Genomic DNA, 71,579 nt, shown 5'->3' with positions numbered 1-71,579 from the left:
GGTGTCTGATAGTATCTGACGAGACATGGTGTCTGACGAGACGTGGTGTCTGATGGTATCTGACGAGACGTGGTATCTGATGGTATCTGACGAGACGTGGTATCTGACGAGACGTGGTATCTGACGAGACGTGGTATCTGACGAGACGTGGTACCTGACGAGACGTGGTGTCTGATGGTATCTGACGAGACGTGGTATCTGATGGTATCTGACGAGACGTGGTATCTGACGAGACGTGGTACCTGACGAAACGTGGTGTCTGATGGTATCTGACGAGACGTGGTATCTGATGAGACGTGGTATCTGATGAGATGTGGTGTCTGATGGTATCTGACGAGACGTGGTATCTGACGAGACGTGGTATCTGATGAGATGTGGTGTCTGATGGTATCTGATGAGACGTGGTACCTGACGATAGATAGTGTCTGATGGTATCTGATGAGACGTGGTATCTGACGAGACGTGGTATCTGACGAGACATAGTGTCTGATGGTACATGACGAGACGTGGTATCTGATAGTATAGGATGAGATGTGGTTTCTGATGGTATCTGATGAGACATTGTATCTGATAGTATAGGATGAGATGTGGTATCTGATGGTATCTGACGAGACATAGTGTCTGAGGGTATCTGATGAGACATAGTGTCTGATGGTACATGACGAGACGTGGTATCTGATAGTATAGGATGAGATGTGGTATCTGATGGTATCTGATGAGACATTGTATCTGATAGTATAGGATGAGATGTGGTATCTGATGGTATCTGACGAGACATAGTGTCTGAGGGTATCTGACGAGACATGGTGTCTGATGGTACCTGACGAGACATAGTGTCTGATGGTATCTGACGAAACGTGGTACCTGACGAGACGTGGTATCTGATAGTATAGGATGAGATGTGGTATCTGATGGTATCTGATGAGACATTGTATCTGACAGTATAGGATGAGATGTGGTATCTGATGGTATCTGACGAGACATGGTGTCTGATAGTATCTGACGAGACATGGTGTCTGATAGTATAGGATGAGATGTGGTATCTGATGGTATCTGACGAGTAGTGGTACCTGACGAGACATAGTGTCTGATGGTATCTGACGAGACGTGGTATCTGATAGTATAGGATGAGATGTGGTATCTGATGGTATCTGACGAGACATAGTGTCTGAGGGTATCTGACGAGACATAGTGTCTGATGGTATCTGACGAGACATGGTGTCTGATAGTATCTGACGAGACATGGTGTCTGATAGTATAGGATGAGATGTGGTATCTGATGGTATCTGACGAGTAGTGGTACCTGACGAGACATAGTGTCTGATGGTATCTGACGAGACGTGGTATCTGATAGTATAGGATGAGATGTGGTATCTGATGGTATCTGACGAGACATAGTGTCTGAGGGTATCTGACGAGACATAGTGTCTGATGGTATCTGACGAAAAGTGGTACCTGACGAGACGTGGTATCTGATAGTATAGGATGAGGTATCTGATGAGACATGGTGTCTGATAGTATCTGACGAGACATGGTGTCTGACGAGACGTGGTGTCTGATGGTATCTGACGAGACGTGGTATCTGATGGTATCTGACGAGACGTGGTATCTGACGAGACGTGGTATCTGACGAGACGTGGTATCTGACGAGACGTGGTACCTGACGAGACGTGGTGTCTGATGGTATCTGACGAGACGTGGTATCTGATGGTATCTGACGAGACGTGGTATCTGACGAGACGTGGTACCTGACGAAACGTGGTGTCTGATGGTATCTGACGAGACGTGGTATCTGATGGTATCTGACGACACGTGGTATCTGATGGTATCTGACGAGACATAGTGTCTGATGGTATCTGACGAGACGTGGTATCTGATGGTATCTGACGAGACATAGTGTCTGATGGTATCTGACGAGACGTGGTATCTGATGGTATCTGATGAGACGTGGTGTCTGATGGTATCTGACGAGACATAGTGTCTGATGGTATCTGACGAGACGTGGTATCTGATAGTATAGGATGAGATGTGGTATCTGATGGTATCTGATGAGACATGGTGTCTGATAGTATCTGACGAGACTTGGTATCTGACGAGACGTGGTGTCTGATGGTATCTGACGAGATGTGGTATCTGATAGTATCTGATGAGACATAGTGTCTGATGGTATCTGACGAGACGTGGTATCTGATGAGACATGGTATCTGATGGTATCTGATGAGACATGGTATCTGATGGTATCTGACGAGACGTGGTATCTGACGAGACGTGGTGTCTGATGGTATCTGATGAGACGTGGTGTCTGTTGGTATCTGATGAGAAGTGGTGTCTGATGGTATCTGATGAGACGTGGTGTCTGTTGGTATCTGATGAGACGTGGTACCTGACGAGACGTGGTATCTGATAGTATAGGATGAGATGTGGTATCTGATAGTATCTGATGAGACATAGTGTCTGATGGTATCTGACGAGACGTGGTATCTGATGAGACATGGTATCTGATGGTATCTGATGAGACATGGTATCTGATGGTATCTGATGGTATCTGACGAGACGTGGTATCTGACGAGACGTGGTGTCTGATGGTATCCGATGAGACGTGGTGTCTGTTGAGACGTGGTATCTGACGAGACGTGGTATCTGACGAGACGTGGTATCTGACGAGACGTGGTATCTGATGAGACGTGGTATCTGACGAGACGTGGTGTCTGATGGTATCTGACGAGACTTGGTGTCTGTTGGTATCTGATGAGACGTGGTGTCTGATGAGACGTGGTATCTGATGAGACGTGGTATCTGATGAGACGTGGTATCTGATGAGACATGGTATCTGATGGTATCTGACGAGACGTGGTATCTGACGTTTAACTCTTGTGCTGCAGCAGTATCATTTGTCTCCCACTGACAGACCAAAGATAAATGATTCCTTCTCTCTGTCTCTCCATCTCTACCTCTCTCTCTCCCCCATCTCTCTTTCTCTCTCCGGTGAAGTGATTTTTGGGCTGTTCATTTGCAGATATCATTTGTCTGTTGCTAGGATAATAAAAGTTAAGACAAATTGGCGAGCTGGAGGCGGCTAGTTAATAACCAAAGTGATTCGTGCCAGTAGCATCGGAACTGAAGGAGCCCCATAATCAATACGCACTTCACATCTCAATGGACCAACACATTCCTTCCAGGGAACCGGAGAGAGAGAGAGGGCCAGACAGGCCCTAACCTGGGTTTGAGGTAGCGAGTCTAGCGACTAGCAATGGAACACCAGTCATGGATGGAATCCTGGGGTCTGGAGTGACAGGAGCCTCTGCGGTCCAACAACCACAAGGAAGGCTGTGGATGTTTCAGGGCGCGACGCACCGACCATCAGACTGCCTTATTTCAGGGCCCTGAAATGGAAGCAGATGTCGGTCAGGAAGTTTCACAGCTTCAGAGGCATTAGTGACCCTCCTTATTGGAGCGCACACCCTACCGTCTCGCCTCTTTCTCTCTCCCTCACTCGTTTTTTTTTTTTTTTTTTTGCCAGGATACACTTTGCAATGCCTCGATCCATCATAAAACCATCAAAGTGTTCTTACGGTTCGTTTGAGTGAGAAACGCAGCGTTTCCTGAGAACCCACCTTTCCTTGCGGGCCAAGTCTAGTTTCCGTCTAGTAGCTCCCAGGTGCTGGTTGCACGGTCGACTGGTTCCAGCTAGGAGTATCCCCCTCCAGAAGATTGAATTTAAAGGGACACGTATTGCGTGTGTAACAGAAAACATCTCTTTTCCATTAGAACACAACTCCCTGTTTTAATACTCCTGTTTTAATACTCCTGTTTTAATACTTCATAACGGCCATCATTTCCACAGCTGGAATGATTCAACCACATTGCTGCCACTGGAAACAAATGAATCCTCAGTTCCTCCTACTTATATGTGCTGTTATCATGACAGTTTCCAAAAACAAACAGTTCAAAACATACATTGTGTTTAAATAATGCCATGTCGTTTATTTGTGTGTTAAGCAAATCAAAGTCAGCCTCAAATCTGAAACAACTTTGGGTAGCAGGTAGCCTAGTGGTTAGAGCGTTGGGCCAGTAACCAGCAGGTAGCCTAGTGGTTAGAGCGCTGGGCCAGTAACCAGCAGGTAGCCTAGTGGTTAGAGGCAGGTAGCCTAGTGGTTAGAGCGTTGGGCCAGTAACCAGCAGGTAGCCTAGTGGTTAGAGGCAGGTAGCCTAGTGGTTAGAGCGTTGGGCCAGTAACCAGCAGGTAGCCTAGTGGTTAGAGGCAGGTAGCCTAGTGGTTAGAGCGTTGGGCCAGTAACCAGCAGGTAGCCTAGTGGTTAGAGGCAGGTAGCCTAGTGGTTAGAGCGTTGGGCCAGTAACCAGCAGGTAGCCTAGTGGTTAGAGTGTTGGACTAGTAACCAGCAGGTAGCCTAGTGGTTAGAGCGTTGGGCCAGTAACCAGCAGGTAGCCTAGTGGTTAGAGGCAGGTAGCCTAGTGGTTAGAGCGTTGGGCCAGTAACCAGCAGGTAGCCTAGTGGTTAGAGCGTTGGGCCAGTAACCAGCAGGTAGTCTAGTGGTTAGAGGCAGGTAGCCTAGGTGGTTAGAGCGTTGGGCCAGTAACCAGCAGGTAGCCTAGTGGTTAGAGGCAGGTAGCCTAGTGGTTAGAGCGTTGGGCCAGTAACCAGCAGGTAGCCTAGTGGTTAGAGCGTTGGGCCAGTAACCAGCAGGTAGCCTAGTGGTTAGAGGCAGGTAGCCTAGGTGGTTAGAGCGTTGGGCCAGTAACCAGCAGGTAGCCTAGTGGTTAGAGGCAGGTAGCCTAGTGGTTAGAGCGTTGGGCCAGTAACCAGCAGGTAGCCTAGTGGTTAGAGCGTTGGGCCAGTAACCAGCAGGTAGCCTAGTGGTTAGAGGCAGGTAGCCTAGTGGTTAGAGCGTTGGGCCAGTAACCAGCAGGTAGCCTAGTGGTTAGAGGCAGGTAACCTAGTGGTTAGAGCGTTGGGCCAGTAACCAGCAGGTAGCCTAGTGGTTAGAGGCAGGTAGCCTAGTGGTTAGAGCGTTGGGCCAGTAACCAGCAGGTAGCCTAGTGGTTAGAGCGTTGGGCCAGTAACCAGCAGGTAGCCTAGTGGTTAGAGGCAGGTAGCCTAGTGGTTAGAGCGTTGGGCTAGTAACCAGCAGGTAGACTAGTGGTTAGAGTGTTGGACTAGTAACCAGCAGGTAGCCTAGTGGTTAGAGCGTTGGGCCAGTAACCAGCAGGTAGCCTAGTGGTTAGAGCGTTGGGCCAGTAACCAGCAGGTAGCCTAGTGGTTAGAGTGTTGGACTAGAAACCAGCGGGTAGCCTAGTGGTTAGAGCGTTGGGCCAGTAACTGCAAAGTAGCTAGTTCAAATCCGCTGAGACGACAGGGCGGAAAAAAATCTGTTGAGGTGCCCCTTGACCAATGAAAATAACCCTAACCGTTGATAATGGCTGACTCTGGCTGTGACCCCACTCTCAGGGGGGAGTTGGGATATGCAAAACACACATCCATAAAATAAAACACTGGTACATGTGAGAAACTGGACAAATATAAAGTACCCACGTTGCATTCTTCTAAAAATGTCCATTAGCCCATGTGGATGGATCTGAGCAGAGCACAGCGCTGTATAACTGATGTGAAATGGCTAGCTAGTTAGCGGTGGTGCGCGCTAATAACGTTTCAATCGGTGACGTCACTCTCTCTGAGACCTTCAAGTGGTTGTTCCCCTTTGCTCTGCGAAGGGCCGCGGCTTTTGTGGAGCGATGCTTCGAGGGTGGCTATTGTCGATGTGTGCAGAGGGTCCCTGGTTCGAGCCCAGGTAGGGGTCAGGAGAGGGACGGAAGCTATACCAGCACCACTAAATTAGCATACAGTACCTGAGAGATCAATTCTGTCCCCAAACAGTGGCAACTCTTAGCAGACACTTTTACTTAAATCCTAAAACAGGCTATACAGTAGCACATGCTACTGTATAGGAATTGAAAATCCAACTTTGGCATTCACGACTAGTAGTGCCACGTTTCATACCAACGGAGAGAAACAGGACGATAAACAAGAGATTAGGCCTACATAATTACAGGACAGTAAAGCAGAGACGTCTCAGCCTAGCGTCCTCTCCAGTGGGTCAGTATTGTGAATAACAGGTACAAAGCAGTGTATGTGTACTAGAGTGCACTGTGCTCCACTGATAGTACATAACATAAGAGATAATCAACTCTCCTCTATGCAGTGTACATGTACTAGAGTGCACTGTGCTCCACTGATAGTACATAACATAAGAGATCATCAACGACGGTATTCTATGGAATATAAGGAACGACGTGGAAAGTGTGTTACAGTTACCTTATTTTCCAGAGAACGCCTAGAGGCGAGTTGATTATCTCTTGTGTTATGTACTATCAGTGGAGCACAGGGCACTCTAGTACATGTACACTGCATAGAGGAGAGTTGATTATCTCTTATGTTATGTACTATCAGTGGAGCACAGTGCACTCTAGTACAAGTACACTGCATAGAGGCGAGTTGATTATCTCTTATGTTATGTACTATCAGTGGAGCACAGTGCACTCTAGTACAAGTACACTGCATAGAGGCGAGTTGATTATCTTTTATGTTATGTGCTATCAGTGGAGCACAGTGCACTCTAGTACATGTACACTGCATAGAGGCGAGTTGATTATCTCTTATGTTATGTACTATCAGTGGAGCACAGTGCACTCTAGTACATGTACACTGCATAGAGGAGAGTTGATTATCTCTTATGTTATGTACTATCAGTGGAGCACAGTGCACTCTAGTACATGTACACTGCATAGAGGCGAGTTGATTATCTCTTATGTTATGTACTATCAGTGGAGCACAGTGCACTCTAGTACATGTACACTGCATAGAGGCGAGTTGATTATCTCTTATGTTATGTACTATCAGTGGAGCACAGTGCACTCTAGTACATGTACACTGCATAGAGGCGAGTTGATTATCTCTTATGTTATGTACTATCAGTGGAGCACAGTGCACTCTAGTACATGTACACTGCATAGAGGCGAGTTGATTATCTCTTATGTTATGTACTATCAGTGGAGCACAGTGCACTCTAGTACATGTACACTGCATAGAGGAGAGTTGATTATCTCTTATTTATATATCATGGCTATTTGCTGCTACAAATGTGTTCATTTTTCCCCGGTAGAAATGTGTTCAACATCCACCTAAACTGCTAGTAAGTTTACTAGATAGCAGATACAGTAGTTAACGTGGTCACCAAACAAACAGACTTGCTAGTTGAGCTACTCAAAACCACAACTCTAAATTTACTATTATGAAAATCTAATTCAACAATGTCAATGTTTTCAATTCGACATTTGCTTTCAAAAGCAGTACAAATAGATCCTGTAAGAGTGAACTATAGTCATGGAATTCTTGTCATGTACTGTCATGTTGTGTCTTGTCTCTGTCCTTTCCCTTCACCCTGTCTCCCTCTGCTGGTCGTTGTTAGGTTACCTTTTCTCCCCCGCTTTCCCCCAGCTGTTCCTTGTCTCCTCTAACTACCCATTCACCCCGTTTCCCACCTGTTCCCTTTTTCCCTCTGATTAGGTCCCTATATCTCTCTCTGTTTCTGTTCCTGTCCTTGTCGGATTCTTGTTTGTTGTGTTTCATGCCTGAGCCAGACTATCGTCATGTTTGCTGTAACCTTGTCCTGTCCTGTCGGAATCTGCCGGTCTATCTGAGCCTACCTATGTTTGGTTATTAAAGAAGCTCTGTTTAAGTTAGTTCGCTTTTGGGTCCTCATTCACTCACCATAACAATTCTACCTGATATACCGTGCATTATTTAAGCAATAAATACCAGAGGGGGTAAACCATGGCTAAGGGCTGTGTCCAGGCACGACGCAACGCGGAGTGCCTGGACACAGCCCTTCAGCGGTGGGATATTGGCCATATAACACAAAGCCTTATTTCTATTATAAACTGGTTACGTAATTAGAGCGGTGTTTGGAGGAAATAGGGACCTAACAACACCCGTGCCAATATATCCAACAAACACCGGCTTCACGGGCATTATCACTTAAATAATGTATGCTCTACAATGCCCTTCAAGCCAATCAGGAATGAGTATGCAACAACGCCATGGTACAAAAGAAGATTTCACCTCCATAGTCTGTGAATTATGACATTGATATCAGCCTCCATGCTGGATTTACTCATATTTAAGAGGTAACTTGGTCCCAATTGAATAAAGCTGCTTGGAGGAAGCCCGAAAGCAAAGATGAGAAACTGGTGCCATCTAGTGATTTAGAGTCTCTGGTACCATCTAGTGATTTAGAATGTCTGGTACCATCTAGTGATTTAGAGTGTCTGGTACCATCTAGTGATTTAGTCAGTCTCTGGTGCCATCCTGTGATTTAGAGTCTCTGGTACCATCTAGTGATTTAGAGTGTCTGGTGCCATCTAGTGATTTAGAGTGTCTGGTGCCTTCTAGTGATTTAGAGTGTCTGGTACCATCTAGTGATTTAGTCAGTCTCTGGTGCCATCTAGTGATTTAGAATGTCTGGTACCATCTAGTGATTTAGAGTGTCTGGTACCATCTAGTGATTTAGTCAGTCTCTGGTGCCATCCTGTGATTTAGAGTGTCTGGTGCCATCTAGTGATTTAGAGTGTCTGGTGCCTTCTAGTGATTTAGAGTGTCTGGTACCATCTAGTGATTTAGTCAGTCTCTGGTGCCATCTAGTGATTTAGAATGTCTGGTACCATCTAGTGATTTAGAGTGTCTGGTACCATCTAGTGATTTAGTCAGTCTCTGGTGCCATCCTGTGATTTAGAGTGTCTGGTACCATCCTGTGATTTAGAGTGTCTGGTGCCATCTAGTGATTTAGAGTGTCTGGTACCATCTACTGATTTAGAGTGTCTGGTACCATCTTGTGATTTAATCAGTCTCTGGTACCATCTAGTGATTTAGAGTGTCTGGTACCATCCTGTGATTTAATCAGTCTCTGGTACCATCTAGTGATTTAGAGTGTCTGGTACCATCCTGTGATTTAATCAGTCTCTGGTACCATCTAGTGATTTAGAGTGTCTGGTACCATCTAGTGATTTAGAGTGTCTGGTACCATCTAGTGATTTAGAGTGTCTGGAACAATCTAGTGATTTAGAGTGTCTGGTACCATCTACTGATTTAGAGTGTCTGGTACCATCAAGTGATTTAGAGTGTCTGGTACCATCAAGTGATTTAGAGTGTCTGGTACCATCTAGTGATTTAGTCAGTCTCTGGTGCCATCCTGTGATTTAGAGTGTCTGGTACCATCTAGTGATTTAGAGTGTCTGGTGCCATCTAGTGATTTAGAGTGTCTGGTGCCATCTAGTGATTTAGTCGGTCTCTGGTACCATCTAGTGATTTAGCCAGTCTCTGGTACCATCTAGTGATTTAGAGTGTCTGGTACCATCCTGTGATTTAGAGTGTCTGGTACCATCTAGTGATTTAGTGTGTCTGGTACCATCTAGTGATTTAGTGTCTGGTGCCATCTAGTGATTTAGTCAGTGTCTGGTGCCATCTAGTGATTTAGCCAGTCTCTGGTACCATCTAGTGATTTAGAGTGTCTGGTACCATCTAGTGATTTAGAGTGTCTGGTACCATCCTGTGATTTAATCAGTCTCTGGTACCATCTAGTGATTTAGAGTGTCTGGTACCATCTAGTGATTTAGAGTGTCTGGTACCATCTAGTGATTTAGAGTGTCTGGAACAATCTAGTGATTTAGAGTGTCTGGTACCATCTACTGATTTAGAGTGTCTGGTACCATCCTGTGATTTAATCAGTCTCTGGTACCATCTAGTGATTTAGTGTGTCTGGTACCATCTAGTGATTTAGTGTCTGGTGCCATCTAGTGATTTAGTCAGTGTCTGGTGCCATCTAGTGATTTAGCCAGTCTCTGGTACCATCTAGTGATTTAGAGTGTCTGGTACCATCTAGTGATTTAGAGTGTCTGGTACCATCCTGTGATTTAATCAGTCTCTGGTACCATCTAGTGATTTAGAGTGTCTGGTACCATCTAGTGATTTAGAGTGTCTGGTACCATCTAGTGATTTAGAGTGTCTGGAACAATCTAGTGATTTAGAGTGTCTGGTACCATCTACTGATTTAGAGTGTCTGGTACCATCAAGTGATTTAGAGTGTCTGGTACCATCAAGTGATTTAGAGTGTCTGGTACCATCTAGTGATTTAGTCAGTGTCTGGTGCCATCCTGTGATTTAGAGTGTCTGGTACCATCTAGTGATTTAGAGTGTCTGGTGCCATCTAGTGATTTAGAGTGTCTGGTGCCATCTAGTGATTTAGTCGGTCTCTGGTACCATCTAGTGATTTAGCCAGTCTCTGGTACCATCTAGTGATTTAGAGTGTCTGGTACCATCCTGTGATTTAGAGTGTCTGGTACCATCTAGTGATTTAGTGTGTCTGGTACCATCTAGTGATTTAGTGTCTGGTGCCATCTAGTGATTTAGTCAGTGTCTGGTGCCATCTAGTGATTTAGCCAGTCTCTGGTACCATCTAGTGATTTAGAGTGTCTGGTACCATCTAGTGATTTAGTCAGTCTCTGGTACCATCTAGTGATTTAGAGTGTCTGGTACCATCTAGTGATTTAGAGTGTCTGGTACCATCTAGTGATTTAGAGTGTCTGGTACCATCTAGTGATTTAGAGTGTCTGGTACCATCTAGTGATTTAGTCAGTGTCTGGTACCATCTAGTGATTTAGAGTGTCTGGTGCCATCTAGTGATTTAGAGTGTCTGGTGCCTTCTAGTGATTTAGAGTGTCTGGTACCATCTAGTGATTTAGTCAGTCTCTGGTGCCATCTAGTGATTTAGAATGTCTGGTACCATCTAGTGATTTAGAGTGTCTGGTACCATCTAGTGATTTAGTCAGTCTCTGGTGCCATCCTGTGATTTAGAGTGTCTGGTGCCATCTAGTGATTTAGAGTGTCTGGTGCCTTCTAGTGATTTAGAGTGTCTGGTACCATCTAGTGATTTAGTCAGTCTCTGGTGCCATCTAGTGATTTAGAATGTCTGGTACCATCTAGTGATTTAGAGTGTCTGGTACCATCTAGTGATTTAGTCAGTCTCTGGTGCCATCCTGTGATTTAGAGTGTCTGGTACCATCCTGTGATTTAGAGTGTCTGGTGCCATCTAGTGATTTAGAGTGTCTGGTACCATCTACTGATTTAGAGTGTCTGGTACCATCTTGTGATTTAATCAGTCTCTGGTACCATCTAGTGATTTAGAGTGTCTGGTACCATCCTGTGATTTAATCAGTCTCTGGTACCATCTAGTGATTTAGAGTGTCTGGTACCATCCTGTGATTTAATCAGTCTCTGGTACCATCTAGTGATTTAGAGTGTCTGGTACCATCTAGTGATTTAGAGTGTCTGGTACCATCTAGTGATTTAGAGTGTCTGGAACAATCTAGTGATTTAGAGTGTCTGGTACCATCTACTGATTTAGAGTGTCTGGTACCATCAAGTGATTTAGAGTGTCTGGTACCATCAAGTGATTTAGAGTGTCTGGTACCATCTAGTGATTTAGTCAGTCTCTGGTGCCATCCTGTGATTTAGAGTGTCTGGTACCATCTAGTGATTTAGAGTGTCTGGTACCATCTAGTGATTTAGAGTGTCTGGTGCCATCTAGTGATTTAGAGTGTCTGGTGCCATCTAGTGATTTAGTCGGTCTCTGGTACCATCTAGTGATTTAGCCAGTCTCTGGTACCATCTAGTGATTTAGAGTGTCTGGTACCATCCTGTGATTTAGAGTGTCTGGTACCATCTAGTGATTTAGTGTGTCTGGTACCATCTAGTGATTTAGTGTCTGGTGCCATCTAGTGATTTAGTCAGTGTCTGGTGCCATCTAGTGATTTAGCCAGTCTCTGGTACCATCTAGTGATTTAGAGTGTCTGGTACCATCTAGTGATTTAGTCAGTCTCTGGTACCATCTAGTGATTTAGAGTGTCTGGTACCATCTAGTGATTTAGAGTGTCTGGTACCATCTAGTGATTTAGAGTGTCTGGTACCATCTAGTGATTTAGAGTGTCTGGTACCATCTAGTGATTTAGAGTGTCTGGTACCATCTAGTGATTTAGTCAGTGTCTGGTACCATCTAGTGATTTAGAGTGTCTGGTGCCATCTAGTGATTTAGAGTGTCTGGTGCCTTCTAGTGATTTAGAGTGTCTGGTACCATCTAGTGATTTAGTGTGTCTGGTACCATCTAGTGATTTAGTGTCTGGTACCATCCTATGATTTAGAGTGTCTGGTACCATCTAGTCAGTCTCTGGTACCATCTAGTGATTTAGTCAGTCTCTGGTACCATCTAGTGATTTAGAGTGTCTGGTACCATCTAGTGATTTAGAGTGTGTGGTACCATCTAGTGATTTAGTCAGTGTCTGGTACCATCTAGTGATTTAGTCAGTGTCTGGTACCATCTAGTGATTTAGAGTGTCTGATACCATCTAGTGATTTAGAGTGTATGGTACCATCCTGTGATTTAATCAGTCTCCTGTACCATCCCGTGATTTAGACGGTACCAGATACTGTCTAAATCACTAGATGGTGCCAAATACCATCTAGTGGTAGAGACAGTCTCTGGTACCACCTAGTGGTAGAGGCAGTCTCTGGTACCATCTAGTGGTAGAGACAGTCTCTGGTACCATCTAGTGGTAGAGGCAGTCTCTGTTACCTGTCTAGTGATTTAGAGTGTCTGGTACCATCTAGTGATTTAGTGTCTGGTGCCATCTAGTGATTTAGTCAGTGTCTGGTGCCATCTAGTGATTTAGCCAGTCTCTGGTACCATCTAGTGATTTAGAGTGTCTGGTACCATCTAGTGATTTAGTCAGTCTCTGGTACCATCTAGTGATTTAGAGTGTCTGGTACCATCTAGTGATTTAGAGTGTCTGGTACCATCTAGTGATTTAGAGTGTCTGGTACCATCTAGTGATTTAGAGTGTCTGGTACCATCTAGTGATTTAGAGTGTCTGGTACCATCTAGTGATTTAGTCAGTGTCTGGTACCATCTAGTGATTTAGAGTGTCTGGTGCCATCTAGTGATTTAGAGTGTCTGGTGCCATCTAGTGATTTAGTGTGTCTGGTACCATCTAGTGATTTAGTGTCTGGTACCATCCTATGATTTAGATTGTCTGGTACCATCTAGTCAGTCTCTGGTACCATCTAGTGATTTAGTCAGTCTCTGGTACCATCTAGTGATTTAGAGTGTCTGGTACCATCTAGTGATTTAGAGTGTGTGGTACCATCTAGTGATTTAGTCAGTGTCTGGTACCATCTAGTGATTTAGTCAGTGTCTGGTACCATCTAGTGATTTAGAGTGTCTGATACCATCTAGTGATTTAGAGTGTATGGTACCATCCTGTGATTTAATCAGTCTCCTGTACCATCCCGTGATTTAGACGGTACCAGATACTGTCTAAATCACTAGATGGTGCCAAATACCATCTAGTGGTAGAGACAGTCTCTGGTACCACCTAGTGGTAGAGGCAGTCTCTGGTACCATCTAGTGGTAGAGACAGTCTCTGGTACCATCTAGTGGTAGAGGCAGTCTCTGTTACCTGTCTAGTGATTTAGAGTGTCTGGTACCATCTAGTGATTAAGGCAGTCTCTGGTACCATCTAGTGATTCAGTCAGTCTCTGGTACCATCTAGTGATTAAGGCAGTCTCTGTTACCCGTCCGGTGATTCAGTCAGTCTCTGTTACCCGTCTAGTGATTAAGGCAGTCTCTGTTACCCATCTAGTGATTAAGGCAGTCTCTGGTACCATATAGTGATTTAGGCAGTCTCTGGTGCCATCCCTTGATTTAGACCATCTCTGATTCCATCTAGCGGTTTAGACAGAAGGTACCAGACATCTAGTGAATTCGATGGTCACGTGTCCCTCTTGTTTTCAAGTGTTTATTAAAGAAAATTATTTAGTTTCATGTAAAGTTTGTAGGAAGAGTGTCTGGACAAGAACTAATGTCCGTCAGCATGCTCTGCTAATGTACTTTATAGTATCAGGTCATTGTATCCCTTTGTAGTTTATACGGTGATATATATGCAAGTATTATATTGGGAAACAATTTCACTACAATACCTTATCCAGCTCAGTAGTGTCCTAGCAGCAGCAGCAGCTTAAAAAACAAAAACTCATCATGGATGTGTGGTTCAGCACGTCTCGCTCAGAGCCACCATGTCACCAGCGTGTGCCGTGCCAGGGCTTTCCTGGCCAGGTGACTCAACAAAAGGCTCTGATCTGATTTAGACATCAAATGTAATTGGATGCAGGCCGACAAGAGGGAATACAACTGTGGTGCTACCAGCTGGTCTGGATCTAGATAACAGAACTGTGACTGGGGAGGGTGGGGGGGGGGGATGCTACTGCTAACAGTGGTTGTTTGGAAGCAACGGAGGTGGCTTGGTGAGTAGCTTCACTTTACCCGGACACCCCAAGACTTGTTTTAGATCGATGTGTTAATGTTCAGCGGGCTAACAGTCTTGTGGCACCAGGATTCATTATCTGACCTTTGTAATACTGTCTAAAACTACACTGACCACGAGGGGGTGAAGGTAAGAAAATACCATAGGTAGAGAGAATCATGAGAACTTTACATGGCTTTTAAATCATGTTCATACAACAACAACAACAAAGTCAATTATTCAAAGGGTAGCCTAGTGGTTAGAGTGTAGAGGCGGCAGGTAGCCTAGTGGTTAGAGTGTAGAGGCGGCAGGTAGCCTAGTGGTTAGAGTGTAGAGGCGGCAGGTAGCCTAGTGGTTAGAGTGTAGAGGCGGCAGGTAGCCTAGTGGTTAGAGTGTAGAGGCGGCAGGTAGCCTAGTGGTTAGAGTGTAGAGGCGGCAGGTAGCCTAGTGGTTAGAGTGTAGAGGAGGCAGGTAGCCTAGTGGTTAGAGTGTAGAGGCGGCAGGTAGCCTAGTGGTTAGAGTGTAGAGGCGGCAGGTAGCCTAGTGGTTAGAGTGTAGAGGAGGCAGGTAGCCTAGTGGTTAGAGTGTAGAGGAGGCAGGTAGCCTAGTGGTTAGAGTGTAGAGGCGGCAGGTAGCCTAGTGGTTAGAGTGTAGAGGAGGCAGGTAGCCTAGTGGTTAGAGTGTAGAGGCGGCAGGTAGCCTAGTGGTTAGAGTGTAGAGGCGGCAGGTAGCCTAGTGGTTAGAGTGTAGAGGCGGCAGGTAGCCTAGTGGTTAGAGTGTAGAGGCGGCAGGTAGCCTAGTGGTTAGAGTGTAGAGGCGGCAGGTAGCCTAGTGGTTAGAGTGTAGAGGCGGCAGGTAGCCTAGTGGTTAGAGTGTAGAGGCGGCAGGTAGCCTAGTGGTTAGAGTGTAGAGGAGGCAGGTGGCCTAGTGGTTAGAGTGTAGAGGCGGCAGGTAGCCTAGTGGTTAGAGTGTAGAGGCGGCAGGTAGCCTAGTGGTTAGAGTGTAGAGGCGGCAGGTAGCCTAGTGGTTAGAGTGTAGAGGCGGCAGGTAGCCTAGTGGTTAGAGTGTAGAGGCGGCAGGTAGCCTAGTGGTTAGAGTGTAGAGGAGGCAGGTGGCCTAGTGGTTAGAGTGTAGAGGCGGCAGGTAGCCTAGTGGTTAGAGTGTAGAGGCGGCAGGTAGCCTAGTGGTTAGAGTGTAGAGGCGGCAGGTAGCCTAGTGGTTAGAGTGTAGAGGCGGCAGGTAGCCTAGTGGTTAGAGTGTAGAGGCGGCAGGTAGCCTAGTGGTTAGAGTGTAGAGGCGGCAGGTAGCCTAGTGGTTAGAGTGTAGAGGCGGCAGGTAGCCTAGTGGTTAGAGTGTAGAGGCGGCAAGTAGCCTAGTGGTTAGAGTGTAGAGGCGGCAGGTAGCCTAGTGGTTAGAGTGTAGAGGCGGCAGGTAGGCTAGTGGTTAGAGTGTAGAGGCGGCAGGTAGCCTAGTGGTTAGAGTGTAGAGGAGGCAGGTGGCCTAGTGTTTAGAGTGTAGAGGTGGCAGGTAGCCTAGTGGTTAGAGTGTAGAGGCGGCAGGTAGCCTAGTGGTTAGAGTGTAGAGGCGGCAGGTAGGCTAGTGGTTAGAGTGTAGAGGCGGCAGGTAGCCTAGTGGTTAGAGTGTTGGACTAGTAACCAGCAGGTAGTCTAGTGGTTAGAGGCAGGTAGCCTAGTGGTTAGAGCGTTGGACTAGTAACCAGCAGGTAGCCTAGTGGTTAGAGGGTTGGACTAGTAACCAGCAGGTAGCCTAGTGGTTAGAGTGTTGGACTAGTAACCAGCAGGTAGCCTAGTGGTTAGAGCGTTGGACTAGTAACCAGCAGGTAGCCTAGTGGTTAGAGTGTTGGACTAGTAACCAGCAGGTAGCCTAGTGGTTAGAGTGTTGGACTAGTAACCAGCAGGTAGCCTAGTGGTTAGAGTGTTGGACTAGTAAGGTTGCAAGTTCAAACCCCCGAGCTGACAAGGTACAAATTATGTCGTTCTGCCCCTGAACAAGGCAGTTAACCCACTGTTCCTAGACCAGTTAACCCACTGTTAACTAGGCTGTCATTGAAAATAATGACTTGCCTGGTTAAATAAAGGTAGGAAGAGAAAAAAAAAGAAAGTAATATAACCATACCAATCAAACACACATTATCTTCACAGGTCAAAACACAAAGCAATTCTTTCACTGAGCAAACTAAAACAGCACACGCCCAAAATAACTAATTCAACAGAACAGCAAACTTAGAATTATAAAATAATTCAGTCCTTACACAGGTTTTTGGGAAAGTCCAAATGGTACCGTATTCCCTATATAGTGCACTACTTTAGACCAAGGCCCTATAGGGAATAGGGTGCACTACTTTAGACCAAGGCCCTATAGGGAATAGGGTGCACTACTTTAGACCAAGGCACTATAGGGAATAGGGTTCCATAGGGCCTTGGTCTAAAGTAGTGCACTATATAGGGAATAGTGCTCCATAGGGCCATGGTCTAAAGTAGTACACTATATAGGGAATAGTGCTCCATAGGGCCTTGGTCTAAAGTAGTGCACTATATAGGGAATAGGGTGCCATGTGGGACATTAAGATCACTAGATAGACAAGCTGGACTGTCAGCACCCTGGGAACGGTCATCATGTTCTCTTGATCGCGTCGTCGATCTCTGACATCTGGTCCTTCAGCTGGGTCCACTGCTCCGGGTTTAAGGAGATACCTGGAGGAAAATGAAAAAAAAAAATCAACAAAACTACACTAATAAAAAAACAGCCACAATAAAGACATTAGTCTTTCAGTTTTATACAAAACTTCCGGAGACACACAGAGGGGTTCGAGCACAATCAAATGTATTATAAAGCCCTTCGTACATCAGCTGATATCTCAAAGTGCTGTACAGAAACGCAGCCTAAAACACCAAACAGCAAGCAATGCAGGTGTAGAAGCACGGTGGCTAGGAAAAACTCCCTAGAAAGACCAAAACATAGGAAGAAACCTAGAGAGGAACCAGGCTACGAGGGGTGGCCAGTCCTCTTCTGGCTGTGCCGGGTGGAGATTATAAACCTAGAGAGGAACCAGGCTATGAGGGGTGGCCAGTCCTCTTCTGGCTGTGCCGGGTGGAGATTATAAACCTAGAGAGGAACCAGGCTATGAGGGGTGGCCAGTCCTCTTCTGGCTGTGCCGGGTGGAGATTATAAACCTAGAGAGGAACCAGGCTGTGAGGGGGTGGGCCAGTCCTCTTCTGGCTGTACCGGGTGGAGATTATAACAGAACATAGCCATGGTACAATTACAGAAGAGGATGACTAGGACAATTGTAATAAACGGGCTTGAATATCTGTGTCACAGACAGGATGTTGGCATGTACAGTACCTCGGCGGCCTATTAAAATGACAACGGTTCAGTTTCCACGACTACCATTTGAAGTGAGGGACAGCAGTTCTCGTACCTTTTTTGCCAGGCTTCATTTCCCCGTCCTGGTTCATCCAGTACTCTCTGATGTCAACTAAACACTTCCCTTTGAACTCCCTCACGCTGACGTATCGCATTCTCCCAATCTGGAACACACAAAACAGACCAATCAAGCTCACTCTTTTCTTCCCGAGGGACATGTGTTGCCCTATTGCTACCTTTTATGTGGCGCGACTGGCTAGTAATGTTGTCAAGCTAGAAGTCACGTGTGTGTTTTTGCGAAGGGGCAAAGGGCTCAGCTCAGTTGTACAGACAGTGAGTCGAGACAGGGACGACACTACACTGCTAAGTAGGAACAGTGATGACATCACATCTAAGTCCGACCCTGTAGCTGTAGCAGCATTATCCGCGTCTGTAACAGTCCGACAATGTAGCCATAACAGCATAATCTGAGTCTGTAACAGTCCGATAATGTAGCTGTAGCAGCATTACCTGCGTCTAACAGTCCGATAATGTAGCGCCTGTAACGGTCCGATAATGTAGCCATAGCAGCATTACCTGCGTCTGTAACAGTCCGATAATGTAGCCGTAGCAGCATTACCTGCGTCTGTAACAGTCCGATAATGTAGTGACTGTAACAGTCTGATAATGTAGCCGTAGCAGCATTACATGCGTCTGTAACAGTCCGATAATGTAGCCGTAGCAGCATTACCTGCGTCTGTAACAGTCCGATAATGTAGCTGTAGCAGCATTACCTGCGTCTGTAACAGTCCGATAATGTAGCGCCTGTAACGGTCCGATAATGTAGCCATAGCAGCATTACCTGCGTCTGTAACAGTCTGATAATGTAGCCATAGCAGCATTACCTGCGTCTGTAACAGTCCGATAATGTAGCGCCTGTAACGGTCCGATAATGTAGCCATAGCAGCATTACCTGCGACTGTAACAGTCTGATAATGTAGCCGTAGCAGCATTACCTGCGTCTGTAACCCAGAGATGACTAACCTGGAACATGCCAGCCTCCGTTTTGCTGTCTGCAGCCTTAGAGGACCCTCCTGCGCCAGGTCGAGAGCCCTCTCCACTCAGCTTCGGTTTCTTGGCCTCGGGCTTCTCTGGTGGAGCACTGGCCTTCTTTCTCTTGGCCTGAAACACATGTCCAGTTAAGGAGGAGGGCTTCGGTAGTCACAGCACACCATTTGTTTCATCTCAACCCCCCCCCCCCCCCCCCCCCTTTCCCAAGACACACACCTTGGTCTTCTCCACCTCACTGTCAGAGTCACTGCCCGATGTGGATGACACCACTTCCCTTGATTTGGGCATTCTGCCAGGAAACAAGGACATCGCCATTAGAGTAGCAGCCATGTGATGTTCAACACTGCCACCAGGTATCCACATAGAGTACGGTGTATACCAACACTAAACACTTCATAGACACAGTGGTCTATAGCAGTATAGTTTGTAATGGCCGTCAGTACATTACAGACTTATCAATCATATGACCTACCAAAAGGTTTGGGTTTTCATGGCATAGGAAGTAGTTAAAAGTTCCCTTGCCTTGTTACTGCAGGTGAAAGCTTCAATCCCGACTAACCTCTATTAATGACCCAAGGCTCGTATTTCTGTGTGTTATTATATTATAATTAGATTACTCGTAGGTGAAATAGCTTTTTAAAAATGTCCTAACACGTTAACTAGCTAGTTAACGCGAATATAACTTAACAACTCAACACATGCACGAATTACCAGCTAGCTAGAGAACTAACGTTAGTTACCGACTGCCACCTCTCTTGCAGTTAACTAGCCAAAGACTTGAGCAGGTGTGTCTGTGCATTGTCATTTCTTGACCCGGTACAAAAAGACAATTTACCTGTTTTTTTGGTTATGAATAAGGATCAGTTGATACAGGCAAGCAGTTGATACAGGCAGGCAGTATGGAGAGATGCTAAAGATTTGTGGTTGGTTAATTTAGCAAGCGAGGTCCGGAAGCTTGTGCTTTTGATTAGCGCGAACCGATGCAATTCTGGGAAATGTAGTTTCACTGTTTCCGAAGGACGGACGGACGCATTGACTCTGAATGGTCACACTCACATCATGTATCTGCACCATAATGAATATATAAACAGTCAACATAATATATATATTTTTGTATTTTTATTTGAATCATATTTGGATACATTTTTATGTATGTAGTGCAGTTGCATATTACAGAATATAATTGATTAAAATACAGACTCTATTGTCAATTTGAATACAACTTGTCTTCTGCCTTTCCCCAACACCCCCAGACAGAGACTAGGACTTAAACTAACAACATTCTGGCTGCTGAACCACCTATTTAGCTGACTGATCAGTTAAAACAATGTCTTGGTTCAAACCTTAGTTCCCTGAGCTCCACTGAGCTAAAAGCCTTGGCACTCATCAAATGAGTTCATGAGTTAGACTTAACTCACTTTTGACCGCCACCTCACAGAGACCCATCAAATTCACAGCACTAATGTGACCAAGAGGGTTTGAAAAACGGTTGGTGCGTTCAGTTTCGATACAACGTTTGCTACAGTGCGTGATGGTTTGTACTAAAGATACGTTTCCCCAAAACTGTTCTTCAGCCGCTGGTGAGGTATTTGATACCATTCCACTGACTCCGCTCCAGACATTACCACGAGCCCGTCCTCCCCAATTAAGGTGCCACCAACCTCCTGTGCTGTACATATCATTCTTAGCTGACCTCAGCTCAGCTCCATACCCCCCCCCCCCCCCCCCCCCCGCAGCTTACTTGCCTAAGCCTCCCCAGTTTCTCCTTCACCCAAATCCAGATAGATGTTCTGAAAGAGCTGCAAAACCTGGACCCGTACAAATCAGCTGGGCTAGACAATCTGGACCCTCTCTTTCTAAAATGATTCGTTGCCATTTTTGCAACCCCTGTTACTAGTCTGTTCAACCTCTCTTTTGTATCGTCTGAGATCCCTAAAGATTGTAAAGCTGCTGCGGTCATCCCCCACTTCAAAGGGGGTGACACTCTAGACCCAAACTGTTACGGACCTATATCCATCCTGCCCTGCCTTTCTGAAGTCTTCGAAAGCCAAGTTAATAAACAGGTCACTGACCATTTCGAATCACACTGTACCTTCTCCGCTATGCAATCTGGTTTCAGAGCTGGTCATGGGTGCACCTCAGCCACGCTCAAGGTCCTAAACGATATCTTAACCGCCATTGATAAACGACAGTACCGTGCAGCCGTCTTCATCGACCTGGCCAAGGCTTTCGACTCTGTCAATCACCGTATCCTTATCGGCAGACTCAACAGCCTTGGTTTCTGAAATGACCAACTACTTCTCAGACAGGGTTCAGTGTGTCAAATCAGAGGGCCTGTTGTCCAGACCTCTGGCAGTCTCTATGGGGGCACCACAGGGTTCAATTCTCGGGCCGAATCTTTTCTCTGAACATATCAACAATGTCGCTCTTGCTGCGGGTGATTCCCTGATCCACCTCTACGCAGACGACACCATTCTGTACACATCTGGCACTTCTTTGGACACTGTGTTAACTAACCTCCAAACGAGCTTCACTGCCATACAACACTCCTTCTGTGGCCTCCAACTGCTCTTAAACGCTAGTAAAACCAAATGCATGCTTTTCAACAGTTCACTGCCTACACCTACCCGCCCGACTAGCATCACTATTCTGGGCAGTTCTGACTTAAACTACAAATACCTAGGTGTCTGGCAAGACTGTTAACTCTCCTTCCAGACTCATATTAAACATCTCCAATCCAAAATCAAATCTAGAATCGGCTTCCTATTTCGCAACAAAGTCTCCTTCATTCACGCCACCAAACATACCCTCGTAAAACTGACTATCCTACCGATCCTCGACTTCGGCGATGTCATTTACAAAATAGCTTCCAGTACTCTGCTCAGCAAACTGGATGCAGTCTATCACAGTGCCATCCATTTGGTCACCAAAGCCCATTATACCACCCACCACTGCGACCTGTATGCTCTAGTTGGCTGTCCCTCGCTACATATTCATCGCCAGACCCACTGGCTCTAGGTCATCTATAAGTCTATGCTAGGTAAAGCTCCGCCTTACCTCAGCTCACTGGTCACGATAGCAACACCCACCCGTAGCACGCGCTTCAGCAGGTATATCTCACTGGTCATCCCCAAAGCCAACACGTACTTTGGTCGCCATTCCTTCCAGTTTTCTGCTGCTATTGACTGGAACGAATTGCAAAAATCACTGAAGCTGGAGACTCATATCTCGCTCACTAGCTTTAAGCACCAGCTGTTAGAGCAGCTCACAGATTACTGCACCTGTACACAGCCCATAAATAGCCCATCCAACTACCTCATCCCCATATTGTATTTATTTAATTTATTTTTTGCTCCTTTGCATCCCAGTATTTCTACTTGCACATTAATCTTCTGCACATCTATCACTCCAGTGTTTATTTGCTAAATTGTAATTATTTCACCACTATGGCCTATTTATTGCCTTACCTCCCTTATCTTACTACATTTGCACACACTGTATATAGACTTTTCTATTGTGTTATTGACTGTACGTTTGTTTATTGCATGTGTAACTCTGTGTTGTTGTTTTTGTCACACTGCTTTGCTTTATCTTGGCCAGGGTCGCAGTTGTAAATGAGAACTTGTTCTCAACTGGCCTACCTGGTTAAATAGAGGTGAAAAAAATAAAATAAAGTGCCACCAACCTCCTGTGCATATCATTCTGAGCTGATCTTGTGTAAATGTTCCTGCTGTTGTTTACCAAACATTTCCCTGTTAGTCTACACCTGTTGTTTACCAAGCATTTCCCTGTTAGTCTACACCTGTTGTTTACCAAGCATTTCCCTGTTAGTCTACACCTGTTGTTTACCAAACATTTCCCTGTTAGTCTACACCTGTTGCTTACCTAGCATGTTTTGAGCACACACCACACAGTCTCCCTCTGTGCCACCATAATCACACCGCTCTTCAACCCCAGGTTTCCTGCTATTCACATTAATCATTCAAATGTTATTTTATAAAGCCCTTTTTTATATATTTTTACATCAGAAGTTGTCACGAACGGGATTCACAGATACCCAGCCTAAAACCCCAAAGAACAAGTGTAACAGTATAACTTTAGACCGTCCCCTTGCCCATACCCGGGCGCGAACCAGGGACCCTCTGCACACAACAACAGTCACCCACGAAACATCGTTACCCATCGCTCCACAAAAGAGCAAGTGACGTCACCGATTGAAACACTATTTAGCGCTGCACCACCGCTTACTAAACTAGCGTTTCACATCCGTTACACAAGCAACGCAGAGGCAGAAGTACAGTGGCTAGGAAAATATCCCACTGAGCTAAATCCGTCTTCTGCTCTCTGGCAAGGTTAATCATCATCATGCATGGCTTCGAACCACCTATGTCATAAAAGCATCTGCTATGGCATATTATACTACTCTAAGAGAAAAATATAACAAATTAATGGTGTTACTTTCCTTGTAACAGTTACTTAGACCCAACGCATACAGACACATTTCCTATAAAGAGTCTATGATTTGATATAATTGTGTGGCACAGTCATCTGACCTTGAGGAAAACAAATGATTCGGCCTAGTAAGAACTACAATTCCCATCGTGTCCGTGTGTACAGCGCATGTGCGGATCCATTTCCTGGTCCGACCTTCTCATATAAATACCATACGCAGGGTTATGAGTCAGAGTTCGTAGTCTGAGAAACACGAACCAATGATTCCCATATGTCCAGTGGTCTCCTTCACCTATGGTGAGTAAATCTTTATGAAAAACAAATACATACATTTAAAAACTATTCATTATTTATCATGTTTACGAGGAAAGCTTGGTTTTGGGTCGGTGGGTCTTGGATTGAGGAGCTCTCTTTGCGCTAATGCGGGGGTATAGCTGTTAACTAGCTAGCCAACCAGTACTAGCCTACCGTTTACCCTCAATATATCTATTCTGCAGTGCCCAGCCGGCTAGGTGAAGATGCTAAAATGGCTACCGGCAACTACTTTGGATTTACCCACGGTGCTGCCGCGCAGTACAGGTAAGAAACGACGCATTGGGAGATGCGATCCATCACCGTACGAGACCAATTTACTGTCAGTTCAGATACCCCCCAACCCATAGTTAGGTTGCTATTGTTTCAGGTTGGGGGAGGGGGTGATAATAGTAAGTATTCTGCGGAGCTGATATCTGCCAGTGGCTGGCCAGTTAATTAAGAACAAGGGTCTTTTATTCTCATTGACGAGGATTTCGAGAGGTATCGATTCTCGAGTGAATTGTAAGTTTCTCACGTCTCCTACGTTACAGCCGGAGGTTACACATGACACTCGTTCAACAGTAGCTACAGATTGTACTACTCTGTTATAACGATATTCGGTACTTTTTTCCGGTACTAGAACATAAATTGTTACTTCTGTGAAATGTCTTTACGTTATGTACTGATTGAGTGGATCAAGTCTGCCTAGTAATTTGTCCGAATCTTCTGAAGGGGGTTAGTAAGCAACGTGTATGTAAATCCTGGATTGCTGATGCTTTGTATTGGACATGAGAGGATTTGAAGGCCAATGGTCAGCCATATTGGCACTGTCCCGTAGGAGCAGTCATCCATAGTGATGAATGAAATCCTACACTATTACAATTATAAATATTTCAAGGATAAAAAATTAACATGTATTTTTGTCGTGAGGATGGTAACATTGGTCATCAAAAAAAATTATACTTTTAAGGAAAATGTTTTTAGGTATCTTGTGTTTTTAACTCACATAATTAAACATTTATTATTATTTTACTTTTTATTTCAACAAGGAACATAGAATGAGACCAAGGTGTCTTTTACAGCGGGGCCCTGCATATACATGTTTACACATATACAGTTTAGGTCCAATGATTTTAAGAAACTACACAAGACAAATAAAACCATCACAGATAACACAAAAACATACAGCAACAGATTACATTTTACACGTAGGTTATTCCCCTAACAGCACAAGAACTTGCATTACCCAAAACAGTTACAAGCAACACGAAAATAAAAATCCTCCAATAAATATTTAAAATGGGCGACAGGGGGACAAGTCTCAGGTTTAAGTTTAGTCTGCAGGCTCTTCCATAGGCAAGGAGCATAACAGGAAAAGGCCAGCCATACCCAACTCTGTGGAGATCGCATGGGCCTCAAGTGGAATCCATGCTTGAGACCTGGTTTTAGGAATTTTAATATTGATGACCGACGATAAATAAGAAGGTAGCTTATTCAGAATTATTCTTTATAGACAAACACTAGAGCATGTTGTTCTCGTCTCACAGACAGCGAAGTCCAACCCACATTTTGATATAATACACAGTGCTGAGTTCTGTAGCTAGCACCCATAATAAACCTGGAACAATAAGGTGTCTAATTGAATAAATGTGTTTAAAATGAATGTAGACATTAATAAATGCATTTCTATAGCTTCCCCATCATTCTAAACAATATTTTTGGGAGTGCCAATATGGAGGCAGCCTGGTCTCATTGACTAGATGTAACATAGTAAACGTGATTCCGGGACACTCGTAATTAGTATGATGTTACGTTTTGGTATGGTTACTTAAGGCAGAAACCCAGGGTGGGTGAATGGATGGGTGTATATACTGAATGTCTAGTGAGTTAAAATCTTATCATGCACAACTTTAATATTTTAGCTAATTAGCCATTTTTCAACCACGAGCAACTACTTAGCATGTTCAGATAACAGTTAAGTTAACTCCTAAAAGTAACCCTAGCCTAGCTAGAAATCATAACATATGTTATTGGTTACATACACATGGTTAGTAGATGTTAATGCGAGTGTAGCGAAATGCTTGTGCTTCTAGTTCTGACAATGCAGTAATAACCAACAAGTAATCTAGCTAACAATTCCAAAACTACTACCTTATAGACACAAGTGTAAGGGGATAAAGAATATGTACATAAAGATATATGAATGAGTGATGGTACAGAGCGGCATAGGCAAGATACAGTAGATGGTATTGAGTGCAGTATATACATATGAGATGAGTATGTAAACAAAGTGGCATAGTTAAAGTGGCTAGTGATACATGTATTACATAAAGATGCAGTAGATGATATAGAGTACAGTATATACATATGAGATGAATAATGTAGGGTATGTAAACATTATATTAGGCGCTCAGCACACTCTGTGTGGGTGGACCATTTCAGTTTGTCAGTGACGTGTATGCCGAGGAACTTTAAAACGTTCCACCTTATCCACTGCTGTCCTGTCCGTGGATAGGGGGTGCTCCCTCCACGATCATCTGTTTTGTTGACGTTGAGTGGGACGTTGTTTTCCTGACACCACACTCCGAGTGCCTCATCTCCTCCCTGTAGGCTGTCTTGTTGGTAATCAAGCCCACTACTGTTGTGTCATCTGTAAACTTGATGGAGTTGGTGTGCTTGGCCACACAGTCATGGGTGAACAGGGAGTACAGGAGGGGGCTGAGCACACACCCTTGTGGAGCCCCAGTGTTGAGTATCAGCAAATTGGAGATGTTTCCTACCTTTACCACCTGCGGTCAGCCAGTCAGGAAGTCCAGGATCCAGTTGCACAGAGCCCGGTTCAGACCCAGGTCCTCGAGCTTGATGATAAGCTTGGAGGGTACTATGGTGTTGAATGCTGAGCTAAAGTCAATGAACAGCATTCTTACGTAGGTAATCCTCTTGTCCAGGTGGGATGATGCAATCGCCATCCACAAGCTTCCCACAACACAGTTGAAGTTTACATACACCTTAGCCAAATACATTTAAACTCAGTTCACAATTCCTGACATTTGATCCTGGTAAAAAAAATCTTAGGTCAGTTAGGATCACCACTTTATTTTAAGAATGTGAAATGTCAGAATAATAGTAGAGAGAATTATTTATTTTGGCTTTTAATTCTTTCATTACATTCCCAGTGGGTCAGAAGCTTACACTCAATTAGTATTTGGTAGCATTGCCTTTAAATTGTTTAACTTGGGTCAAACGTTTCAGGTAGCCTTCCACAAGCTTCCCACAATAAGTTGGGTGAATTTTGGCCCATTCCCCCTGACAGCTGGTGTAACTGAGTCAGGTTTGTAGGCTTCCTTGCTCGCAAACGCTTTTTCAGTTCTGCTCACACATTTTCTATAGGATTGCGGTCAGGGCTTTGTGATGGCCACTCCAATACCTTGACTTTGTTGTCCTTAAGCCATTTTGCCACAACTTTGGAAGCAGGATTGGGGTCATTGTCCATTTGGAAGACCCATTTGCGACCAAGCTTTAACTTCCTGTCTGATGTCTTGGGATGTTACTTCAATATATCCTCATCATTTTCCTACCTCATGATGCCATTTATTTTGTGAAGTGCACCAGTCCCTCCTGCAGCAAAGCACCCCCACAACATGATGCTGCCACCCCCGTGCTTCACGGTTGGGATGGTGTTCTTCGGCTTGCAAGCCTCCCCCTTTTTCCTCCAAACATAACGATGGTCATTATGGCCAAACAGTTCTATTTTTGTTTCATCAGACCAGAGGATGTTTTTCCAAAAGTATGATCTTTGTCCCCATGTGCAGTTGCAAACCGTAGACTGGCTTATGGCGGTTTTGGAGCAGTGGCTTCTTCCTTGCTGAGCGGCCTTTCAGGTTATGTCGATATAGGACTCGTTTTACTGTGGATGAAGATACTTTTGTACCTGTTTCCTCCAGCATCTTCACAAGGTCCTTTGCTGCTGTTCTGGGATTGATTTGCACTTTTCACACTAAAGTACATTCATCTCTAGGAGACGGAAGACGTCTCCTTCCTGAGCTGTATGATGGCTGCGTGGTCCCATGGTGTTTATTTGCGTACTATTGTTTGTACAGAAGGTAGGCCTTGAAATACATGCACAGGTACACCTCCAATTGACTCAAATGATGTCAATTAGCCTATCAGAAGCTTCTAAAGCCATGACATAATTTTCTGGATTTTTCCAAGCTGTTTAAAGGCACAGTCAACTTGGTGTATGTAAACTTCTGACCCACTGGAATTGTGATACAGTGAAATAATCTGTCTGTAAACAATTGTTGGAAAAATGGCTTGTGTCATGCACAAAGTAGATGTCCTAACTGACTTGCTGAAACTATAGTTTGTTAATTAACAAGAAATTTGTGGAGTGGTTGAAAAATGAGTTTTAATGACTCCAACTTAAGTATGTATTACTAGTGAAAAAAATGACATGTTAATTAGTGGGTGATTTCATAACCAAAGTGGGTGGACAAATTTGATAGTGGTAAATGCCTAGTCTCCCTTATGGTTCAGGTGGGGACGGACAGATGCCGGCAGATCCATCCGCAGCCGATATTAATTTAGAATGGAAAATGGATGTGTGTATGCAACATGTTAGTGCCTACCTGGTTAAATAAAGGTGAAATAAATAAAAAAATGTCAGTGCATTGATTTGTTCCTCTAATCAAACCCACTCGTTCAGAGTTGTTTCAAATTAAAACGTGTTGTCTCGGCGCCCGAGAATATCTATTCTGAACAAAAATATACATGTGGTGGGTCCCATGTTTTTGAGGAGCTGAAATTATAAAAAATACCAGGAATGTTCCATGCACACGGTGTATTTCTCTTAAATTGTGCACAAATTTGTTTTACATCCCTTTTTTAGTTAGCGTTTCTCCTTCGCCAAGATAATCCGTCCACCTGACAGGTGTGGCATATCAAGAAGCTGATTTAAACAGCATGATCATTACACAGGTGCACCTTGTGATGGGGACAATTTTAAAGGCCAGTTTAAAGTGCTGTTTTGTCACACAACTCCACAGATGTTTCAAGTTGAGGGAGTGTGCAATTGGCATGCTCACTGCAGCAATGTACGCCAGCAATTTCTCTACCACAAGCTACCTCCAACATCGTTTTTTAGATAATTTGGCAGTATGTCCAACTGGCCACAACCACAGACCACGGCAGCCCAGGACTTCAACATCTGACTTCTACACTTGCTGGATTGTCTGAGACCAGCCACCCGTATAGCTAATGACACTGGGTTTGCACAACTGAAGAATTTCTGCACAAACTGTCTCGGAAGCTCATCTGCTCGTCATCCTTCTCAGGGTCTTGCCAATGAAGAGGAGTGGGAAAACATTTCACAATCGACAGCCTGATCTGCTCTGTGAAGGAGATGTGTCTCGCTGCATGAGGCAAATGGTCACACCAGATACTGACTGGTTTTCTGATCCACGCTCCCTACCTTGTTATTAAGGCATCTGTGACCAACCGAAGCATATCTATATTCCGTCATGTGAAATCCATATTGGGTCTGAATTGGTTTAATTTCCTTATTTGAATTAACTCAGTAAGTCTTTGAAATTGTTTTGTTTAAGTGTAGATTTTGAAAGATGCACACCCCCAGTTTACCTCATATATCCTGATATAAAGTGTTCTAGACCGACCAGTATGGCCATACCGTCTATTGGTTTAAATTTATTTTTATAGCCACCCTGGAGTGCAGGTCATTGTTTTAAAAGTGCTATGAAATGTGAGTAATTCTCCAGGGACCAGAATTATAGTTATGACATGTTCCTACACAATTTACTGATTCTTACATGCGACCCACTGAGAGACTTTCACCAAATTGACCATTTTCATGATTTATGTTTCTGGGGCTGTATTCTCTTTTTGACATTTCATTCAATGAGAATAGCCTCTTTTAGTGGAGTTGCCATATCATTTTTAGCTTATCAAATCAGACGGCAAGTTATTCAGCTGACGGCCAACTTCTTTGCGTGCAGTTTGACTTGCGTGAGATGTTTACCTAGCGTGACAGCTGAAAATATCTATTTGACACAATGTGTTTTACAGTAACTAAGCGATTTCGCTATCTTGCTGTCACCCACTAAGCTAGGTACTTGTCATATTTTCCTCTAAAAGTAAACCGTAAACATCTCCATGTTATATGGCCACCTTGAATTGAGTTTAGATCCACTTAAATGCCTTGAATTGAGTTTAGATCCACTTTAATGCCCTGAATTGGGTTTAGATCCACTTTAATGCCTTGAATTGGGTTTAGATCCACTTTAATACCCTGAATTGGGTTTAGATCCACTTAAATGCCTTGAATTGGGTTTAGATCCACTTTAATGCCCTGAATTGGGTTTAGATCCACTTTAATGCCCTGAATTGGGTTTAGATCCACTTTAATGCCCTGAATTGGGTTTAGATCCACTTTAATGCCTTGAATTGGGTTTAGATCCACTTTAATGCCCTGAATTGGGTTTAGATCCACTTTAATGCCCTGAATTGGGTTTAGATCCACTTTAATGCCCTGTATTGGGTTTAGATCCACTTTAATGCCCTGAATTGGGTTTAGATCCACTTCAATGCCTTGAAATTTGTCCCCCTGGTGTAATGTTTCAGTTCATGTTAAAAGGCTGAATGATTCCCAAATGGATTAGATTTTTCCTTTTTATTTTTAGTCCTGCCTTTTAAAAAAAAAAATCAGTCATTTTGGCATTTCAGATGGAGACGCGCACAATAACCTGTCTCACTATTACATTTTGGGGTGGATCACCCTGCCAATCGGCGAAGAGGAGTGAAACTGATAGGACTGACACACGGGCCAAGTGGATAGATGGTCTCATGCAGGGAATGAGAACCAGGAATTGAGCACCACAGCCAGACCCCCCCCCCCCCCCCCCCCCCCCCCCCCGCCCCTTATATACAGTGCATTCGGAAAGTATTCAGACTCCTGGACCTTTCCCACATTTTGTTACGTCACAGCCTTATTCTAAAATGGATTAAATCAAACATTTTCCTCGTCAATCTACACCCGATACCCCATAATGACAAAGTGAAAACAGGTGGTTTCAGCACCTTGTGTAAATCTGAGCTTAAAAAATAAATATTTATGAATTTGTACGTTGTAAATTTTGATTACATCTTAATTGGCGCATTTCAAACTGTCATTTTTTTATGTGAGGTGCATCTAGGATCCAGTTCTGTATTTACCTTTTATTTAACTTGGCAAGTCAGTTAAGAACACATTCTTATTTTCAATGACGGCCTACCGGGGAACAGTGAGTTAACTGTCGTTCTGCTCCTGAACAGGCAGATTTGTGCAGTGTTGTCACCATAGAATTAGGAATCAGAATTCTAGAATGAACCTTCTTATGACCGGATGAAGATCAGCCATGTTGGTCAACCATGTTGGTCAGGGAGTTGGTCAACCATGTTGGTCAGGGAGTTGGTCAGCCATGTTGGTCAGGGAGTTGGTCAGCCATGTTGGTCAGGGAGTTGGTCAACCATGTTGGTCAGCCATGTTGGTCAGGGAGTTGGTCAGGGAGTTGGTCAGGGAGTTGGTCAGCCATGTTGGTCAGGGAGTTGGTCAGCCATGTTGATCAGGGAGTTGGTCAGCCATGTTGGTCAGCCATGTTGGTCAGGGAGTTGGTCAACCATGTTGGTCAGCCATGTTGATCAGGGAGTTGGTCAGCCATGTTGGTCAGGGAGTTGGTCAACCATGTTGGTCAGCCATGTTGGTCAGGGAGTTGGTCAACCATGTTGGTCAGGGAGTTGGTCAACCATGTTGGTCAGGGAGTTGGTCAGCCATGTTGGTCAGGGAGTTGGTCAGCCATGTTGGTCAGGGAGTTGGTCAGCCATGTTGGTCAGGGAGTTGCTCAGCCATGTTGATCAGGGAGTTGGTCAGCCATGTTGGTCAGGGAGTTGGTCAACCATGTTGGTCAGCCATGTTGGTCAGGGAGTTGGTCAACCATGTTGGTCAGGGAGTTGGTCAACCATGTTGGTCAGGGAGTTGGTCAGCCATGTTGGTCAGGGAGTTGGTCAGCCATGTTGGTCAGGGAGTTGGTCAGCCATGTTGGTCAGGGAGTTGCTCAGCCATGTTGGTCAGGGAGTTGGTCAGCCATGTTGGTCAGGGAGTTGCTCAGCCATGTTGGTCAGGGAGTTGGTCAGGGAGTTGGTCAGCCATGTTGGTCAGGGAGTTGGTCAGGGAGTTGGTCAACCATGTTGGTCAGGGAGTTGGTCAGGGAGTTGGTCAACCATGTTGGTCAGCCATGTTGATCAGGGAGTTGGTCAGCCATGTTGGTCAGGGAGTTGGTCAGCCATGTTGGTCAGGGAGTTGGTCAGCCATGTTGGTCAGGGAGTTGGTCAGCCATGTTGGTCAGGGAGTTGGTCAGCCATGTTGGTCAGGGAGTTGCTCAGCCATGTTGGTCAGGGAGTTGCTCAGCCATGTTGGTCAGGGAGTTGCTCAGCCATGTTGGTCAGGGAGTTGCTCAGCCATGTTGGTCAGGGAGTTGGTCAGGGAGTTGGTCAGCCATGTTGGTCAGGGAGTTGGTCAGGGAGTTGGTCAACCATGTTGGTCAGGGAGTTGGTCAACCATGTTGGTCAGGGAGTTGGTCAGCCATGTTGGTCAGCCATGTTGGTCAGGGAGTTGGTCAGCCATGTTGGTCAGGGAGTTGGTCAACCATGTTGGTCAGGGAGTTGGTCAGGGAGTTGGTCAGCCATGGTTTGCCAGTGTTGGGATTGTGTAAAACAATCAATGTGAAGAATGTCTGCAATGTTAGTTAACCAGCCAGTTTTGGATGAATTGTTCAAATTAACTGCCAATATGCTGACATTTCATTCAAACAATGCTTTCAATTCAACAGCCATACACTGGCTGAAATCAGTTGTTAATATAGGACTTGGGACGGGCGGTTGGAGTAGATATAGGACTTGGGACGGGGGGCGGCTGGAGTAGATATAGGACTTGGGATGGGGGGCGGCTGGAGTAGATATAGGACTTGGGATGGGGGGCGGCTGGAGTAGATATAGGACTTGGGATGGGGGGCGGCTGGAGTAGATATAGGACTTGGGACGGGCGGCGGCTGGAGTAGATATAGGACGGGGGGCGGCTGGAGTAGATATGGGACTTGGGACGGGCGGTTGGAGTAGATATAGGACTTGGGACGGGCGGTTGGAGTAGATATAGGACTTGGGACGGGCGGCTGTAGTAGATATAGGACTTGGGATGGGGGGCGGCTGGAGTAGATATAGGACTTGGGATGGGGGGCGGCTGGAGTAGATATAGGACTTGGGATGGGGGGCGGCTGGAGTAGATATAGGACTTGGGATGGGGGGCGGCTGGAGTAGATATAGGACTTGGGATGGGGGGCGGCTGGAGTAGATATAGGACTTGGGATGGGCGGCTGGAGTAGATATAGGACTTGGGACGGGGGGCGGCTGGAGTAGATATAGGACTTGGGACGGGCGGCGGCTGGAGTAGATATAGGACTTGGGATGGGCGGTTGGAGTAGATTTAGGACTTGGGATGGGGGGCGGCTGGAGTAGATATAGGACTTGGGATGGGCGGCTGGAGTAGATATAGGACTTGGGACTGGCGGTTGGAGTAGATATAAGACTTGGGATGGGGGGCGGCTGGAGTAGATATAAGACTTGGGATGGGGGGCGGCTGGAGTAGATATAGGACTTGGGATGGGGGGCGGCTGGAGTAGATATAGGACTTGGGATGGGCGGCTGGAGTAGATATAGGACTTGGGACGGGCGGTTGGAGTAGATATAGGACTTGGGACTGGCGGTTGGAGTAGATATAGGACTTGGGACGGGGGGGGCGGCTGGAGTAGATTTAGGACTTGGGACGGGCGGCGGCTGGAGTAGATATAGGACTTGGGACGGGGGGCGGCTGGAGTAGATATAGGACTTGGGACGGGGGTGGCTGGAGTAGATATAGGACTTGGGACGGGGGCGGTTGGAGTAGATATAGGACTTGGGACGGGCGGCGGCTGGAGTAGATATGGGACTTGGGATGGGCGGCTGGAGTAGATATGGGACTTGGGACGGGCGGCTGGAGTAAATGCAACAAGTATTGATACTGTATCAAAATTTGTCTCACAGTTTTCCAAGAAAAAACTAAATCTGAGACTTGGTCTGTTTACAGTTAGAGGCTATTCATACAGAATCTGTATGAAACTCACTAACAGTATTTATAACTGACAAAAGTCTACACAGCACATGCCTTTTTTTGTATTTCCTGTTTGAATAAAAGCAGGAAATGCATTACCTATGTCTCTACTGCCATTCATTCCAATTTTAGATGGCTTTTGGATATCTCCCTGACCAAGATGGCTGCCATTTTTTTGAACCATTCTAGAATGTTGAGTGTTTATGACACAGCTTCTCCAGTAATAATTTGAATAGGATCTCTGTGGTTGTCGCTTGGTTCCTTGATCTATAGGCTATGCATCAAAGTAGCGTACGCTCTTCTAAACCACGAGTCCAACTGCAAGTGAATGCTGTTTAGCTTATTCATTGATGGAAATACCAGTCAATAGAAATGCATTTGACCAGTCATGCTTATCGGTCAATAGGTTACTTTTGTATAATTTAGTGGAATTAAATTGCTGTGTGGATTTTCGTTAGGCTTCGATAAACGACTTTGAACTGAATCTCAGCGGCGCCCCAGCCCCTCTGACAGCGGCTCTGCCCCTCTGACAGCGGCTCTGCGCTGCTGTATTGAAAGTTCTGCTTTTTATAAGCCCAATCATTGCGCAACAATTCTGAATGCAATTGTGTGTTAGTTCATTAAATCATTTTTATTTCTCAATTGAAGCGCGGTTCCCATTCACCATTAAAGTGCATAGGCAATGATAGGTAGGCTTTAGTGCATCACACCACTTTGCAATGAGCTGAAGGCAGTATGTGTTTTGAAAACAGTGTATTCAGAACCCTTCACTTTTTCCACATTTTATGTTACTACCTTATTCTAAAATGGATTTGAATAGTTTTCTCATCAATCTACACAAAATACCCCATAATGAAAAAGCGAAAACAGGTTTTTAGAAATTTTTGCAAAGGTATTAAAAATAAAACGCTTATTTACATAAGTATTCAGACCCCTTGCTCTGAGATTCGGGTCCATTTTGTTTCCATTGAACTTTCTACAACTTGATTGAGGTCCACCTGGGGTAAATTCAATTGATTGAACATGGTTTTGAAAGGCACACACCTGTCTATATAAAGGTCCCACAGTTGACAGTGCACGTCAGAGCGAAAACCAACCCATGAGGTCAAAGGAATTGTCCCTTGAGCTCCGAGACAGGACTGTGTTGAGGCACAGATCTGGGGAAGGGTACCAACAAATGTCGGCCGCATTGAAGATCCCCAAGAACACAGTGGCATCCATCATTCTTAGAATAATTCTTAGAAGTTTGGAGACAAGATTCTTCCCAGTCAAACTGAGCAAATAGGGGAGAATGGCCTTGGTCAGGGAGGTGATGGTCACTCTGAAAGAGCTCCAGACTTCCTCTGTAGAGATGGATGTCCTTCTGGAAGGTTCTCCCATCTCTGCAGCACTCCACCAATCAGGCCTTTATGGTAGAGGCCAGACAGAAGCCACCCCTCAGTAAAAGGCACATGACAGTCCGCTTGGAGTTAGCCAAAAAGCACCTAAAGGAGAAACAAGATTCTTGTCTGATGAAACCTAGATTGAACTCTTTGGCTTGAATGCCAAACGTCACATCTGGAGGAAACCAGGAACCGCTCAACACCTGGCCAATACCATCCCTACGGTGAAGCGTTGTGGCAAAATTGCTAGCCAGGGTTCGTGCAGATAACCAAGAATTTACAACTTTCAGATGAGACTGAATTAAGATGACGATTGATATTGACGTAAAATATTACTAGGTATTTAAGAGTTTATTTCGGAAGATAACAGCTCTATAAATATTATTTTGTGGTGCCCGACTCTCTAATTACATTTACGTGATTGGCTCAATCAGGTGATATTAATTACGGATAAATTATTTTATAGAATTGCATGTCATATCACTTAATCCGGCATAGCCAAAGACACGACAGCAGTATGCATTAGGGCAGGTAGCGTTATCCTCGTATCCGCCAGCCCCAGATCTGTCCGTCGTACTGCAAGATGGTGAAGCGTGATTCGTCACTCCGGAGAATGCGTTTCCACTGCTCCAGAGTCCAAATGGCGGCGATCTTTACACCACTCCAGCCGGCGCTTGGCTTTGAGCATGGTGATCTTAAGCTTGTGTGCGGCTGCTCGGCCACGGAAAACCATTTCATGAAGCTCCCGACGAACCGTTCTTGTGCTGATGTTGCTTCCAGAGGCAGTTTGCAACCGAGGACAGACTTTGTGCATCAGCACTCGGCTGTTCATCCTGTTCTTTTGAGCTTGTGTGGCCTACCACTTCACAACTGAGCCATTGTTGCTCCTAGACGTTTCCACTTCACAATAATGTCACAATTGACTGGGGCAGCTCTAGCAGGACAGAAATTTGACGAACTGATTTGTTTAAAGGTGGCATCCTATGATGGTGAGCTCTTAAGGCCGTTCTACTGCCAATGTTTGTCAAATCAAATCAAATTGTATTCGTCACATACACATGGTTAGCAGATGTTAATGCGAGTGTAGCGAAATGCTTGTGCTTCTAGTTCTGACAATGCAGTAATAACCAACAAGTAATCTAACTAACAATTCCAAAACTACTGTCTTGTACACAGTGTAAGGGGATAAAGAATATGTACATAAGGATATATGAATGATGGTGTGGAGTGATGGTACAGAGCAGCATAGGCAAGATACAGTAGATGGTATCGAGTACAGTATATACATATGAGATGAGCATGTAAACAAAGTGGCATAGTTAAACTGGCTAGTGATACATGTATTACATAAGGATACAGTTGATGATATAGAGTACAGTATATACGTTTGCATATGAGATGAATAATGTAGGGTAAGTAACATTATATAAGGTAGCATTGTTTAAAGTGGCTAGTGATATATTTACATTTCCCATCAATGCCCATTATTAAAGTGGCTGGAGTTGAGTCAGTGTCAGTGTGTTGGCAGCAGCCACTCAATGTTAGTGGTGGCTGTTTAACAGTCTGATGGCCTTGAGATAGAAGCTGTTTTTCAGTCTCTCGGTCCCAGCTTTGATGCACCTGTACTGACCTCGCCTTCATGGAGATTGCATGACTGTGAGCTTGTGTTTTTTATACACCTGTCGGCAAACTTGTGTGGCTGAAATAGCCGAACCTACACATTTTGAAGGGGTGTCCACATACTATTTGTGTGTATGAATTGCCACAATGATGATCTTCAAATGTATGCATTTCATTGTCTCTGCTGCTCTGGACACTTCAGAGTAAAGAAACCAATGTGTCATGTAAACTGAACTATCAGTTGGTAGGGTTTCAGACTTGTCCGTCAATCACAGTGGGTGGGACTTTGAAGGAAGTTTGTCAATTTTACATTTTGAGGCAAAAAAAACTAAGGGGTTCTGTCAATATGGATTTCCTGTTGAGAAACCATATAGAATTGCAGGATTATGCACCCCCACTTTTATACGACGTCAGTCGTAATAAACGGACGGTTGGAGAATGAAGCAGGTGTTAAACATGGGCTTTGAATAGACCTCTGTGATGGATATAGGATAGACTTCATTCAGTTCCGCACCTTTTTATATATAAACCTAGTCCACGCTCGCTGTTCACTCATCAAAGCACAGTAAATAGCCTTGGCGCCCAACTCGGTGGCTGTATAGGCCTATGAATCATGCAAAAGACAATGAGTGTGCCACAAAAACAACGTGGATTTCAACTCATTACCACTTACATGAGACATGTAAATTCACTCACCGAAGACGATGATGAAGCATAAAGCTCTGTGAAAATAAATTTGACTGCGGGCAACCACAGCGTACAACAAATAACACTGGTACCGAGGAGGCTGGGCAGACTGACAAACCAGCTCTTCTTCCCCATGTCATCGCTGGCTTTGACTGACAGGTGCCTGTCCTATCAATAGATCACTAGAAGATGCGTATTGTTCATTCTAGCGGGAGAAGGGTTAAACAGACTTTTCTGACACAGCGAATTGAAACTAAAATGTAAAAGGATAATTTAATTTATGAAGTGGAAAAAGAAGCTCCCAGTGAGTCTGATTGGTCGTTTTAGCCGTCGTCTGCGTTTTTATGGACCGCAGACATGACCTGCAATCAGAACTCTGGCCTATTGGCACGCAGCCGTTAACACTGCCCTCCTTTTTCTCCAGTCAGCAGCCGGGCGCGGTGGCCTACACCCACCCTACCACCGTGGCCAGCTACACAGTACACCAGGCACCGGTGGCTGCCCACACCGTGGCAGCAGCCTACGCTCCCACCGCTGCCACGGTTGCTGTAGCCAGGCCCGCCCCAGTTGCCGTGGCAGCCGCAGCCACCGCCGCAGCCTACGGCGGGTACCAGCCGGCGCACGCCACCGCAGACTACGGCTACGCACAACGCCAGCCGGACGTCCCACCCCCGCCTCCCCCGGTCACCTCCCAGAACTACCAGGTGGGTTACCAGGTAACTAACTGCCCAACTCTGTTTTTAATTCAACACACTGTTTTGAGTTTTCATGACATTTTTAGGCTAAAGCGTTCTGAAATGTACCCTGGGAAAATGTACCCTGGGTAATAACAAACAAGGAAACGGCTGGTGAAGATATAGCGAATAGACTGCTTTCCCCGTTAAGATCCTTTTCTTTTTCAGAAGCGTTGCGAAGGCTCCCCATTTCAGTACTTATTTTGGAGTGTCTACTCGGTTTTTAGGCTTAAGTATTTATTTTTTCTCCAGACCGATTTTGAATGTGTTGGACATCAGATATTAATTTAAAGTCTGTTCCCAGATTCTGTTTGGTTTTTAATCACAGAACAGCTGAATTTTTTTTGGGGGGGGCGGGGTCTTTAAACTGCAGCTGGTGATCATCTTTACCCAGTACTGCTGTCAGCTGTGATCAAAACTTCTTGCAATGTCTTCAATTAGGTCTAGCATAGCAAGTATAACGAACGTAGCATTAGCTAGCTACACATTTTGAGAGAAGGTTAGAGAATCAGGATGCTGTACTGAATCACCTTGTTTCACATCTTTTATGTTTATAATAATAATAATAATAATAAATATGGGAGGTGAAATAATTTTGTTTTTCCCTGACAACTCCCCTGTGCTCTCCTCATTCAGGACTCCTACTCCTACGTACGGTCTACGGCCCCGGCGGTAACCTACGACCCTAAGCAGTACTACCAGCAGCCCGTAGCTAGCGCTGCGGTAGCCGTACAGCCCCAACCCACGGCCGAGTCCTACTACCAGACCGCCTCCCTTAACACCTCCTGGGACACCCCGTGGAAGAAATCCCTACCAGGTGATGGCGACTTTACACTTTTGCTACATATTCCTTTTTTTGGGACATTCGATTAGATTGACATAATCTCTCTCGTCTTTTAATAATCTCATCGTATAGGCCAGGGGTCTCCAACATTTTCTGGCATGAGAGAGACTTTTTATTTTTGTATTTTCAAATGGGCACAGTCTTCTCCTCTACCCTACAACTCTTTCCCCGCGGTCCTTGGTGTAAAATGTGTTTTCTGTCAATATATTTGGTAAAATAATAGTTAATAATTAACTCTAAGACCCCATAACATTATATTTATTTCTGTTTTTTTACTCTCTGTATTAATTATTCACCGACCAAACAATGAAATGAATGACTCCGAACAATGTCAATGCTTAAATCACAACCAAAGAGGGGTGGGGGGTGGGGTGTGTGAATGTAAATTCCCCTTTTTAATTCTAACAAGAGAAATGTGTTGGTGCTGTTAGGACTGATGCTGCACGTCAATACACACTTAGCCAAACAATCGACACTCAACTCATACAAATAATACTCATATAGTTCTGTCAGTTTTAATTTAAAAGTTTTGGGCGGGAAAGTCGGTTTCCCCACATGACTGCTGTCATTAGCATTGTTAACTGGTTATATACAGAGGGACAGATGCCGCCACCTGACAGACCAGGGCAGTAGTGCTGGAAAGTCATTGGTAGATATTGTGTTATGTTTGGCTTTTTTATTTATTTTTTAAGCCAATTGTGGCTAACCAGGGGTGGGATCATATCGATGTGTCTGATTGGATAGTAGCTGGGATCTTTGTTTATGACAGTTTGCGACGGAACGCATACAAAAAATCAATGTGGTTTCAGAATTGATTGGCGAGATTCTCATAGGTGGGCTGGTAGTTACTAGATCTGCCTGTTGGGGACCTCTGTTGGGGTCACTAGATCTGCCTGTTGGGGTCACTAGATCTGCCTGTTGGGGTCACTAGATCTGCCTGTTGGGGACACTAGATCTGCCTGTTGGGGACCTGTTGGGGTCACTAGATCTGCCTGTTGGGGTCACTAGATCTGCCTGTTGGGGTCACTAGATCTGCCTGTTGGGGACCTCTGGTGTAGACACTTAAAAAAAATATATTTGTATAATTTTAATTTTTTTTTTTATTCATTAGCGTTGAATGTGAACTATTTAACTTGCATTATTATCTACACTGTCATCACGCACAGACTTATCTGCAAAAAGTCAATATGATGGAAACATATCTGTTGGGAAAATGTACCTGTTTTTTAAAATTGTATTTATATTTAGACGGAAACTGTGCAAATATTCACGTCTCTGCTTCTGCAGCTTCTAAAACAGGCTACACCCAGACAAGTCTGGCCCCCTACACCCAGACCCAGCAGACCAGGCAGGTGACGGCCATCAAGCCTGCTGTGCCCTCCACCTTCTCCATCTACCCGGTCTCCTCCACCGTTCAGCCCGTAGCCGCCGCCTCTGTGGTCCCCTCCTACTCCCAGAGCCCCACCTACTCCACCAACGCAGTCACGTACTCTGGTAAGCACGACTTGCAAGCCGTAACCAGCATGCACTACCTGCCAACTACCTACTCCACCAACGCAGTCACGTACTCCCAGAGCCCCACGTATAGTACCAACCCCGTCGCCTACTCTGGTAAGCTTTCAAATACACCTAGGGGTTGCAAAATTGGGCACATCTCCCCCACCCCTCCAAATTCCCTCCCAGGATTCCAGAAATCGCGGTTGGAGTATTCCTAGAGCCTGAAGGAGGAAGTCCTCCAACCAAGATTTCTGGAAAACCTCTCTGAATTTTGGGATTGTTACTGTAATTTTGTAATTAACTTCACCACTGCCTACCCAACTGTCTGACTTCTGGCCTGCCTGTCCTAAACCCCTCCTCTCCTCTTATCCCTGTTGTCCTCTCCTCTTATCCCTGGTGTGTCCTCTTATCCCTGGTGTGTCCTCTTATCCCTGGTGTGTCCTCGTCTTATCCCTGGTGTGTCCTCTTATCCCTGGTGTCCCCTCGTCTTATCCCTGGTGTCCTCTTATCCCTGGTGTCCTTCTCTCCTCTTATCCCTGTTGTCCTTCTCTCCTCTTATCCCTGTTGTCCTTCTCTCCTCTTATCCCTGTTGTCCTCTCCTCCTCTTATCCCTGTTGTCCTCTTATCAATGCCCCCCCCCCAAGGCACCTCGTATTCTGGCTACGAAGCTGCGGTGTACTCTGCTGCCTCTACCTACTACCAGCAACAGCAGCAGCAGCAGCAGAAACAGGCGGTGGCGGCTGTCGCAGCTTCAGCAGCCTGGACAGGCAGCTCCTTCACCAAGAAACCTACCTTCCAGGTCATATTTCTATTAGTGGTTGATTACTGTTTTAAGGATATATGTTTTTGGTATCTTAACTGCTGTTATTGTTAAGATTCAAATTAATTATTTACCCCCCCCCCTTCCAGAGCAAGCAGCTGAAACCAAAGCAGCCCCCCAAACCACCACAGATCCACTACTGTGACGTCTGCAAGATCAGCTGTGCAGGACCCCAGGTGAGGTCAGAGAACACCTCTAGCCAGGACCCCCGGTGAGCTTAGAGAACACCTCTAGCCGGGACCCCAGGTGAGGTTAGAGAACACCTCTAGCCGGGACCCCAGGTGAGGTTAGAGAACACCTCTAGCCGGGACCCCAGGTGAGGTTAGAGAACACCTCTGTCCCTCTCTAGCTATAATTTACCTTAATGTATCATTATTTAGTTACATTGTCTCAATGGGGCCACTGGGCTTGAAATAGGAGCAAAGTTCAATGGTCAGGTCCCTCTGAGGGAGTTGTCGGCTTAATGTCCAAACGCCAGTCACCTGTTGACATTCTGTAACAGTGGATTTAAAGTGAGCTAAAAATAAATCCAGCTACTTCTTTCTGAGTGTTCCAACTCCTTTCTACCTCAAACTTAGTCTTTTTTGGGGGTTTTCTTAGTAAGCCCTTGTCATTGTTGAACACACCCCTCCCTTCCATTGTGTGCTGAAGTGCAAAGGTCCACCTGAACTCTGGGCTAAAAACGATCTAGAGAACATGATTTTTACATGTCTCCCCGACCTCCCACCCAGACCTACAAGGAGCACCTGGAGGGCCAGAAGCACAAGAAGAAGGAGGTGGCCCTGAAAGTCTCCCAGAGCAGCAGCAGCAGTAGTAGTGGAGGTGGAGGAGGCTCAGCCCGGGGGACTCAGAACCAGCTCCGCTGTGAGCTCTGTGACATCTCCTGCACCGGGGCAGATGCATATGCTGCACACATCCGAGGAGCCAAGCACCAGAAGGTAGGCTACCTGCTTTTTAAAAAATAAAAATGCTTGTATGAAGCAGTTGTCACAATGCTTTACATTTTCACATGGACCCAGAGAACCAGACTCTGAGGGGAGTTCCACAATTACAGAGTCATAGTACTTAGCTTTACTTAGACACCAACGATACCAGACAGCTATCTGCTTAATGGGTCAACAACTCCTATCAAATACTTCCAGACCTCAGGGCCAGTCTGGGGAGAAGGATACCACATGCTGTTTGATCTATGACTGCATGACTCATCCGGTCAGGTTGCACTGCTTAGACGACGCATTGTTTCAACCAATGGTTGCGTGCCACGTCGTCGTCGTCGACTGAGCGTTCTGTCACCACGTTGCTGACACGTGTGACGCGCTCCGTTAAAATAGCTATCCAGGCGTTGTAAGAGCTGGCATGTTTCAGAAACGCCTCCATCTACAAGTGCCGTGTTGGTCACTTCCTCTAATATATTCATCCCGATCCCAGTCAACATTTTATTTTTAGTTTTAAAACTGCTGGGGTTGCATATCAGGGATGTTTTGTGCTGATGCCCCACTGAGAAGCTTTACATTTATATTTTCCCCTGGACTCTCTGAAATGTTTACGGCCGCACTGGTTGAGAAGGACCGCTAAAATGTCTCTTGTTCCCTGTGTAAAGGTAGTGAAGCTCCACACCAAGCTGGGGAAGCCCATCCCCTCTACAGAACCCAATGTCGTGACCCAGACCCCTACGTCAACCACGGCCTCCTCCTCCTCCAAGACCCCTGCTTCCTCTTCTTCCACCCTCACAGGCTCCACGTCTAACTCTTCCTACCTGAAACCGGTCAACATTGTCAGCCAGGGTGGGGTTGGGATTGGCAAGGGTCCAGCCACAAACAACCTATCAGCAGCCAATGCCACCACAGCCGTCAAAAAGGTCAACACCCCCAAGATCAACTTTGTTGGTAAGAAGGGGCTGTCTTGTCTGTTACATATCTTTAAAAAAACAAATGTAATGGGAAGTACTGAAAGACTTGGAGAATCTTTTCCCTTCCAAAAACCATAGGATATTAAAAAATAAATAATTATTTGACCGTTTTGCCCCTTACTGAAATAAGCTTTGCAATGTGAAACATGGTTCCTAATGAATGACAAGGGGCTTGGTCTGCACTAGGTTAGTCTGGTGTTGTGTTGGCAGTAGGGCTTCCCCGACCCCCAAAACAAATAAAAACAAATATTGGTCGACCGACAGTCCGTTCTTTTGACCAATTGATTGGTCTACATTTCCAAACGTCTATTTTTCCGTAGACACACACCCTATGTTTTAATCAAATCAACTATATGTAGGCCATTGAGCTTGTCTGTTGCTTTTTTAAGTGCTTTGATCAAATCATTATGACACACAAATTACTAACGGGGGGGGGAAGCCTGACCCTCCCCTCCTCCTGCCGCTGCTGGCCAGATTCTACCGTTTACGCTTCTGAAGTTACCGGTAACAGGCTACACCAGGGATTGGAAACCTTTCCCATTTGGGGTGCCAAGTTAAGTCTTACCGTTTCTACTGATCTGTGTGCCAGTTGTGATTTTTCATATGCAGATTTTTGTTGAATAGTTTCATTTAAGTCTTCATATCTCAATCATTGTCACGTTTTTTTTAAATCAAAATGATATGAAAATGATACTTTTAGATTTGTGGCTTCCATTGCCAATATGTCAAAATGGCCAACACACATAAAGCCAACAAATAAAAACATTGCAGCCTGCAGGTAGAAAATATCCTGATTTTTAAAAATAAATATCCTATAAAACACATTGTGTCTGCAAGGAACTGAACCGACCTGAACTTGGGGCTAGCAAACTTGCAACGTTGTATAAAATATTCTAGGCCCTTGGTTTCTCTCACCAGTAATCTCCAGACAGCTAAGGGCTGAAATCAGGTAGGCCTAATTTATGACATTTCCATCGGAGCCTGACACCCCCCCCCCCCCCCCCGAATGGGAGCGTGCTGGACAGATTTTTGAAATAGGCTACGTTGAGGAACTGTCAGTCTAAATGGATGTACATTTATTTTTAAACAGACTTTGTTTACTTGCTTTTTTCTTTTTTGTAGTGCGCTCTGCGAACAACTCTGACAACGACAAGACTGATATATTGAATGCATTAACATAAATTATCATAAACATGGTACATTATAAATGAAGGTAATTCATGTTAAATGTGATACTGGTGTCCTCGCAGCCTCTGCAATGGATTAGTCCAATCAGACGGGTGTCTCGTGCCATTTTAAATTTGCATATTTACCACTTCTCTTGAGAAAATAATCGGTCGACCAACAGCCCATCGACCAAACGGTCAGCTAAATTGAGGTTAGCCATAGTTGGCAGTCCTTGCTAATGAAGAGATTAATCACGGAGGTTAAAGCCAGGCCCAAGCTGAGGCCGAGTCAACTAAGGCCAGTATTCAGCCGGATTGTTCTGACAGGAGCATCTCTGATTATCTCTGTCTTTGTTATTACAAACTCGTTTGTTAATTTGATGCAGTTTCACAATGTTTTCTCTTTTTATTCTTGGATTTATGACCATTTCAAACTGAGTTCTAGGACTCTTACCTATCAGATGTACCAAAAATGCATATAATTGAATTCTCATGCTTTATCTACTGGAGGAATTTATAAACTATTTGTATGAAATGACTGGACATCAAGTTTCTTGCTATACCGCAGCTGTCAGGTGGATGGATTATCTTGGCAAAGGAGAGATGCTCACTAACAAGGATGTAAACACATTTTGTGAATTTAGCTTGTTTTGTGCATATTGAACATTTTCAGATTTGTATTTATTTCAGCTCATGAATCATTGGTATCTTTACATGTTGCATTTTTATATATCTTCAGTGTAGAACATGCTACTCTATAGTGTGAATTACAATGTAATGTTTGTTTTCAGATAATCATGCATTTACATTCCAATAGGGCCTCTTTTGAAACCGCTCTAGAACCGAACTAACGTCTGGGGGGGAATGGCCCTGGCCCTAGCCCTCACCCTCCGATCCAACAGGTCCCAGACGTGCTCAATGGGATTGAGATCCGGGCTCTTCGCTGGCCATGGCAGAACACTGACATTCCTGTCTTGCAGGAAATCACACACTGAACTAGCAGTGTGGCTGGTGGCATTGTCATGCTGGAGGGTCATGTCAGGATGAGCCTGTAGGAAGGGTACCACATAAGGGAGGAGGATGTCTTCCCTGTATAACGCACAGCGTTGAGATTGCCTGCAATGACAACCAGCTCAGTCCGATGATGCTGTGACCCATCCGCCCCAGACCATGATGGACCCTCCACCTCCAAATCGATCCTGCTCCAGAGTACAGGTCTCAATGCCTTGGTGTAACGCTCATTCCTTCAGAGATAAACGCGGATCTGACTTATCAGTGAAGAGCACTTTGTGCCAGTCCTGTCTGGTTCAGCAACGGTGGGTTTGTACCCATGGCCGACGTTGTTGCCGGTGATGTCTGGCGAGGACCTGCCTTACAACAGGCCTACAAGCCCTCAGTCCAGCCTCTCTCAGCCTATTGCGGACAGTCTGAGCACTGATGGAGGGATTGTGCGTTCCTGGTGTAACTCGGGCAGTTGTTGCCATCCTGTACCTGTTCCGCAGGTGTGATGTTCAGATGTACCGATCCTGTGCAGGTGTTGTTACACGTGGTCTGCCACTGCGAGGTTGATCGGCTGTCCGTCTTGTCTCCCTGTAGCGCTGTCTTAGGCATCTCACAGTACGGACATTGCAATTTATTGCCCTGGCCACATCTGCAGTCCTCATGCCTCCTTGCAGCATGCCTAAGGCACGTTGACGCAGATGAGCAGGGACCCTGGTCATCTTTCTTTTGATGTTTTTCAGTCAGTAGAAAGGCCTCTTTAGTGTCCTAAGTTTTCATAACTGTGACCTTAATTGCCTACCGTCTGTAAGCTGTTAGTGTCTTAACGACCGTTCCACAGGTGCATGTTCATTAATTGCTTATGGTTCATTGAACAAGCATGGGAAACAGTGTTTAACCCCTTTACAATGAAGATCTGAAGTTTTTGGGGGATTTTTATGAATTACCCTTGAAAGACTGGGTCCTGAAAAAGGGACGTTTGACTTTTTTTTTTTTTGCCGAGTTTAACTACTGCACCAAGCCAACAACGCCGTGATCTTAACAATCGCTAGCATTCCCAAAACCTTTTCACGAAGCAACTACTGACTTGTTTCTGCTCTGTGGCTGAAAATTCCTATGTTTTGTTAGAGGATAGCTCTCTGACAGGAATAGATTACAATTTACGACTCTTTGACATCTGGGTCATTCAACTTCAAAGCACCAGAAAGAGGCTTCGATGCCAATCTCAGATTATTCTGAAATCGTTTCTGGAGTTGGTAACCAACACGATTTAGCGTTCTTGAGATATTTGATCTCTGAGAAATTAAGCTAATTGATTGCACCCAAATTGGCTTTATTAAATTCAATTTTTATAGGTTTTTAGATAAAATGTAGTCAGATTTTTGGGTGCGACGCAAAGTTTGGTCCAAATTGGATATTAAATTAAAATAGTCAATTTGGGTGCAATCAATTAGCTTAATTTAACCTAAATTAACTAAATGTTTCAGGAATGCAGGTTTCTAACTACAAATGGTTTCAAAACAATCTGAGATCGTGGGTGTAATGGTATTGCTGAAATGTATATGGAATGACATCTGTTTCCTGTAAAGCTGCAACTCATTGGTTGTTCTCATTCTGGAATTCTTCATTTTTCTCCCAGGAGGAAACAAGCTCCAGACTACCGGGAAAGTGACAGAGGAAGCCAAAGTGGAGGCATCCAAACCTCCTCTGCCCTCATTGGTCCCCCAGGTTCAGGAGTCCAAGAACGAGTCCTCTGATTCCCTGTCTGCGTCCACCCTGGCTGCCCTGCAGAGTGATGTGCAGCCTGTTGGACATGACTATGTGGAAGAGGTACGGTTGACATCTAGAACACCTGAATGACTGACAGGTGTAGTAGAATGTCCTATTTATAACACAATATGTCTAGGTCAATAGGTCAATTTCTCTAATGCACACAGCTTTTGCTAATTTGCATAATTGTTTAATTCCAGCATTTACTGCTAGCATTTAAATCAATTTCTTCATTTCCTGCACTATCATTTATTGTCTTAGTATTACTCTACAAAATGTTTTATAATAATAAGTAAGGACTTTTAATAATAATTATTCTCACTGTGCATTTGAGCCATTTCTTACTTTCGTCACTAGAGTGCGATCGACCGCTTTCTGGGGGTCTGGACTGAAATGTTTGTCGTTGCCCGGGCTATTAAAATGGACAGGTGGCTATTTGAGACTCACGGTTTTTAATCTTACAGTATTTCTGGTGCCGCATTAGAGCATGTTGGATGACTGTCATTCATATTCCATTCACCCAGTTCAATGTAACAGTGACAGGTTTAGGTTACTGTCATTCATATTCCATTCACCCAGTTCAATGTAACATCGATAAGTTTAGGCTACTACATGATACTAGAATGTTCCCTATACCCATCATGAGGTTGCTACAACCAAGCCTACGACTGAAAGATTAAAACATGGCTGCACACCGGTCGAGAAATTTGAGGTGACAGACGGTGACTTTCAATACCGCCTTGCACACTCTCGCCTGCATCTAGCTGATCTAGGATGTAATCCACGGTCCAACCGTAGCAAACGAGAGTTTCTATTGGACAAATTCGGGTATGTTTCTCACCTTTTCTGTTCGTTTCCGTTTTTAAGGAAAGTTTCTCAACATAATCGGTGGAATGAATACACCCGATCACACAAACACAGTTCACTTTCATAGCAGCCACGTTGTATTCCTTCTCACCTTTTCCCTTCGCTTGTGGACTTCAATGCACAACACATCAGCTGTATGTGACAAGGAGAGAACCTTTTCCAAGCCAATCCGCTACACACAGCCTACATCGTTGTCCCCAAATTAGATAACATAACGTCACAGTCAGCATAGCTAATAGAACTAATGTGTTAGTAAACCCTGCTAGCTGAAGCTTATGCTTTCAGTACTGGATTTCTTCTTTTGATTGGGTGGACGACATGTCAGTTCATGCTGCAAGAGCTCTGATAGGTTGGAGGATATCCTCCGGAAGTTGTCATAATTACTGTGTAAGTCTATGGAAGAGGGTGAGAACCATGAGCCTCCTAGGTTTTGTATTGAAGTCAGTGTACCCAGAGGAGGTTGGAAACTAGCTGTCCTCCGTTTACACCATGGTGCTACCCCACAGAGTGCTGTTGAGGCTACTGTAGACCTTCATTACAAAACAGTGTGTTTTAATCAGTTATTTGGTGAGGTGATTTTAATTTGGGGCGGTATGTGGCCTAGTGGTTAGTGTTGGGCCAGTAACCGAAAAGTTGCTGGATCGAATCCCTCGAGCTGGCAAGGTAAAAATCTGTCGTTCTGCCCCTTAACAAGACAGTTAACCCACTGTTCCTAGGCCGTCATTGAAACTAAGAATTTGTTCTTAACCGACTTGCCTAGTTATATAAAGAAGAACATTTAAAATATGTGTGTGAAATTCAGAGGATGGTCCTCTGAGGAGCCTCCACTGTTGCCCTGACCTCATCCCCCATCAAACACCTTTTGGGATTAATTCTAACACCGACTATGAGCCGGGCCTAATCGCCCAACACCAGTGTTCCAACATCTAGTGGAAAGCCTTCCCAGAAGAGTGGAGGCTGTTCCACCAAAGGGGGGACCAACTCCATATTAATGCTCTTGATTTTGGAATTTGATGTTTTGAAGAGCAGGTGTCCACACATTTTTATTTGGTCGTGTGTGGATATGGGGGGGGGGGAATGTTTTGTATACAGGGCACATTTTGAAAAAGAGACCTAGGTCTTCACTGTTGGATAATGAAAGCAGTATCTGAAACACTAACTTCTATAGCCTTTAAAAAAAAAATGTAAAATGTATTTCCTATCTGTAGGTGCGTAACGATGAAGGCAAGGTGATCCGTTTCCACTGTAAGCTGTGTGAATGCAGCTTCAACGATCCCAACGCCAAAGAGATGCATCTGAAGGGCAGGAGACACCGCCTGCAGTACAAGGTTAGTGGAGTCACTGAAGGGCAGGAGATACCGCCTGCAGTATGAAGTTAGTGGAGTCACTGAAGGTCAGGAGACACCGCCTGCAGTACAAGGTTAGTGGAGTCACTGAAGGGCAGGAGATACCGCCTGCAGTACGAAGTTAGTGGAGTCACTGAAGGGCAGGAGATACCGCCTGCAGTACGAAGTTAGTGGAGTCACTGAAGGGCAGGAGATACCGCCTGCAGTATGAAGTTAGTGGAGTCACTGAAGGGCAGGAGACACCGCCTGCAGTACAAGGTTAGTGGAGTCACTGAAGGGCAGGAGATTCCGCCTGCAGTACGAAGTTAGTGGAGTCACTGAAGGGCAGGAGATACCGCCTGCAGTACGAAGTTAGTGGAGTCACTGAAGGGCAGGAGACACCGCCTGCAGTACGAAGTTAGTGGAGTCACTGAAGGGCAGGAGACACCGCCTGCAGTACGAAGTTAGTGGAGTCACTGAAGGGCAGGAGACACCGCCTGCAGTATGAAGTTAGTGGAGTCACTGAAGGGCAGGAGACACCGCCTGCAGTACGAAGTTAGTGGAGTCACTGAAGGGTAGGAGACACCGCCTGCAGTACGAGGTTAGTGTAGTCACTGAAGGGCAGGAGACACCGCCTGCAGTATGAGGTTAGTGGAGTCACTGAAGAGCAGGAGACACCGCCTGCAGTACGAAGATAGTGGAGTTTTTTTTTAACAGGTCGACTCTGTTGCCCACTGTCATGAAACCACAAGTGTTTGGATATCCAGTCAGTCACATTGGTATTTGAAGGTGTGGCTGTCTGACCAGGCCATTTCGGATTACCCTTAAATTAGACGTACAGGTGAAGCCCTCTATCAGAGCTGAGATCAAAATCCAATTTTATTCATCACATGCTTACAGTGCATTTGAAAAGTATAAATGCATAAAAAAATTAAAAAAACACCACCTCCCTTGAAATTAGCCGACGCTGCTGTACTGTCCTGCCGTTTGTGTAGCAAAAAAGAAACCAGCTAGATGTGTTGTCCTCGCTCAGCCACGACTCTGTGAAACAGGATATTAGTTCTTCAGATCCCGTTGCTAGGACAGTCTCCAACGGAGCTCATGAATTGGTCACGAGCCCCTTAAACGGTTGCTATGCAACGCAGCGCCATTCTCAACAGCACGTTGTCCCCCCCCCCCCCCTCCCTGTAGAAAAAGGTGAACCCGGAGCTGCAGGTGGAGGTGAAGCCCTCTATCAGAGCCAGGAAGATCCAGGAAGAGAAGATGAGGAAACAGATGCAGAAGGAGGAGTACTGGAGGAGGAGAGAGGAAGAGGAGAGATGGAGGATGGAGATGAGGTACGGGGTGGGGGGGGGGACACACGTCACTAAAGCCTGTCGCTTCCCAGTTAACCGTTCACACTCATATTATGATAAAATTATAGTTAAGTAAAAGTAAAATTGTAATTTTTTTTGTAGTTCGACAGGTTTTTTTTCTGTCTGTTTGTGCGAAGTCTAAAGTTCGATAGCTGAAGTGTACACCCCCTTCAGGGGTACTAGTCAACAGTACTACTCCTAGTAGTACTAGGCCCCGGCCTAGTGTACGGACGAACCTCCCTAGCTAACCCTCTTATGTTAACTGAGTGAACACTAAAGAAGGAAAGGTGGAGAAACTGTTTACTCTTTCTCTCTCGTGTGTGTGTGCGTGTGTCGCTCTAGACGTTATGAGGAGGACATGTACTGGCGTTGTATGGAGGAGCAGCACCACTGGGACGAGAGACGTGGGGGGCCCAGGATGCCAGGGGACGGACCATACCTCCAGGGGCCTCCTGGCCCACCTGGACTACTGGGGGTTCGGCCTGGCATGCCCATCTCTCAGCCACAAGGACCTGTGGTAGCATATCTACCAGTCCACACACATACACAGATACACACACGTAGATCCACACACAATCCACCATGCCCATCTCTCAGCCACAGGGACCTGTGGTAGGAGACAACCCCATGTGTATATACACACACACACACACACACACACACACACACACACTCGATGTAATTGCTGCATGATCTAGTGAAAATGCACTGGGGACTATAAAAGAGGCATCAATCCAGTCCAAGGCAGTGCTGTGGCATTTTAATTGGCCCAAACCCCGTGATGTTTTTACTCTACAGACGATTTGAGACGTTTTTGTTTTGTGTTCTCTTGACTTGACAGCCTCCCCGTCGCCCGGACTCGTCAGACGATCGCTACGTGATGACGAAGCACACGGCCATCTACCCTTCTGAGGAGGAGCTGCAGGCCGTCCAGAAGATCGTCTCCATCACAGAGAGAGCCCTCAAACTGGTCTCGGACATCACAGATCAGGAGAAGACTAAGGAGACGACTGGGGAGGAGAAAGAGAAGGAGGTCCCAAAGACTGCCCAAGACAGGTGAGGAGGAGGAGGTTCACCCATTTTGAATGTTATATTGTTTTTGTCCACCTGAGCCACGTTCTATTGATTCCTGGGGTCATTTTTCATTTTTTCCCGTGTGACATCTGATTTGTTGCCTTTGGCTTAACCTGGTCCTACTCTGTTCAGACAAGCCCAGCAAGACCCTGCGTCACTGCATAGCGGAACGTCTACGTCAAGCATAGAACTCTGAGTCGGCTGCTCTGTTTCAGTCTGTTTTCTAACGTTAGATACATAATGAACACATCCCTCCTGTAGAGCTCTGAAGGGGGTGATGTCTAAAGGACTGCTGCTCTGTTTCAGTCTGTTTTCTAACGTTAGATACCTAATGAACACCTCCCTCCTGTAGAGCTCTGAAGAGGGTGTTGTCTAAAGGACTGCTGCTCTGTTTCAGTCTGTTTTCTAACGTTCGATACCTAATGAACACCTCCCTCCTGTAGAGCTCTGAAGGGGGTGATGCGGGTGGGGGTGCTGGCTAAAGGACTGCTGCTCTGTTTCGGTCTGTTTTCTAACGTTAGATACCTAATGAACACATCCCTCCTGTAGAGCTCTGAAGGGGGTGATGCGGGTGGGGGTGCTGGCTAAAGGACTGCTGCTCTGTTTCGGTCTGTTTTCTAACGTTAGATACCTAATGAACACATCCCTCCTGTAGAGCTCTGAAGGGGGTGATGCGGGTGGGGGTGCTGGCTAAAGGACTGCTGCTCCGCGGAGACAAGAACGTCAACCTGGTCCTGCTCTGTTCAGAGAAGCCCACCAAGACCCTGCTGAGCTGCATAGTGGAACACCTGCCCAAACAGCTGGTGGTACGCACACGCACACACACACACGCGCACACAGTCCACCCTGCACACAGTCCACCCTGCACACACACACACAGTCCACTCTGCACAGCGTCTCACGCACACACACAGTCTACTCTGCACAGCATCTCACACACAGTCCACTCTGCACACAGTCTACTCTGCACAGCGTCACACACACACACACACACACACACACACACAGTCCACTCTGCACAGCGTCACACACACACAGTCTACTCTGCACAGCGTCTCACACACACACTACTCTGCACAGCGTCACACACACACACAGTCCACTCTGCACAGCGTCTCTCACACACACACTCCACTCTGCATAGCGTCACACAGTTCCTTCCTGTGTGCCAGCTGTTGATTTGATTTGGTTGATTGACAGCTGGTGACCCCAGAGAAGTACGAGGTAAAGAGTTCCATCGAGGACTGTTCCATCATCCTGACGTCAGAAGCCGACCCCAAAATGACAGTCACCGTCACCCTGACCTCCCCAAGCATCCGAGAGGAGGAGACCCCTGCCACACCCCCGCCACGGGATGGAGGTTGGAAAGACATCGCCCTCCTTCCTCCTCCTCTCAGCCCTTCCCTTCCTCCTTCTCTCAGCCCTTCCCTCCCTCTTCTCTCAGCCCTTGCTCCTTCTCCTTCTCTCTGCCACCTAGCTATGGGTGTGTTAGTTTAGTTTGTCCAGGAGCGCTGGATGTGTGGAGTTTACATGTTTTGGGCTATTTCAATAGTCCTAATGTGACATCTCTGCTCACCTGGGGCCACTGGGCAAGCACAAATAAATGTACCCTGTAAGAGAAATTCCTTTATGTTGATTGATCCTGAAGAGACCTACCCTGGTGGCACTTTAAATGTGACTTTATAGTTTGCCCTGGCCACTAAGTGGATTTAATCTATTGGGCATCCAAGCCTCTCGCTCAAGATTTTTTTATCTTTTCATTTTTTTTGTCTTTTAGAAACGCTAGTTGTTTTAAACTTCAACCAAGGAGGTGCCGGAGCATGTCATGACAGGAGAAGCTGGTTGGTTCATTCTCAAAAACAGTACTCGTGCTTAGCGTGTCGTCTAAACCTTGGGGTAGACATTCTAATTTAGCTTAGTGTTTTTGTTTTTTTTTAACTCACGATACGAAAAATAATACAAGGAACTACCATTTGGTCAAGAATTCAGATTGTCCAATACTTTTTTTACATTTTATTTTGTATTTATTTTTTGAAGGTCGAGAAGACATCTTTTTAATAAAAATAAATAACAAATCTGTGCCGTGAAGGAAAATCTGCATCAAAGACTCGTCATTGGAGGGATATAAACCCCTTCCCTCTAGTCATGGTTAGCTCAGCACTCCTTGTGAAGTTCAGATCCTGTTGTCATAGTGCCAGCAGAGTAGATCTTAGATCTCCAACTCGGCTTCGGTGCCCTCTTGAAAAGCTGTCCCCTTTACAAACAAAGCATGATCAGTGTTTGACAACGCAGTCTGTTTTTCCTTTTTTTTTTTGTTCACAGGTAAGATACATTTTTTGGTTTCTGTTTTTTTTTTTTCAGTTGCATCGCTACGTTAAACCAACTTTCCTACCGGGTCAATCGTTATTTAGCTCAGAACTACACACATCAGAGAAACTTTTTTTGTTTTTTCTCTACAGAGGATACCATTTGGACAGGGAAGTGGTGGGCTCACTGAAATGTGCTCAGAACTCAAATCGTTCATAGATTGATGTCACCGGGGAGATTTTTCAGCAAAAAACAAAGTTGTAGAAAGTGGTTGGGATTTGGGATTTGCCCAAATGACTAGTGTAACTAGAAAAGGGTTACAGAACAGACCGTTTTCTAAACACAAACAGGAAACAGGAAGTAGGATCACACGTCCCCCCCCCCCCCCCCCCCCCACAGGAAACAAATCATACTTTTTTGTCTGGCAGTGAGGTAGTTGTGAAGTACTCCCTGAGTGAACTGGTGTCCCCCTTCAAACCAAAGCCTAGTGTTCAGAACGATCGCACTCCATTTCCTTATTGTAGCTCATCCTTCTGTCAGATATGACTTAAAGCCCTTTTCGATCCTCTTTTGCATTTGTTGACAATGGAGTGTTGAAGTAGTGAGTGTTGCCAGGCTGAAATGGACCTCTTATTGTTTTTGGTCTATGTCCGTCTCAACAATGGAACACTCGTGTTTCTAGCACGCACCTATATGTTTTGTTGTGCCAAATGTTCCACCCTTTCCAGAAGTGTACACTTGTGCACTCTTGTCAATGGATTTGAAAGCATGGGATTGGTGTTCTGTCCCCGAGACTATTTCCCTGATTGTCCCCCAGTGGTAAATCCAGTGTCCAGAAATTGAGCAAGTGCACACTTCACGAGAAAAGTTGCACAAAATGGGGACGTGGTCCACCTCCGGTAGGCCAGGGATGAAGGCTTTTGGCAGAGGACTCTGTGGTTGGACCTGAGTTAGTATCAGTAGTGTCTGCCAACCTATCAGCCAGGTATGACTCACCCCAGCCATGCATGCAGTGATGTCCAATCTAACCATTATATTTGCTGCTGGGGAGCATGTTGTGTCTGCTTTCCAACACGCTGCTGTCACCATAATTTCCATCTTTCTAACTGGTCCAGCCCCAAAGCCCTCTGAAATGTATGAGAGGTTTCCAACCAGCTCCTGCGGAAGGATTTTTGACCAAGGTCCCCCCCCCCCCCCCCCTTCCAAACAGCTAAACACTCTGCCACACCTACCATTGCCACGCCACTTGCTGTTAGTAGCAACTCCGTTCACACGCCAAGCAACAAGTCATTACTGTACACAGATGGACTTCAGATTCTGTCTCTCCTTTGTTTGTTCTACTTATATATATTTATTATTATTATTTATATTTACTTATATATTTATTTATACCATGACCCATTGGAATCCACCTACACTGTCAACTCGGTAGAGGATTGTAAGACTGAAAATTGACTAATGATTGGCGTAACGTTGCTTACATTAACGAGCAAACTTCTCCGTTTTTTTTTTTTTCAAAGATTTTAAACTTCTCTGTCGGGTGTTGCATTTCAACACGTTACCAATATATTACAGTTGAGTTTTTTTTTTGGGGGGGGGGGGCTATATGATCACTGTTGGGACAACTAGGTCAGCCTTCACGCAAGAGTTGTTTGATCATTCTCTGGCTGTTGTAGCTCTGTGGTTGAACTCATCCTGCTTCTATTTTGGTCAGCATTTTACGCCAGTCCCATAATTGACAATCCCCCCCCTAACCTAAACATATAACCAAACACCTCACACCAATGTGAATCTAATGTTACGTTCATGACACTACATCTCCAATCCCTAGTAATATCGAGGTGAGTTCAGGTTGCTTGGTCGTTCATTTGGCAGAAAATAAATCAAAGAGTAGTTAAATTCCTAGTTCCTTCCTGAAACCCTGAAACTTGGTATGTGTGGCAATGTGTTTGTGTCTTCAAGCCCAATGAGTCTTGCTTTACCTGGTCAAACACCCGTTCCTCCTCCTCCTCCTCCTTCTCCTTCCTCCTCTTCCTCACCACAACCACCAACTCAACCGATCACCATTTTGACAATTGGACTCATCCGTTTTTAGATGTAACCTTGGTGAAAGACCCAGAGGACGTCTTGGACAGGCTAAAATGCCTTGCCGCTCTGGCGGCTCTGCGGCACGCTAAGTGGTTCCAGGTTCGGACACATCCATCTTACTTTCTTATTGTAGCCTTATGAGATGCATATTTTTTTATTTACCTTTTGGTTTTACATTTTTTTTTTTAATGAAGGAATTATTTAATAATGAATTTTAAGCATCAACAAAACTGATTTTAATTTATAAATACCAATATTCAAGGATGCCACCCTTGTAATGATGTTTTTTTGACCAGATTTGACTATTTCATCTTTATGATATTTATTCCGTTAAACTTTAGAATTGTTTAATTTTCTGGTCCAAAATTTTTTAGAATAAATGGCATTCCTTTTGTTTTTCCCTTGGCTCCATAACAGACAGTTTTCTTAGTGTTAACACATGATTCCATAAGGCTGCAGAGATATCTTTGTCATCTGATAAGAGCTTCCATGTTGAGCATTTGTAGCTTTTATTTTCTGTTAGTAGAATGATGGGGATTGAGAGAAGGGACATCTGATTAGTTTACTGTGTCGCTGCCATGTCCGAAAAGCAAACACACAGGCAAAGTAAAGCGGATTCCCTCCACTCTCTGTCCCCCTATATCTTCTTTAGTACCGGACTGTCTGTGAAACACCTGGAACAACCCGAGAAGTCAAAGTTTATAAGATGACAAGGAAACTAAAACCTAAATTTTTCTTGTTTCATCTTGCAAACTGTGAACTCTCTCTCTCTTCACTAACGTTACGACGAGGTGAAATACTCCTGGAAATGGCAGCTGATTCACAACCAATTACGGCCATTTATAACAATGCTTCAATCAATCAATCAACCAATCACAAGCTTCCATTGTGCACAGTAGTATTTGGACCTCTGACAGACCTGTTGTAATGTGTGTGTGTATATATATTGTGTACTATGATCCCTTGTTGTCTGCTCCAGTCGCTTACTGTCACTAAACTAAACGTGTCGTTGCACCGCAAGGCTAGGGCCAACGGACTCCAGTCCTGCGTGATTGTTATTCGAATCCTGCGTGACCTCTGTCAGAGGGTCCCCACGTGGTCCTCCTTCCCCAGCTGGGTGAGTTCGTTGTCAGGCTGATATTTCTCTTTATCTTCCACGTTATAAAGTGATGGCTGTGTTCCCTCTCTATAATGTTTTTGAAGCAGAGGGAGCGTGATAGAAATGACTTCTCTTGCGTCCCTAGTCTTTCCAGACTGGAATTAAAAGCCAGAAGGACCTTTTTTAAAAAAAAATGTTCTCCTGCTTTACTGACCTGTACATTCTCCCTTTCCTGTGATTTTGGTGTCTTTTTTTTCTCCAGGCCATGGAGCTGCTGGTAGAGAAGACCATTAGCAGTGCCTCTGGCCCCCTGAGCCCAGGCGACGCACTGAGACGAGTCTTTGAGTGTATTTCCTCTGGGATTCTGCTCCCCGGTAACCATGACGACATCCTATTGTGATAGACTATTTTGATCAGGGTGTAACGTGTGCTTTCTGGTCCCACTAGTCACCGTGGCAGGTAGATTGTAAAACATTTTACTAGCCAAATTTTAGTTTCTCCTATAATTGCATAAAATGTGCTTTGTAAATGTTTCTAAATCAAGAAAATGTATTCGTAAGAATTAGTCGTGTACGGCTACATTTCATAATCGTTTTTTGCGACCTCAGTCTTTTCAACAAAAATAGCAAGACAAAAAAATGTTCAGCTGTCCCTTTAAGGGGGCGGGAGGTTGCCGTGGTAACGTAGCCATTTGAGTCACCTGTGGGGACCTGACTAGGGCGTCTCTTCGCGATCAGTTGACGCAGCAGACTCAAACTAACAAACTAACATTGATAAACAGGCAAGCTTGCGAACAAAACAAATGTAAATAGCCAAGAAATATGAGGACAGTCTCATTTTTGTAGACTGTTGTGTAAATTAGACTGTTGTGTAAATTAGACTGTTGTGTAAATTAGACTGTTGTGTAAATTAGACTGTTGTGTAAATTAGACAGTTTTTGCCTGTGTGCAGCACCTCCACTATTTCACACTGGGCAGGCGGTGTTGCTGCTGCGCGAGGCTGGATATAGGATTCGTATTTCTTAGTGCAGCTATGAAACAAAACCGAAGAAACACTTTGAAAACGGCTACTGCAGTGTTCTTCTAACCTTAATGTGCTCACACTTTGGACAGTTATGCCCATAATTACATTATATACATTATATACATTACATTATTATTACAATATTATTATTAATATTATTCTCTAGTGTTAATGCCCTAGTGTTAATGCCCTAGTGTTAATGCCCTAGTGTTAATGCCCTAGTGTTAATGCCCTAGTGTTAATGCCCTAGTGTTAATGCCCTAGTGTTAATGCCCTAGTGTAAATGTGTAATGCCCTAGTGTTAATGCCCGAATGTAATGCCCTAGTGTAATGCCCTAGTGTAAATGTGTAATGCCCTAGTGTAAATGTGTAATGCCCTAGTGTTAATGCCCTAGTGTTAATGCCCTAGTGTTAATGCCCTAGTGTTAATGCCCTAGTGTTAATGCCCTAGTGTTAATGCCCTAGTGTAAATGCCCTAGTGTAAATGCCCTAGTGTAATGCCCTAGTGTAATGCCCTAGTGTAATGCCCTTCAAATGGGCTGCCCACCAACATGGCTGGTGGTATAGACATTCTTACCTGTCAGTACCAGTGTTTATCTTTATTTTTATACCTGGATTTTGACCATCATGGCCGACTATTTTTTTTGACGATCCTGATAGACATCTCCCCCCCCCTCCCCGGTGTTGTGTGGTCGGGTTAGCAGAATGCTGATAGGTGTCGGTCTGTCCTCCCTAGGTGGTCCGGGATTGGTCGACCCGTGTGAGAAGAACCCCACTGACACCCTGACAACCATGGAGGAGCAGCACAGAGAGGACATCACCTCAAGTGCCCAGGTACTTGTACTGCTATAGAATAACTCCTATATAATGTACACGTTATAAAAGCCTCCAGAAAGGATCATTTGAGCTACACCATCAATAGAAGGTCATCAACATGCATTGTAATGGTTTTTCCTTAAAGGTTTTGAGACTTGTTGGAAAGCAGTATAAACTCATCGTCTGTAAAAAACAATGGTTGTACGTGATACTGCTGCCAAATCATTTTATATAAAACCATAATGACCCAGGAACCGATGACCATGAACATAGTCTTCATTTAACCTTTATTTAACTAGGCAAGTCAGTTAAAAACAAATTCTTATTTACAATGACGGCCTACCAAAAGGCTTCCTGCGGGGAAGAGGGCCTGGGATTAAATATAAAATGGTGTCTGATTTGTAATCCTGTGGTACTTGATCCTCCAGAGGCACATATTGATTGGTCTCTATATACACGATAACGGCGCAACAACAGATCCTTGAGGTACACCATAAATATAAATGTACCGTGTGTAGTTACTGGGCTGACTCGCTTGTGTCTCTGTCCAGTTTGCTCTGCGGCTGCTAGCCTTCCGTCAGATCCACAAGGTGCTGGGCATGGACCCACTGCCCCAGACGAACCCTCGCTTCAACGTCCACCACAACCGCAAGCGTCGCCGCGACAACGACGGAGCGGACGGCTTCGAGGGCGAAGGGAAGAAGGACAAGAAAGATTTCGACAGTAGTTACTAGGACCTGTCCCTCCCCCCCCCCTCCCTTCCCTCCCAGTCACCCCTTATTCATTTAAAGTAGTCTGTGGCCACGTTCCAGACAGACTACATTACAGTCGCCTGCCAGATCTCACGACACCTGGATAGGTGTTTTTAAAAATGTGAGTTAACCGCATCGTATGATATGCCAGTTTGCGCAGTCATAAACGTGACACACCGCCATTGGTTGATTCCCGTAGAAAGACTGCAATGTAGTCGGCCTGAAACGCTTGCCTATATGTACCTTTTTTTTAATTCTGTTGTCTCTGATATTAACCAAGGGGTTTGTTTAGAATCTAAAGACCACATCGGATAGGGCCTGGTCCTGTCAGCCGTATAGACTAGCGACGCGTTCATTAGGGCACACGTTTTTTAAGTGTTTTGCAACGGGAAAAAATAAACGAGTTCTAATTCGGACAATTTTCAAACAAATGGGAGTCTGTTTTCTTCCGTTTGTTGCCTAATAAATAAGACCCTATTTTGTTCTGCAGCTCACTGTATAGGCTTACTGCAGCACCCAGTTTGTCCACGATGTTTCTGTTTTGGCTAGCGATTTGATACGACCTGTGGTTGGGACCTAAAACTTCTCCTTCCAAGCTGATACTACTTGTACCCTCTCTGCTTCTCCATGACAACGGGGCCTCCTCAGCATCTACTCCTTTTAGACCCCCCCCCCCCCCCTCTTATTTTCGGGACCGACTTCCCTGGTTGAAGTTATGAAAAAGACTCATCTAATTGTTAATAAATCCGGAGGATCATGATCCATATTACTACCTAACATGTATGTTATTTCTAGTTGCATACAGTCAGTGTTGGTTGTTAGTGAGAGAGTTTATTACCTCGTTGTGAAGCCCATAATTTAATCAGTTGCCAGTAATGTTTTCTTTTCCTAATAAGCTGTAATTTTGAATATAGTTTCTTTTTTCTTTTTTTAAGTGGCATAATGCATAAAGTGGTGTAAAATCGTCTTGTCCTCAATAAGGCCAGACTGCAATGTGTTCTAATGTTTCACACAGGCCCCCCCCCCCCCCCCCCCGTTATACTACGTTATCTGAAGAAAAGACTGATTTTCTTATTCGTTGTTTAGTAATGCAGTTATTCTCTAACATACAAAAATATACCTTTAATAATCTCGCAACGGATCATAATAAAGTGTTTGGTTTGTTGAAGAGTGCGCATGGCTGTGTGTTCACTTATTTTTTTTTTTGTTATTTTATGGCTTTTAACATGTTTTGGTTTTTACAGATGAATTATAATGGGAAATGTAATGGCTTGCCCCTAATCTTGGTTTAATGTTGTATACATATAGTTTAATTTGAAAAATCTATAGAAAATGAAAAAAAACTGAGTAAAAATTTAAAAAATTGTAATGTTGATGTTGTAATTGAGGTTTAAATGTAGAGCCACTCTTTGATGCCTGACTGTCAGCCTCTCTGTCTCAGTACCTGCTTTACCATGGGCAGAATAAAGACATTTCCTCAATGAAGGACTCGTGGTGAAGTTTGTGTTTTTTGCTCTCTGTTCAACAGTCCACCTCACACCAGGTCTCATTTTAGTACACGGACTTGAGAGTAAAGGTAATCTCTGAGACGATAACCTAAATTGTTTCTGCTCGGTTTACTTCATCAGGTCAAGTCTTTCTCTAGGAAACTGTTCTAGTGGGGCTTCCTTTTTGACTGATTGGTCAGATCCTACAGGTCCTAGTTTCTACCTTCTTAACAACACTATCAACAAGGCAGGCCCTAGTTTCTACCTTCTTAACAACACTATCAACAAGGCAGGTCCTACAGGCTCTAGTTTCTACCTTCTTAACAACATTATCAACAAGGCAGGTCCTACAGGCCCTAGTTTCTACCTTCTTAACAACATTATCAACAAGGCAGGTCCTACAGGCTCTAGTTTCTACCTTCTTAACAACATTATCAACAGGTTCCTAGTTTTGTCGCATCTGGACTACTGTACAGTCGTGTGGTCAGGTGCCACAAAGGGACTTAGGAAAATTGCAATTGTCTCAGAACAGGGCAGCACTGCTGGCCCTTGGATGTACACAGAGAGATAATATTAATAATGTGCATGTCAATCTCTCCTGGCTCAAAGTGGAGGAGAGATTGACTTCATCACTACTTGTTTTTATGAGAGGTATTGACATGTTGAATGCGCCGAGCTGTCTGTTTGAACTACTGGCACACAGCTTGGACACTCCTGCGTACCCCACAAGACATGCCACCAGAGGTCTCTTCACAGTCCCCAAAACTATGGGAGGTGCACACAGTACTATATGGAGCCATGACTACATGGAACACCTATTCCACATCGGGTAACTGATGCACCTTATGGGACGGAAGCAACACAAAGGCACAGACACATGCATGAACACACACACACGATAACATACACACATGGATTTAGACCTGTAGATATGTGGTGGTGTAGGGGCCCGAGGGCACACGGTGTGTTGTAAAATATGTGAATGTTTTTTAAAAATTTTATAAACTGCCTTTAATTTTGCTGGACCCCAGGGAGAGTGTGCTAATGGGGATCCATAAATACAAACGGACTGGTTGTTTAGCAACAAAACCTACAGATGTGTTGGTTGTTTAACAACAAAACTGACGCGAGCACAACTTGTGAGGCAAAACATACGGCTTATCAACTATTTTAGTCTCTGTTTTATTGGAACCGTACATTGAGCACTTTGTATCAAACACATTAGTTGGTTAGCTAGTGAATTGTTTTGGACATATTAGCATAGACATTAGTTGGTTAGCTAGTGAATTGTTTTGGACATATTAGCATAGACATTAGTTGGTTAGCTAGTGAATTGTTTTGGACATATTAGCATAGACATTAGTTGGTTAGCTAGTGAATTGTTTTGGACATATTAGCATAGACATTAGTTGGTTAGCTAGTGAATTGTTTTGACATATTAGCATAGACATGAAATCTGTCAAAACACAAAATGACATGTTCTCAATAACAAGAAGAGCTGAAACGAGCCACCTATACGATTACCCACATGGCAGAAGCTTGTTGTTGCTAGCTCAACTTGTTCAGCAGCCACACCATTCATTACCAGATTCAACTGAGGTCTAGAACTTAAGGAATGATTTCTACCAAATACAATACTTTTAGACAGACTGCAACTCTTTGTTAAGGGTTTCAGTGACTTCATTAGCTGTGGTTGCTGATGCGTATATGGTTGAATCATCAGTATACATGGACACACATGCTTTGTTTAATGCCAGTGGCAGGTCATTGGTAAAAAATAGAAAAAAGTAGAGGTCCTAGAGTGCTGCCCTGCGGTACACCACACTTTACATGTTTGACATTAGAGACGCTTCCATTAAAGGAAACCCTTTGAGTTCTATTACATAGGTAGCTCTGAATCCACTGTATGGCAGAGGGTGAATAGCCATAACACATACGTTTTTTCAACAACAGGTTATGGTCAATAATATCAAATGCTATTACAATACAGCCCATATAGCTGCAGTTGTTTTAATATATACAGGTATTACAATACAGCCCATATAGCTGCAGTTGTTTTAATATATACAGGTATTACAATACAGCCCATATAGCTGCAGTTGTTTTAATATATACAGGTATTACAATACAGCCCATATAGCTGCAGTTGTTTTAATATATACAGGTATTACAATACAGCCCATATAGCTTCAGTTTTAATATATACAGGTATTACAATACAGCCCATATAGCTTGTTGTTTTAATATATACAGGTATTACAATACAGCCCATATAGCTTGTTGTTTTAATATATACAGGTATTACAATACAGCCCACATAGCTTCAGTTGTTTTAATATATACAGGTATTACAATACAGCCCATATAGCTTCAGTTGTTTTAATATATACAGGCATTACAATACAGCCCATATAGCTGCAGTTGTTTTAATATATACAGGTATTACAATACAGCCCATATAGCTTCAGTTGTTTTAATATATACAGGCATTACAATACAGCCCATATAGCTTGTTGTTTTAATATATACAGGTATTACAATACAGCCCATATAGCTTGTTGTTTTAATATATACAGGTATTACAATACAGCCCATATAGCTTGTTGTTTTAATATATACAGGTATTACAATACAGCCCATATAGCTTGTTGTTTTAATATATACAGGTATTACAATACAGCCCATATAGCTTGTTGTTTTAATATATACAGGTATTACAATACAGCCCATATAGCTTGTTGTTTTAATATATACAGGTATATATAAATAATATATAAAGCTGGTTTGATGACCGTATTGTTCTGGGCTTGATGACCGTATTGTTCTGGGCTTGATGACTGTGTTGTTCTGGGTTTAATGACCTTATTGTTCTGGGCTTGATGACTGTGTTGTTCTGGGCTTGATGACCGTATTGTTCTGGGCTTGATGACTGTGTTCTGGGCTTGATGACTGTGTTGTTCTGGGCTTGATGACCGTATTGTTCTGGGTTTGATGACCGTGTTGTTCTGGGCTTGATGACCGTGTTGTTCTGGGCTTGATGACCGTATTGTTCTGGGCTTGATGACTGTGTTCTGTGTTTGATGACTGTGTTGTTCTGGGCTTGATGACTGTGTTGTTCTGGGCTTGATGACTGTATTGTTCTGGGCTTGATGACTGTGTTCTGTGTTTGATGACTGTGTTGTTCTGGGCTTGATGACTGTGTTGTTCTGGGCTTGATGACTGTGTTGTTCTGGGCTTGATGACCGTATTGTTCTGGGTTTGATGACTGTGTTGTTCTGGGCTTGATGACTGTGTTTTTCTGGTCTTGATGACTGTGTTGTTCTGGGCTTGATGACCGTATTGTTCTGGGCTTGATGACTGTGTTGTTCTGGGCTTGATGACAGTGTTGTTCTGGGCTTGATGACGTATTGTTCTGGGTTTGATGACTGTGTTGTTCTGGGCTTGATGACTGTGTTGTTCTGGGTTTAATGACCTTATTGTTCTGGGCTTGATGACTGTGTTGTTCTGGGCTGATAACTGTGTTGTTCTGGACTTGATGACTATGTTGTTCTGGGTTTGATGACTTTGTTGTTCTGGGCTTGATGACCGTATTGTTCTAGGCTTGATGACTGTGTTGTTCTAGGCTGGTTTGATGATTTCCTCTTCAGGGAAATGTACAGTAAGTTTGGTTATTATTGCAATGCAGCGCCCTCTGCTGGTGACTAGAATAACTGCACTCTTCCTCCTGGGAAGCAGCATTGTATTCTCCCACAGTAGAAAAGATTGATGACTGAAAATGGTCAGCTCAGGAAAACTCTAGTGGCTGCACAACTAAGATGAGAATCTTAACTGTTAATGGCCAAAATTCTGTTAATTTTTATGAGAATTATAATTTGATTTGTATTTGAAGGTTGGGATGTGGCAATAAATGGTGGTTGAACTATATTGAAACTGATGCCCAAATATTGATGCACTGTAAATGTGCATATTGAATGCATGCATTTTACATTTGATCCATATAGCATGCCCTTTTCAAGGAAGCTTTGATAATGTCCTTTATGCATGTTTACCGTAGTTATGAAGCCATTTAGAAAATATGAAAACTTTATTTTCTTATGGACCATCCTGTACTGCAGCCTACTTTAATGAAATTAAAAACCTGTGAATCCTTAAAATGGTGAAACTGCCACGTCTGTTTGCGATGTTACAACAACAATGAAGTTACTGCAAAATATGTTTTTCCCCCTCGGACATTATTGCATGCGCGATAGAACAGCAGCATATAGTACTACTACAGCATATAGTACTACTACAGCATATAGTACTACTACAGCATATAGTACTACTACAGCATATAGTACTACTAATATTTATTATGCTGTGCGACGCTCCTCAGCTCGACAACAACAGTAACAACGGTGGCGCTGGTTCCCCCCTTCCGCAGATTCCAGAGAGCACTGAAATACGGAAAGAAATAAGATATTTGCTACTGAAATGAGTCGCTTTCTATTTTTTTATGGCAGAAACTGAAATTGTCACACCTAAATTGTGACACCTAAATTGTCGCACCTAAATTGTCACACCTAAATTGCACATTGTATCCCTGTCTGATACTGTAAACACATCTAACTTGTCAGATGATCCCCACGTGTCTCTCTACAAAATGTTAAAATAATCGTTTTAGTACATACATACAAAATCAAAAGGTTGCTTAATAATGATTTGAATAATGTGTTTTTTGTTTTATACTCTGAATCTGGAATAGATTTATTATTTTTTTTAGGATCCCAGTTAGCTGTTGTGAAAGCCTCAGCGACTCTTCCTGGGGTCCACACAAAAACATGAAACATGACATAGTACAGAACATTAACAGACAAGAACAGAATGACATGCATTTAAAAGTGGCACACGAAGTCTGCATATTAAAACACACATACAAACTATCGAGGTCAAAATAGGGGAAAGGCGTTGTGCTGCGAGGCGATGTGCCGCGAGGCGTTGTGCCGCGAGGCGTTGTGCCGCGAGGCGTTGTGCCGCGAGGCGATGTGCCGCGAGGCGTTGTGCCGCGAGGCGTTGTGCCGCGAGGCGATGTGCCGCGAGGCGTTGTGCCGCGAGGCGTTGTGCCGCGAGGCGTTGTGCCGCGAGGCGATGTGCCGCGAGGTGTTGCTTCATCTGTTTTTTGAAACCAGGTTTGCTGTTTATTTGAACAATATGAGATGGAAGGAAGTTCCATGCAATAATGTCTCTATATAATAGCGTATGTTTTCTTGAATTTGTTCTGGGGACTGTGGGGACTGTGAAAAGACCGCTGGTGGCATGTCTGGTGGGATAAGTGTGTGTGTCAGAGCTGTGTGTTAGTTGGTTAGTTGACCATGCAAACCACTTGGAATTTTCAACACATTAATATTTCTTATAAATAAATAAAAATAATGCAGTCAGTCTCTCCTCAACTCTTAGCCAAGAGAGACTGGCAGCATAGTATTAATATCAGCCCTCTGATTACAATGAAGAGCAAGACGTTCTGCTCTGTTCTGGGCCAGCTGCAGCCTAACTAGGTATTTCTTTGCAGCACTTGACTGGACCCATTACAAAACAGACTGCAACTCTTTGTTAAGGACTTCATTTGCTGTGGTTGCTGACACATATATGGTTGAATCATCAGCATACGTCGCTTCGAGGTAAGCAACACTGAAGCACGAGAGCACCAGCTGTTCTGGATGACTGTGATAACGCTCTCGGTAGCTGATGTGAACAAAACCTTTAAACAGGTCAACATTCACAACGCCACAGGGCCTGACGGATTACCTGGACGTGTACTCCGAGCATGCGCTGACCAACTGGCAAGTGTCTTCACTGACATTTTCAACCTATCCCTGACCGAGTCTGTAATACCTACATGTTTATTTCAAACAGACCACCATAGTCCCTGTGCCCAAGGAAGTGGAGGTAACCTGCCTAAATGATTACCGCCCCGTGGCACTCATGTCAGTAGTGCTTTGAAAGGCTGGTCATGGCTCACTCAGCAGAATCCTCCCGGACACCCTAGACCCCCTCCAATTCGCATACCGCCCCAACAGATCCACAGATGACGCAATCTCAATCACACTCCACACTCCTCACCTGGACAAAAGGAACACCTACGTGAGAATGCTGTTCATTGATCACAGCTCAGCGTTCAACACCATAGTGCCCACGAAGCTCATCACTAAGCTAAGGACTCTGGGATTAAACACCTCCCTCTGCAACTGGATCCTGGACTTCCTGACAGGACGCCCCCAAGCGGTAAGAGTAGGTAACAACACGTCTATCACGCTGATCCTTAACACTGGGGCCCCTCAGGGGTGTGTACTTAGTCCCCTCCTGTATTCCCTGTTCACCCACGGCTGCGTGACCAAACACAACAATTATTAAGTTTGCTGACGACACAACAGTGGTAGGCCTGATCACCGACAACGATGAGACGACCTATAGGGAGGTGGTCAGAGAACTGGCAGTGTGGTGCCAGGACAACAACCTCACCCTCAATGAGCAAGACAAAGGAGCTGATCATGGACTACAGGAAAAGGTGGGCCGAACAGGCCCCCATTAACATCGACGGGGCTGTAGTGGAGCGGGTCGAGAGTTTCAAGTTCCTTGGTGTCCACATCACAAACAAACTATCATGGTCCAAACATACCAAGACATTTGTGAAGAGGGCACGACAAAACCTTTTCCCCCTCAGGAGACTGAAAAGATTTGGCATGTCCTGTGCTTCAACGCAACGGCTCAGCATTTTTTCCAACAGTTCGCTAAGAGTTGGCAGCAACCTGATACAGTTGAAGCCGGAAGTTTACATATACTTAGGTTGGATACATTAAAACTCGTTTTTCAACCACTCCACAAATTTCTTGTTAACAAACTATAGTTTGGGCAAGTCGGTTAGGGCATCTACTTTGTGCATGACACAAGTCAGAAGTTTACATACACTAAGATGACTGTGCCTTTAAACAGCTTGGAAAATTCCAGAAAATTATGTCATGTGTTTAGAAGATTCTGATAGGCTAATTGACATCATTTGAGTCAATTGGAGGTGTATCTGTGGATGAATTTCAAGGCCTGCCTTCAAACTCAGTGCTTCTTTGCTTGACATCATGGGAAAATCAAAAGAAATCAGCTAAGACCTCAGAAAATAAATTGTAGACCGCCACAAGTCTGGTTCATCCTTGGGAGCAATTTCCAAACGCCTGAAGGTACCAAGTTAATTTGTACAAACAGTACGCAAGTGTAAACACATGGGATCACACAGCCGTCGCGTCTCCTAGAGATGAACGTACTTTGGTGCGAAAAGTGCAAATCAATCCCAGAACAACAGCAAAGGACCCTGTGAAGATGCTGGAGGAAACAGGAACAAAATTATCTTTATCTACAGTAAAACGAGTCCTATATCGACATAACCTGAAAGACTGCTCAGCATGGAAGAAGCCACTGTTCCAAAACCACCATAAAAAAGCCATTTTTGGAGAAATGTCCTCTGGTCTGATGAAACAAAAATAGAACTGTTTGGCCATAATGACCATCGTTATGTTTGGAGGAAAAAGGGGGAGGCTTGCAAGCCGAAGAACACCATCCCAAATGTGAAGCTCGGGGGTGGCAGCATCATGTTGTGGGCCACTAGGGCGTTCCTGTGACATGGTGGACCTCAGGTAGGATTTGATGAGCTTCAGCTTTGAAAAGCTTCTCACTGGAAGAGTGAGAAATTCTGAGTGCAGTCCACAAATGTGGATACATTTCTGAGAGCTATCTTTTGTATATAAATATCAGCAGCTCAAGCAGGGTCATGCACTGTGATTATTATTATTTGACCCTGCTGGTCATCTATGAACATTTGAACATCTTGGCCATGTTCTGTTATAATCTCCACCCGGCACAGCCAGAAGAGGACTGGCCACCCCACATAGCCTGGTTCCTCTCTAGGTTTCTTCCTAGGTTTTGGCCTTTCTAGGGAGTTTTTCCTAGCCACCGTGCTTCTACACCTGCATTGCTTGCTGTTTGGGGTTTTTGGATGGGTTTCTGTACAGCACTTTGAGATATCAGCTGATGTAAGAAGGGCTTTATAAATACATTTGATTTGATTTGATGCTTTTCGCTGGCAAGTCAGGCAAGTTCTTCAGTTCCTGTGCCATCCAAGTCTGAGTGTTCTTTATAGTGTAGTGTCATACTAAGGGTCTCACATTGTTCTGTCAGCTCCTCGTTGGAGAGACTTAGGAAGGTTGACAGCACTTCACACTTCTCTCCCACATTTTCCAATGAGGAAAATCTTTCCTGAAGGGCTGAGGTTGCAGCATCAACAACGACATTGAAAAATGTCACCTCCAGCTTCTTCAGGGCATCACTCAAAGGCTCATCAAATGATTCGTATGAAAAGTGCTGCTTTGTGGACCTCAGCATTTTCTGTTGTAGAACGGCCTCTACATTCATACCCTGGCAAATATCCTTGGCTGACGTTTGTGCTGTCATAAAGCCTGTCGCCCTGTAGTTGCGGAGACCTCTCTCTCTGTCTTTCTGAGAAGACTGACTGCAACATCCACATGCATCCTGGGAGACGGCATCAGCTTGCTCACATGTTGGATCTGGCTCCAGATGTCATGCCACACCACTGTACAGATGCTGAAGCGGTATGATCCCACCTCCTCTGACAAGGAGCCTCAATCTTTATCACAGGGTCTTTGGTTTGATCCCTCACCTCAATCAGTGGCTCTCTCACCGCTGCTGCCTGATACCTCAGTGGCTCCACACTCTTAACTTTACTCTCCCACCTTGTCTCAGTCCACATCTTCAAAGTGATGTCCATATGTTTTTTTTTTCAGGATGGCTCATCGCTGTGTGGAGGCTGAGAACAAGGTGTACAGTTTGTTGTAAGATGCCAAAGTAACCTGTGGTATCGACATAACTTTTAGCAGCATCAGCCACAACCAGGTTCAATGTGTGAGCCCCACATGGCTCCAATAGAGCTCGTGGATTCATTTCCAGGAGTCTGGATTGGACATCTTTGTTTTTTTTGCCTTTCCCGTTGGCCCCATTATCATAAGACTGTCCTCTGCAGTCCTCAAAATGAATTGTAATCTCAGTTTGAGAAAGGGGATGAATACATATACACTCACCACTTTCCGGGGGAGGGAGGTTTGTAGAATTTTTTGGGATTAAGTAGTTTTTTTCATTTCACTTCACCGATTTGGACTATTTTGCGTATGTCCGTTACATGACATCCCAATAAAAATACAGTTAAATTACAGGTTGTAATAAAAGGAAAAATGGAGGATGAAAAGGGGATGAATGCTTTTGTGTAACGGATGTGAAACGGCTAGCTTAGTTAGCGTGGGCGCTAAATAGCGTTTCAATCAGTGACGTCACTTGCTCTGAGACCTTGAAGTAGTAGTTCCCCTTGCTCTGCAAGGGACGCGGCTTTTGTGGAGCGATGGGTAACGATGCTTCGAGGGTGACTGTTGATGTGTGCAGAAGGTCCCTGGTTCGCGCCCGGGTATGGGCGAGGGACGGTCTAAATTTGTACTGTTACATTTGCAAGGCACTGTGCATACCCAGTAATAATACAAATCGTTGTTACTTACAATATGGAAACTTAAAAACTTTGCAAATTATTTATTTTGTTTATGTTATGCAGAGCTGCACACAAACACGTGCGCACAAACACACCTGAAGAATCCTGCTGTGGAGAAGCGGAAGCAAATGGGTCTTCATCCTCAGGCTCAGACAACATTTGTGAAGAGGCCTGTGTGGCTGAGGAGGTGGATGACTCCTCATCCTGAGGCTCCGAGATGATTTGTGAAGAGGCCTGTGTGGCTGAGGAGGTGGATGGCTCCTCATCCTAGCCAGTGCCAGAGGGCGCTCCATAATATTTCAGAAGTGCCCCCTGAATGTGCATTGAAATACAGTATATGAGTCTGACACCCCAAATACATTTATTGTACAAATCAATATAGATGTCATTATGCACAATTTATTAAACTGTCAGAATAGGAACCAAATGAACCATACAACCTCCTTGACTAATTATACACATAAGATGGCGTGGACATTTTCTTATCCATTTGTGTTGATTTGGCACTCGAGCATCAATACATTACCCATCTCCTAACACTGTCAACCAAGAGTCAAGACTACATGACCCATCCCCCAACACTGT

At 44.6% G+C, this 71,579-nt stretch overlaps 2 protein-coding genes across 8 annotated transcripts; one reads left to right on the top strand and one right to left on the bottom strand.

Moving 5' to 3' along the window:
• Positions 1-16,900: 16,900 nt before the first annotated feature.
• On the bottom strand, positions 16,901-19,859 carry LOC110536489 (activated RNA polymerase II transcriptional coactivator p15). Of its 3 annotated transcripts, none has more exons than XM_036936532.1 (5): positions 19,698-19,859; positions 19,078-19,153; positions 18,835-18,972; positions 17,868-17,975; positions 16,901-17,140 (listed from the first exon to the last, which is right to left on the bottom strand). In XM_036936532.1, the coding sequence occupies exons 2-5, from the start codon at positions 19,147-19,149 to the stop codon at positions 16,964-16,966; spliced, it is 495 nt and encodes a 164-aa protein (XP_036792427.1). In that variant the 5' UTR covers positions 19,150-19,153; positions 19,698-19,859; the 3' UTR covers positions 16,901-16,963. The 3 variants fall into 3 exon arrangements, with proteins under 3 accessions (XP_036792427.1, XP_036792428.1, XP_021477935.2); XM_036936533.1 differs by lacking the exon at positions 19,698-19,859 and adding an exon at positions 19,334-19,635 and having other exon boundaries at positions 19,078-19,150; XM_021622260.2 differs by having other exon boundaries at positions 16,906-17,138; positions 17,867-17,975; positions 19,078-19,150; positions 19,697-19,853.
• A 3,648-nt stretch (positions 19,860-23,507) lies between these two features.
• On the top strand, positions 23,508-61,418 carry LOC110536490 (zinc finger RNA-binding protein). 5 transcript variants are annotated; one of them, XM_036936528.1, is made up of 21 exons: positions 23,508-23,610; positions 23,811-23,892; positions 37,913-38,192; positions 38,859-39,039; positions 40,354-40,560; positions 41,208-41,362; positions 41,473-41,559; positions 42,115-42,321; positions 42,984-43,269; positions 47,097-47,287; positions 49,303-49,422; positions 50,611-50,756; positions 51,117-51,291; positions 51,616-51,830; positions 52,504-52,654; positions 53,049-53,208; positions 56,251-56,342; positions 57,265-57,360; positions 57,605-57,716; positions 59,102-59,199; positions 59,733-61,418. In XM_036936528.1, exons 1-21 carry the CDS (start codon positions 23,574-23,576, stop codon positions 59,913-59,915), a joined length of 3,261 nt encoding a protein of 1,086 aa, XP_036792423.1. In that variant the 5' UTR covers positions 23,508-23,573; the 3' UTR covers positions 59,916-61,418. The 5 variants fall into 5 exon arrangements, 4 of the variants coding, with proteins under 4 accessions (XP_036792423.1, XP_036792424.1, XP_036792425.1 ...); XM_036936529.1 differs by having other exon boundaries at positions 37,913-38,204; positions 40,366-40,560; XM_036936530.1 differs by having other exon boundaries at positions 37,913-38,204; positions 51,117-51,249.
• Positions 61,419-71,579: the final 10,161 nt, after the last annotated feature.

This window comes from Oncorhynchus mykiss, chromosome 11 (genome assembly GCF_013265735.2).
Source record: "Oncorhynchus mykiss isolate Arlee chromosome 11, USDA_OmykA_1.1, whole genome shotgun sequence".
NCBI classification, from domain to species: Eukaryota; Metazoa; Chordata; class Actinopteri; order Salmoniformes; family Salmonidae; genus Oncorhynchus; species Oncorhynchus mykiss.
Note: the sequence above shows the minus strand (reverse complement) of the source record. Positions and strands in the feature narration are given on the sequence as shown.

What these genes read in the sequence shown, in the direction of transcription:
- LOC110536489 (XM_036936532.1), bottom strand. Translation starts at nt 19,149, where the DNA reads ATGCCCAAATCAAGGGAAGTGGTGTCATCCACATCGGGCAGTGACTCT. An exon ending in GTGAGGTGGAGAAGACCAAG is followed by an intron (nt 18,973 to 19,077) that starts GTGTGTGTCTTG and finishes CATGTGTTTCAG; the next exon opens with GCCAAGAGAAAGAAGGCCAG. An exon ending in AAATGAAGCCTGGCAAAAAA is followed by an intron (nt 17,141 to 17,867) that starts GGTACGAGAACT and finishes TCATTTTCCTCC; the next exon opens with AGGTATCTCCTTAAACCCGG.
- LOC110536490 (XM_036936527.1), top strand. Translation starts at nt 23,574, where the DNA reads ATGATTCCCATATGTCCAGTGGTCTCCTTCACCTATG. An exon ending in CCAAGAAACCTACCTTCCAG is followed by an intron (nt 41,363 to 41,472) that starts GTCATATTTCTA and finishes CCCCCCTTCCAG; the next exon opens with AGCAAGCAGCTGAAACCAAA. An exon ending in ACATCACCTCAAGTGCCCAG is followed by an intron (nt 59,200 to 59,732) that starts GTACTTGTACTG and finishes GTCTCTGTCCAG; the next exon opens with TTTGCTCTGCGGCTGCTAGC.